This window comes from Centroberyx affinis, unplaced genomic scaffold (genome assembly GCF_046629955.1).
Source record: "Centroberyx affinis isolate AG114_WGS23_722 - 3 ecotype Tasmania unplaced genomic scaffold, CSIRO-AGI_Caff_v1 ptg000687l_1, whole genome shotgun sequence".
NCBI lineage: Eukaryota > Metazoa > Chordata > Actinopteri > Beryciformes > Berycidae > Centroberyx > Centroberyx affinis.
Genome location: NW_027279308.1, coordinates 280376 through 351760, shown reverse-complemented (window position 1 = coordinate 351760; position 71385 = coordinate 280376). Strand labels below are relative to the sequence as shown.

At 42.5% G+C, this 71385-nt stretch overlaps 4 protein-coding genes across 5 annotated transcripts; 2 read left to right on the top strand and 2 right to left on the bottom strand.

Moving 5' to 3' along the window:
• The first annotated feature begins 31576 nt into the window (after positions 1-31576).
• Positions 31577-35942, top strand: mrps18a (mitochondrial ribosomal protein S18A). The gene is made up of 6 exons (XM_071519339.1): positions 31577-31741; positions 32245-32276; positions 33715-33819; positions 33960-34083; positions 34925-34997; positions 35411-35942. Exons 1-6 carry the CDS (start codon positions 31591-31593, stop codon positions 35553-35555), a joined length of 630 nt encoding a protein of 209 aa, XP_071375440.1. The 5' UTR covers positions 31577-31590; the 3' UTR covers positions 35556-35942.
• Positions 35943-36219: 277 nt separating this feature from the next.
• rsph9 (radial spoke head component 9) lies at positions 36220-40161 on the bottom strand. Of its 2 annotated transcripts, none has more exons than XM_071519349.1 (5): positions 39935-40161; positions 39663-39831; positions 39117-39246; positions 38685-38831; positions 36220-36380 (listed from the first exon to the last, which is right to left on the bottom strand). In XM_071519349.1, exons 1-5 carry the CDS (start codon positions 40159-40161, stop codon positions 36220-36222), a joined length of 834 nt encoding a protein of 277 aa, XP_071375450.1. The 2 variants fall into 2 exon arrangements, with proteins under 2 accessions (XP_071375450.1, XP_071375451.1); XM_071519350.1 differs by having other exon boundaries at positions 39117-39201.
• Positions 40162-44362: 4201 nt separating this feature from the next.
• tmem63a (transmembrane protein 63A) lies at positions 44363-58463 on the bottom strand. The gene is made up of 23 exons (XM_071519321.1): positions 58357-58463; positions 56353-56594; positions 55654-55733; positions 55407-55485; positions 54813-54850; positions 54525-54667; positions 54090-54141; positions 53803-53911; positions 53365-53435; positions 53190-53270; positions 52917-53037; positions 52327-52460; positions 51942-52106; positions 50669-50822; positions 50480-50586; positions 50299-50385; positions 49775-49840; positions 49377-49539; positions 48858-48963; positions 48407-48574; positions 47751-47866; positions 47606-47656; positions 44363-47028 (listed from the first exon to the last, which is right to left on the bottom strand). The coding sequence occupies exons 2-23, from the start codon at positions 56515-56517 to the stop codon at positions 46888-46890; spliced, it is 2397 nt and encodes a 798-aa protein (XP_071375422.1). The 5' UTR covers positions 56518-56594; positions 58357-58463; the 3' UTR covers positions 44363-46887.
• Positions 58464-60351: 1888 nt separating this feature from the next.
• LOC139643983 (G-protein coupled receptor family C group 6 member A-like) lies at positions 60352-67462 on the top strand. The gene is made up of 7 exons (XM_071519320.1): positions 60352-60644; positions 60770-60945; positions 62828-62952; positions 63189-64064; positions 64211-64420; positions 64604-64730; positions 65084-67462. Exons 1-7 carry the CDS (start codon positions 60451-60453, stop codon positions 66232-66234), a joined length of 2859 nt encoding a protein of 952 aa, XP_071375421.1. The 5' UTR covers positions 60352-60450; the 3' UTR covers positions 66235-67462.
• The last annotated feature ends 3923 nt before the right edge of the window (positions 67463-71385 follow it).

The window sequence follows — 71385 nt, the reverse complement described above, 5'->3', positions numbered from 1 at the left end:
GGAAGGGGAAAGGGTGAGGCAGAGAGGGAGAGAAGAAGAGTGTTGGGGGACTGACAAATTTTAACAATACTGTAAATCTTTCCCTTAATCAAACCCTCACTTTTTTCACATGTATGAACACTAACAGCACATGTGTAGACACAGTCAAGACAGTCTGTGCTGCAGCAAGCAGCAACGCGCAGTAAGAAACCAGGTCTGAAGGGATTTGGGTCCTGATGTAAACACCTTTTCCCCACACAGCTGATTAAAGGGGAGGGAACGAGCAGACCGCAGACACAACTCGGAGCGGGGGAAGAAGAAGAGTGGGGCTCCGAACGTATCCAAATGGAGAGACTGAGCAATGTAGAACCAAACTGTGGTTGTACAAGGATATAATTATGAATGAGATCACTAGGTTAAGAAACTCACCAAACTGGGACACTTGCTTGGCCATTTACAGTCACTGTGAGCGGGAAATTCAAAATAATTAATCTGTTCATAAACAGACTGTGGGCCGGAAAGTGAGTTTTGAAAGGTAGAAATCTCAGCACCTGGCGAAGTAATCCTTGAGTCACTGGTATTGATCAACAACCGCAGATATATTATGGTTATTATGTGCTATGGGGCAGTGAAAATATTACTTATTGCCCCATTAAATTCATAGATCCATTTGGGTGATGGGAAAACTTACAGTAAAGCACCAACAGACAAGACTCAATGTATTTTGGTTGAATCCCAGGCTCTAATTTATTTTGACCTGGAATTAAAACCTGCACAGCGTTTCATAGTGAAACACAAGATCAGAGTTGATGTATAATATTAAAATATGCATTCAACATATGCCACACACACACACACACACATATGCACACACACACAGACTGTCTGGTGGTGATATGGCTGTATTGTTGCTGGCATCGGCTCAAACATGTCCCCAGTGGGATGAACGGGGCAGTATAAGATGAGAACATGAATCACATCAAATCTTAGTCGCAGACAGCACAGAGAACACAGAGCCAGCTTTGAGCGAGTGTGTGTGTGTGTGTGTGTATGTATGTGTGTGTGTGTGCACTTTAAGGAGCCTCATGTAGATATCCCACAGTGAAAGCGCTGACCTGCTAACTTGAAGAACATGATGTGGAGAATGCCCATATTTCTGCTTCTCTCATATTTTCAACTCTTTCTGCTTTCTGGTGGAGACTAAACTTGGGATTCATCCTTCCGTGGAAGTCAGTTATGATCCACTGGCTCATATTTTCAGTTCTCTTTCTTTCCCAGCTTCCCCCGTTACTCTTCCATTTGAGGTTTGGAGTTCACCCTACCGTGGAAGCTGCTGATGCTTCGTGTCGGAAGCTAATACTTCAGCGTCTTTGAAGATGACCCACATTCTACACATGGCTGAGGACACAGCGGGAGAAAGGACTACTTTCTGACCCTGGACAACACTGACCTGTGGACGACCTCTGCTGAATTAAGGAAGGGATTCCTTCAGTGAACACCATCTACCAAAACACTGAACATTAACATGCCAGTCAGTTCTCACCAATCAAAAAGGAGGCCCATGAAATAACTCAGTGTCAAAAAATAGCAAGACACATCTGTTTTAGCTTTGAAATGTCCTCTAATTAAGGCCCTAAGGCAAAGAACATAATCTGACCTTGATATGGTGATTCAGATGCAGATTACTGTCCGCTTTCGTCCAGAAAGAGAGTCGGTGTTAACAAAACATCCGCTGGCTCCGCTGGTTACAACAGCTTTGGTTAAAAAATGGTGCACTTATTGCCATGATTAGAACTTCCTGTTTGGAAAAGAGAACATAGTTTGTGCAGGTAAACACTGGGGCGGAAACAGCGGTCACCTACCCCGAGACCTCAAATCCTCCAGCCAGCCACCAGCGGTTTAGGAAGTACCAAACACAACCAAACCAACAGGCAGCCTGGTCAGCTTGATTGATGCCTGTTTTTCTCTCCTGAGGTAGCGCAGCACATGAGGATGTGAACTCTACCACCTACAGCACGCGCACACACACACACACACACACACACATACACACGCACACAAAATTTCTTACTGCCATGGTAAACGTCTGAGGTTAGCCACAGTAGCTCCTCTCCCGTTGACCTCCTTAAGCACAGCTATGCGTGTGTGTGAAATGCCAGGATCTGGCCACAGTCGCATGTGAAATAGCAAGTAAACCAATGAAGATTTTAACCACCACAGGGAGCCATTAGTCTTACCAAAATTATAAACAGTTAACCACAGAAAGGCCATAACTACTGTTGTGCTAACTAGCCACGAGAAACAACTGCTAGTGCAAACAACGGACGTAGCAACCGCTAATGCTGCCTAACAACCCATTACTCTGCTAATTAGCCATACAGTAGCCAACCAGCACATGAGGTAAACATTGTTAATAACAGACAGACATTGGTCATATTCAACGAGTAATCAATATCAGGTCAGGAATAAAGAAGCCATGAAGAAGGAATTTCTACAACATCCACTTGTCAGATGATGGTTGCAGCTTGAACCAAGTAAGCAAAAGGAGGGTCAGTGGTAAACGTGTTAGTCAATTTGAAGTCAGTAGAAAGGAGAAAGGGGAGATGTTTGGCAGTTAAAGTCACAAGGAAATGACATTTCAATGGTGTCTTGCTTCCGTAATTTGACAAATTTCTGGTTGAAACAGGATATAAGGGCCGGACATAATGCAGAGAGAGACTGTTCAAAAGTGAATGCAAAAATTATTTGCATGTTTAATTTTGAGCTGTCACAAATGCTGTATTCTTCAAAATGAATACATTCCAGCCACCGGGACCTAACCATGGTGTCTTAGGGAAGTTAGGAAACCATGGTGTCCCTTTGAAAGTTGTGAAGTTACAGGATTTATATGATGGGATGGGAGGAGGGGGGGATTTTTCATGGTGTACCAATAGGTACACCATGAAAAATCCACTAAAGATACAGCGTTTTCCAGGAAGTAAAAGTAACGAGGTTTTAGATACGAGAAAATAAAAACTGGATAAATTGTTTGGTAATACATTGGTGTACGTTATGATAACGGGAATTGGCTAATAAGGTGATAAAATCATTTTTAATTTCATTATAATTTGAAGATTAGATAACTTGGAACAATTTGTTGCAGTGGGGTCGTGTACAAATGACCATTAGGTAACTCATGTCCCTCAGAGAGTCTACAGTTAGTACTGTGGGGGTTTAGTTCATGTTACCACAGCAATTTTCACACAGAACACAAAGAGCACCAGAGCTTTGATGGAAATCTGTGTCCGAACGAGGCAGATGAATCAAATTAACATGCAGAGAGCAAGAGGAGGAGAACATAAAATTAAGAAAAGAAAATAGACAGAGGAGTGAGACCAAAAAAAACCTGATGCAGAAGAATCCTCTGGGACGGGGGAGTGTGTGCATGGTTGTGTGTGTGTGTGTGTGTGTGTGTGTGTGTGTGAGCGAGAGAGAGTGTGTGTGTGAGTGGTTTTGCTTGCCTGCTCCTCTAAACAGGTCTGCTGGGGCCAGGTAGGGATGTGAGGGATAGTTGTCGACACACAAAAGACTGCGCTTTTTGTCACCTGGAGGACGGCTGCATGCCAAAACTCGCATGTGATATAGATAGACAGATAGAGGACAGGCCTGACAACATAGAGAGTGTGTGGTGGTGTGTGTGTGTGTGTGTGTGTGTGTGTGATTTGTGCATGCATAGGGCACTACAGTGGGCCTCAAGAGACAGATTTCTCCTTTTGATTAGCTTTCTTTCTCAGGCCCTTCTCCTTCCTTTCCTCCCTCCTCCCCCTTTCCTTTCTCTCCTCCTGCAGTTTAAAGGAGAATACCAGTGATATTTAGAGTTACATTGCATTTGCTACTGTCTTTGTCTAGTTTACATTTCCCAATGCATGTTGTGTTTTTTAACATTTACTCATTTTTCATTGTTTTTAAAATACAAACTTGAGGGAATATTTCCTGGCAGAGAACTCACTCATCCAATCAAAGAGCCCGAAATATTCTCTGGTCCAATGAGAGGTCTCTGAAGACATGCACTGATATGAAAACACTGACAAAACAATGATGGATTATTTAGCTCAGGCAATTTTCATGCCTGTGGAAGTTGTTTTTGAAACTGTACAAGAATGAATGGCAGCAAATGGCATCTTATGAAGGTAGAAAAACGAGAAAAATAGAGTGAGAGTGAGAGAAAATATATGCTCAGGCCTAATGCTGAAGTATCTGTAGTCAAACAGAAAGGCTCAGAGAACACATTGATCTCTCTTTTTCTCTCTTTCTCTCTCTGTCTTTTCCTCTTTACTGGTTCTGTAGAAAGTCAATATTGACCTTCAGTCAGGCAGCGCAGTCTCAGATCTAATGTAATTTACAGCCTACAGTAAAACCCAGAGATGTGAGAGAGGAGAGGAGGGAAAATCCCCCGCCCCGCCCCGGGGGTTAGCATGGAGCATGGTGGAGTCTAGATGGGAAGGAAATTGAAGAGCATGGAAGGATAAGTTGGATGAGGGGTTACAGAGCAGTGTATTAGCCAAAAGTAGCGCTAAAGACCGAAGAGAGATGAGGGGAGGAGGTGGGGAAGGAGGAGTAGAAGATTTTAGGGAGATAAGAAAAGAGAGAACGATGAAGTAGTCCAGAGAGGCCTGGAAGAGGTGTTAAAGGCCAGGGCCAGTAAGCGAGAGGGATAGGGGGAGAGGAAAAAACAAAACAAAAGAACGGCAAAAGCTTGAGAAGCAGTGCTGGAGGGCAACGAAGGGGAAGAAAGAGGGGAGACAGGAGGGGTGAGAAGAGGAGTGTTTCGGGGTGGCAGTGAAGGCTACAGAAGCTCCGCAGGAGTTTGGGAACCAGTGAACCTTGCTCTACCCTCCCCATCCCTCCTCTTCTCATCCCCCTCTCCATCAATGTGAGGAAAGCCTCCTGGCGTGCCGGCGACGCGTTTCCCATGAGCTTTAACATGTGGCCCATTAACCGTCCTCTGTAACGTCCCGCGCACTGTTTTTCTGTTCCATGGAATCTTTATGGAAAACAAAATAATATTTTGTGGAGCACAGAATAACATTATACTGACGGGGAGGGGGACCAAGATAGAACGATAGTCGTGACTGTGGGGATGATGATGATGATGATGATGATGATGATGATGACAATGGTAAATCCTATGATGGTGATATTGTTTAAAAGGCTGCCAATGATAAATACTAAAAAGGTGTTGATCGGGAATGTGAGAATGGGGAAAGGCAGAATTTAAAAAAATGTAAATAGTCTCATAACTGATCTGAAAATGTCGTTTACTGTTGCCTCCCTCCTTTCAGTAAGGAGAAGGAATAAAGAACAAGCAAAAAAAGATGACTAGGCTTTTACTGTGCTTGTGCTCACAGTCACGTATATGAGTGAGATGAGGAAACTAGTAATTGTGTGTGTGTGTGTGTGTGTGTGTGGTGCTGAGATTCAATGGAAAAACCCCTATATCAGACACACCCAGACACCCAGACAGACAGGCCTGAGCTAATCCTATGGAATATCAAAGAAAGTTCAAACTCATGAGAACGACGGAGGGAGTGAGCAAGAAAAGAAAGACAGACAGACAGAGGGAGAGAGGCAGGGGAGTTCAAAGAGGAAACGGGGGAAGAAAGGAGATGGAGGAGAGAGAAAAAGAGATGGAGAAAAAGAAAGGGGAGAGAGAGAGAGGGGCCAGGACATCAGGAGACAGTCAAGAGAGTTCAAGTGTAAAATTAAGAGAATAAAACCCTTTGTAATCCGCTACTTTGCCCACCTTCTAACCGCCGGATAGCCGTTGCTGTCTGGACCTTTTAAATCAGTTATTACAGCTTGTGTCTTTTCAGATTTATGGGGAACTTTTCATCGTCTTAAAAGTCGTATTATTGTCAGAGTCCACTGTTTTCCAAATAGCAAACACTACCAAAAAAAAGGGAGTATCCGGCAGAAGTTCTGAATTTATCTTGCTGATGTGCCAGACACCTGGAATTGTTCTGTTCTTGGCGTGCAAACCTTAATCTCTGTTTGAATTTGTCATTCTACAAAAATATCTCTCTGTCTACTTCTGGTGGTTTCTCTAGTTTATACAGTACACACACACAGTGAACGCTGTACTGTAAAGACTCTGGTGCAGAGTGTGTTTTGTCTGAGCGGCCCCACAGCCCCGAGCTGGTCTACCTTATCAGCCTCCTCTTGTCCCGTTGCCCCTGACGACACATCCCACCTGGAGCGGGGCCAGCACCCCATTAGGAGATCAAAGCTGGTTAAAGTGGATGAAGCTCTTTCTCTCTTTCTGTCTCTCTCTCTGTCTCTGTCTCTGTTTGTCTCTCTCCTTCACATTTGTTTATCCCCGACTTGCAGAGTTCCTTTCTCTCTCTTTCTCTCCCTTTATCTGGTCTGTTTTCCGTCTTAATCCGGTTTCATTTTTTTAATTTTATCTCTTCTACTGCTCCCTTTCAATTCCTCTGACAACTTTCCTGAAGCTTACTAGTAGGAGAGGTTGAATGGAGACAAGTAGACAGTGTAGACAGTGATATGGATACTCCACCTGATTAACAGCCATAATTAGAAAGAAATTACCAGCACTCCAAATGCATGGACTAATAAGTCTTCATTTTGTCTTCAAACACGGCAGTAGCAACAGACAAACCCGTTTCAGCCTGTCTGTTGTTTGTCTGTTGTTATTGCAGTGTTTTAAGAATAAGTTTGGAGTGCTGGTCATTTCATATCTGTTGGACCCACTGTAAGATTCTTTGACATTTTAACCTATTTGAGTTATGCATGCTATGTCCTGATTTCCTGAGTATGAGATTATGAGTGTGAATGGAGGAAGGAGAAAATTTTGTGTAGAGGACATAAGGCATACAGATTCTTGGTTTAAGAATTATTATCAGTGACAGTTTACGGCCACAGCCACACGTGGTCAGCTAGATTGGTGATGGGGCCCCTCAACCCAGTGTTTTTAGAGATAAAAAAAAATCGAATCAGACATATTCTCCTCGTTTCCTCTTTAGCACAGAGGCTAATTAATCCTAGCTGTCAGCAGTTCCCTCTTGGAGCCAAACTCATATGTTTCTACTCCCCAAGAACACCCCTGTCCCCCTCCTCCCCGCCAGCGCCCCCCCTCCTCAACCCCTTCTCCGCTCTGTCACACTAGCCTCATATTTAGCAAGGCTTGGCTACTTGGACCGCAAAACATCGCGCTCAGTGTTTGCATAAGTTTTAAATATGTAACATAAATAATGGGGCAGTGACAAAGTCATCCACAAAAACATTTGAGGGGGACGATGGCCTGGTAATACAAACAGAGTGCTAGTGTTACTCCCATGTCTCCTCGCTTGGTTGGCTGTGTATTTAGGAACAGTAGCAAAAACGTGCGGTTGTCTTGGACGCCTTCTTCTTCTCTTGTCCTCACCTAACTTTTGGTGAAAAGTGAAAGTTATCAGAAAGGAGGCCAACTCACAAGTGTGATACTCTGATGTCTTCCAAAAATAATGCCATTAAGGGTAATGTTGAGGAACTATGTAGAGACTGGTAATTCTAGCTCTTGCTTCAGAGTTATAATTGACAGTAATAACAATAGGTTAATAGGGGAAGTCAGCCTTGTGTTTAAATTCATCATCATTTCCTTCCATTTTCATTTCCAAGGGTGAATAATCATCAACGAAGGGGAAATAGACTGTATTTCAGGGGCAAAGATTAACTATTTGGCTTGTCTTTTCTGAGAGATATATCCAGCGGTAAATGTGTCATTATATATGCATATGTTGCATGTAGTCCATGCATAATGCCTGCATGTCTCAGACACTTCAGTCAAACAATGCAACAATATTGATGACTGGCCACCTGTTGCAGCTATTAAACACTCACATAGCGACGTGAGGCAAATGTGACAAACCATAAATATTCTTTTTCTACTTGCCGTGCCATTCTCCTGTAATTTGTCTCTCCCTTTCTTTGGCCACCTGAAACCTCTTGAACTAAGCACTCATAAAGTAAAGGTCAGTACAGTGGTGGGCCAATCATGATGTCACATTTGATTGATGCCATCACCATGCATTAAGAGTTTGTGTCCTGTCAGGGCTGTACAGTAAATAGTGGGTGGAAAACAGCACTTCACTCACTTATTCCTCTCTCTCCCTCTCTCTGTCTTTCTTTCTCTCTCTGCTCTCCAAACATTGACTTTTCCAGTCTGCTCTGAGACTTTGGACAAATCCTATTGTGTTTTTCTCCCTTCAGTGTTTTTCACACCAAGTCTTCAAAGCCAACTGGATATTTCTTTTGCTTCTCCCTCAGAGGAGTTGTTTAAAAGCCTTTGATGCTGTTTGCAAGAGAAAACAATTGATACTGTAGGGCTGAGTAGACATGGGCTCAGGGTGTTTAGACCAGAGAGGGAAGACAGGAGTGAGGCAGATGAAAATTTGCAATTGTTAGACACTAGATGATGCAGTGAAAAGGAAAACAAAATGTCAGGGTCATAGATGTGTTGAAAGAAGACACACACACAAAAAAGGGGAATAACAGCAAAAATGCAGACATTGCACTTCCTTTCTGACATATCTCTGTAGTCGTTTGATTTGGAAAGAACTTGTTTGTGATGGGGATGCTGAGCTTGCAACATTAGAGGACTGACGTCATTAGGCAACCACTCTCCAATTCATGAGAAATTACCAGATTATATTGTCACTGTGTGTCTTACAGTTTTCAATTGCACAAGTGTCCATAGTGTGACCAGAATGATTTTATGATAGTTATGCTGTAGTAACAGTGCCGTCCTGTACTCGTATTAGGCCTGTTAAGGATAAGGAATAGTATCAGTACCATAAAACTACACCAGTGCTATGCCTATTATAGATATGGTACAGTGACAGTGCTGTGCTATACCAATTCTAGGCCTACTATGGTTATGGCAGAGATGCTCACAAGTCACTTAATGCAAGACCAAGTCAAGTCTCAAGTCTTTTGTCACGAGTCTGAGTCTCGTGAAGTATTACGTAATTTCAATCAGGAAGACTACTTATCATTCATTCATGCTTTCCCTTTACCCAATCAGAGTTGGTGAACACTTTCCCTCTTTTTCCAGAGAACCAATCAGAGTTAGCCGTCACTTCCCTCTCTTTTTCAAAGAGCCAATCGTCTAAGTGACGGGAGTATATACAAGTCACCTTCTATGCTATTGTCCTTCTCTCAGATCGCCGTATGCCGTATGCTGCTGTCATTCCAGTCACTGTGCTTACCCTCTTCCTTCCACCACCCCATCACCACCAATGTCCAGGCTCCAGAGGAACTCCCCAGGGAGACATCCTAATTCCTACGTCTATCCCGGATGTACTCCTAACTTCACGAATGGGAGGAGTTCCTGCATGGAGCTTACGCCAAAGTTTACATCTTGTTTCATGTCATGAATAAACTTTTTCATTCGAGCATTCATCCTAGTCTCTCCTGATTGAAATACAGTCTGCTTAAACCACAACATGGTTATTTCTAAGAAATTTACAGCCAGCTGATTACATTATGCCACATTTAGCTAATTGCATACCATGCATCAGTCACATAAAATTATAATGTAACCTAAATTAAGGTAGAAATAGGATCCACAAGTGTACATAATCATTATTACATTATTCTGCCCTGCAACAGGAGAAACATCACAATGAATGCCCAGCTTTTCAAAAATTAGAAGTAATGCTATTGCAAATGGCGCTGCAGCTGAGCTGTTAAATAATGTTGTAGCCATGCACAAACTAAACAGAAAAAAACAGTCCAAGTCAAGTCTGAAGTCAATTTGTATGCTACTTGCATGTGATTTGAGTGTGAGATGCAAACAATCTCCATCCCTGGGTTATTATGGTACAGTAGCAGCACCCTTAGATTTCCCATTAGAATACTGAACAGGTGTGGTCCAGTTTGTGTTGGAGAGGAATGTGCAGATGGATCTGTGTGTATTCCGCAATATCAACAAGCATGCATGTGGACGAGTGGTCTCCAGATAGGAGGATACCAGACTAATAGGCAAAGGGAGTAGAGGGGAGTTGTTAGGTAATCTGCCTGCCTGTTTAAGCCTGGCTGAGGATCTAAAGAGACTAACTTGTGAAACTCAGGTCAGCAGAGATCCATTAAAGACAGTTCAAAGACACCCCCCTGTTTCAATAGTCCACAGGAGGCAACACAGATAATGGTTTATAAACAAGACTAGGGGATTTATCCTGAACACCCAGTGAACCTAAACACAGTGCAAGTGCAAAACTGCATACACACATAAAGAAATTGAGTCTATTTGTCAAGCATGTGCCTCTTCACTCGTCCTGTTACATCTACATATGAACTTCCTGCTCTTCTGACCTGAGACCATCATCCCTCTTGTGAGTCAGCAACATTAACAAAGCAGAAATATTCAATGAGGAAAGGTATCAGGTTGGGGATATATTTGATCTGTTCCCATGGTAAACTTACAAGCAAAGTCACTGTAAAGGGAAATGCTCTACTGGCTAGAGTTACTGGCAGGTCCACAGGAAACACCAGCAAAAGCCATTTTGCAATTAAGTCTTGTCATCGCTCTTCTCAAGTACCCACAGCACCAGCTAAGCCACCTCTGCTTCTTGGGTCTGAGCCATCCACTGAAAGAAAGAAAGGAAGCTTCTCAAGAATCTTGGACCCTTCTTGCTACTTAAGGATTGAGTTATGTTTATAGACAAAGCTGGTATTATTGCCAAGGAAGTTACAGTGTCAGATTGAATTTGTGCCTGTAAGACTGGAATACACTCCAATGAGGGCTATGGACTTTTGATTTGGCCACAGAGGTCTAACCCCGTGATTTAAAGGATAATTCTGGGCTTTTCATGCAATAATCAAAGCTTAAATAGGTGGAGAATATCTGTGGCCCACGTGAAATTATGTAGCATGGTTATCTGTTCATGCAAACATCAGAACAATTCAGCCACCACAATTTTCCCAAAAAGTAATTTTGGGAAAATTGTCCATATTGAGCATAAGAAAAAGACCTGTTGATGTAAGTTGATTTAACCTGATGGTGGCGACCAAAGAGCCAAACCATGCATTCCAGTTTCACCTGAGCCTCACTCTCAGGTCCAAGAACAATCTCACTATTCCAGGAAACAGCATGTTCCATTCTAAACTGTATTTGCCATTGGCAAATTGCCGCCTGTGTGTGTGCTTTTTTCTTACTATTACTAATCGGGGGACATTTTGCTGACACATGCTCTTTTTCAGCATGTCCTGCTTCTCATTCATATAGTCGCACACATTCATGCCCGGGGAGCTGCTTCTACTGAGCAGCTCTACTGGAGCGACTGGGGGTCTGGTTCCTTGCTCAAGGGCACCTCGATAGCAGCTGTTGAGGGATGGAAGAGTGTTACTCGTTCACTCTCCCCACCCACCGTTCCCTAGCTGGTCTGGGGATTTAAACCAACCACCTTCACAAACCTGCTCCTCTAACCTTGAGGCTACTGTCACACATTTTTGTATCCTTTCTTTAGGAAATAACTCATTGTCCACTTACAGTATAGAACAGAAATGCATTAGGACCTTCTGTTCTCTATCGCAATAGTGTCACAATCTATTGGCTAAATGGCAGACATTTGATAACAAAAAGTACTCCAAAAAGTCGTTAAGAAGCCGGTTGTAAACTTAGCTCGGAGCAGAGCTCAGCTGAGCGGTATGAGCTGTACTCTGTGTTACAATGTCCCCTTCTAGGTGCACTACAGTAAACTGAGATGCCTCTGTGCACCCACTCACACTGCGAGACATTACAGCCCCTTACAATCAGCAAACCAACGACCTCAGCCTGCCACCAAATGAGGGGGAGTAGGAGAAAGAGAGAGAGGGAGGTGGAGAGGAATGTTAGATGGAGCGGGGCAGTTCAGTAGTCATGCTTACTTTACTCTGTAGGTTAATTACCATAGTGACAGATAGATTACTGAGAGTGACAGAGAGGGGGGGCAGGGGCGGGGGGGGGCTGTACTCCTTAACCTTCCAATAGTGTGTGTTTGCGTATTGGTGTTTGTGAGTGAGAGCGAGACTGTAAAAGGGAAAGGGAGTATATGAATTTGTGTGTCAGCATAATAAATGGTTAAAAAAGAATTTACAATAAGTCTATTCACAGACCTCTGTGTATGTACTTTGTTGCTTGCTTGACCGCACAATGTATTTATGTGTGTTTGTGTATGTGTGTGCGTGCATGTGTGGGTGGGTGTGCGTGTGAGTGTGTGTGTATGTGAGTGTTTTGGACACCTGGAGCCACAGTAGAGTGTTCAGGATGTCTGCATCCGTATACTTTTCAGTTCAAGGGTCACTGCAAAGGTCCTGCATGTCATTGCAGCTGGAAAACAAACACATCAAAATAAACCATGGAGGCACACACACACACACACACACACACACACACACACATACACACACAAAATCATTTTCTTGACAGCAGGCTCTGGCACTGGTCACATGATTGCATTAATCATCATAATTGTTTTCCTTGTGTGCTGGGGCAGATACAAAATGCAAACACGTGAAATGAGTATTCTCCTTAACCCACTAAGTACAAACAGGAGATGCACGCACAATCATGAGCACGCGCAGATACGCACTTAGGCCTTGAACCTAGCTAAGACATTCTTAACTTTTAAGTCACTCATATACGACCTGACAGTGTTTTCTGATATTTGCCACAGCAAACCCCGCACGCGGATGTGTGTGTTGACAGTAGTTTCAACACAGCTGTTCTTTATTTAGTTTTCACCTCCATTTGGTACATGAAAGACACTAACACATCAAGCGTGTCCTGCTACTGAAAGAGGACCAAAATGTTCTGTGTATATTAGCGTGTATGTGTCTGCTCTAAGAAATTAAACGTTAATAAATAATTAAATTATAGAGAAATGTCCGGAACCATCAGTTTGACCACAACTGTGCTAAATCTGTGTTTCACATGTGCGGTAGTATGCGATGTGCCAGCATGCGTGGGTGCCTTGACCCCGCGGGAGGGTTCAAACAGCCACCGCCCCGTCCAACCTCCCTAACCTCATCCTCCAACATTAGAGATCTCTGGGGCAGCGAGGCGAGGGACGAGCCAGAAGACGATGAAGAAGAAAGTGAAAGAAAAAGGAGGCTGTCTAAGTAGCTTAAGTGCTTTTTTGTCTTCATCCGTTGGGGATCAAAGCTGGCTCCTGCTATAAGAGCTGTCTCTTCCGTAAGAGGGATTAGTAACAAATGCAGTTCCAACTGGGCCTCGCCGTCTCCCATCGGAGAGGTTAGGGGGGGCGAGTATAGGTAGATGGCTTACAAGTGTGAGGAGACTAAATGCCTCCTCATTTGGAAATTATCTTGGAAGGTATTTTGGAAAGTTTTGCATATATGACATCACACACACACACACACACACACACTCGCACACGAACCGCCCTTCTGATTCTGTGAAGGTTAACGACTGTTGAAAGGCCAGTATGTCGGGGGAAGCCCTTGTCCAGCCAAGCTCAACTCCCGCCTGTCAGACAGATAACCCAGCAGGTACGAGATGAAACACTGGGGAGTTCAACGAGTGCGCTCTGACCACCCTGCATGTGAATGTGTGTGTGTGTGTCTGCCTCTCTGTCCGTGTGCTGGATCTGTGAGTGTATGGGTGCTTGTGGTTAATTTGCGATTGTCAAAACTTGGACTCCTTCCCCTGACCTGCCGTGAGATATGTCTACAATATCCAGACTAATCTGTAATCATCGCCTCCATTTGTTAAAATCAGTAGATAAATATTAGGAAACAATCTTTCATTATGACGCACACACCCACACACACGTACACATATGCATACACACATAGGAGCATGTCCATAGGCAGTGGCAAACGCTGTCTTCATGTCCATATTAGGTCATCCCATTTGATATCAAACTAAAATAGAGTTGTGCAGCTGTCTGCCCCGAGACCACCTGGCCGACACACTCACCACACAGGTGACTCTGCCATCAATTTCAGATGGAGGAAGGGTATATTCTGTACAGTATGTCTATGTCTATGTGTGTATGTGTGTACCCGTGGAGCATGAGGGACAGGAATGGCTGCAGGGTGCCAGAAGTAGTCAGGACAGTTCTCATTAATAGCCTGTTCAGCCACTGTGACATTTCCATGCCCTACGCCTCTCAACATAGTGTGTCTGCCAAAACCTGCCTGGTCAAACAATCCTAACCTAATACCCTGACAGGCAGACCAACATCTTAATAAACAGTCGTTCTGTGCTAGCTGATGGATAGCATGGGACTAACACTGCCAGGGGTAGAGCTTGATTCCCACTGGTGCCACTGGTACTAAAAGTCTACGCAGTCATGGTACTGTGATGTGTGTTGGACAGAAGCTGTTCAATAGATATGTGGTAAAATGTGGCAAACACACTGCAAGAAATTTAGTGTAGCTGGCTTTTGCACAGGCACAAGTAACTGATTAACAGCGCATAGATATTGTGTGATCACACAGGCACACACAGCAGAACTGGGTCATTTGATTTAATCAGCATGGAATCCCAGATGGGTGGTGTTTACTGTATCAGGACAGTTTCAAAAGTATCATAAGTCGTTGATCACAGAAAAGTATGCTAAATTGACTTGCAATATGTTGTCCAAATTTGTGATGTTTTTTGCATTGCCTTATGTGGTAAATCTGGCCCATCTTGTAGGATAAAAATAAATACTTTTTGACAAAGGCCTGACAGACATAACCTGACGCCCAGATGGATTGTTACACAGAACCATCTGGGAAGTCGTCCTTGGAAACTGTTTGGAAAAGGGCAGGCACTTTAAAAAAATACTTGGCAGGTGATTGGATGAACCATCTATCTATCACTGCCTATCACGGGCTAACTTCAGCCAATCAGATCAACGAACCATATAAACAAACTCTTGCCGAAGCCAGTCGGGAGAAGAGCGAAAACATCTTTATCTTTTCCATCCAGAAAAGCCTTCAGTGCCATTCTTTGCTCTTCTTTCAATGAAGAAATACTCTCCAGTTCAGAAATAACTGATGTTATAGCAGCATCTATGCTAGCCTCTTTAGGAGCCACCATTGTTGTGAACGAACAGTCGCTTCTCGCTGTCGCCACACCTAAACCACGCCACTGCCCTCATAGGACAGTGATTGGTCCGCACCACTGTGGTTCAGCCACAAACACATAACTTGAAGCCTGGCAAGATGGATTCTCGCGTGATCGTGATCTCGCGAATCCAGCTGCCTCGCAAGGTAATGACAGACACACACCAGAGGGAAAATGAGAAATACTTAAATCACACTTCCAATTATATGTTCAAGAAAAGTGTGAGGGGAGTTAACAAATAGAGTCTGCTGACTCCAAGGGGATGCTAGGGTGACGCTTGCCAATTAGGGCATGATATTATTTGCTTGTTGTGGATCAAAAGCACAAACAGTCATGAGCAGAAATCCAAACAAATTTCGACACATTCGTTGGAATACAGAGCTTTTAGCTGTCACAAGTTCTATTGCAAAAACCAAAATAAATGTCGTGTTTTACATTTTTGCTTTTTGGCCCAGAGCTTAAGATTTAATTTGCAATTTGTCTCTGTCAAACTTAACTGTGCAAAATGAAAATAAACAAATCTAATCAAACAAACTCCAGACTGAAGCCAGCAAATGAACCATATGTAAACTTCCCCAGCAGAACAGACACACACCTCAACACACAGTGACTGTGTTGTTTGGGGTTCACCGAGCTTCTACTTGTGCCAGGTCAAGGCACATTTCTCTCTGAATTGACATGCGGAGGGGGCTAACATGTTCAGAGCTGCCTCACTTTGTTTTCTCTTTATACACAAACAACATCCAACTGTCATCACTTCATCCTTCAACTACCAAAGGGCCCCCTTAAGAGTACGGGCTCTGCGTTGGCCTTCTACTCAGGCTTCATCATTTCTACTGGAAAGCAAGTCCCCGAGGATGTAACTTCTACTCTACACAAGCTTAGGGATTTTCTTCTCTCCAGGTTTCCTGTAAGCAGCCTTAAATCCAGGATAACAGTATATCCCCAAACGTACTCTCTTGGATGGAAATGAGCATAATCTGCTGGTATTGCTGCCACTACTGCATTCTCATGTTTATGGAATTCCAGCGTTACGTAAAGTTTTCCCTTCCAGGTGAAATAATTAAAAAGGTGCCTTCAAAAAGACACAATGCATACTTTCCCCCTAGTCATGTCTTGTGACATTAGGATCGCGTTACACTCTGACTGACATGGCAAAACGTTCTCCCTGATGCTATTTTACGACTGGTAGTCAATCTCTCACCCTATAAACCTGCTGGGCCTGTGTCGGTGTGGATTAGTGGGAGTTTTCTCACAGGTTATCACTCTCACTGCTGTTTTTTCCTCGCTCTATGGCTGTAATTTAAGATACTCTGCGATGATAATGGATTTAACAGGTTCCTTTTAACAAAGTGCTAACCAGATGTGCACCGGAGCCCGAGGATAGCCTGCTTACTGTCAAGTCTTCAAATCGACGAAGGTGGCCTTCCATTTTTAGCCAGGCAGGCCTCACCTGGAGGTCCTGGCCACACCTCTTACCTGTGCTTAACTCTTCCCATCATATACCTCACCTGATAATTTTGATCCCGCCCCTATACCTGTAACTCAGGCCTCACCTGATCCTCGCCTGATCCTTTTCTTTGCAGCTCATCTGTGGGATCTCGACCCCAAAAACATCACACCCAACACCACACACTGACGCACTGATTGTCTTGTTTTCGAATGCCTTAGATTCCCCATGCCCATTGCAAAAAAAAAAACTTTCCCTGCATCTAGCATCTGGTCTGAAGAGAGCAGTTACTTCAAACCTCCTCACCTGTTACCTACTTGGACAAGCAGCACTCTCTTTAATTCCTGCCTCAAGGCTTCTTTTTATTCCGCCTGAAGCTACCTGTCTTACAACTTACCTGAAAGCTCTAACTCGGCCTTCTTATCTGCAGTTTCCTCCAAATTCCTAACCTCATGGTCACAATTCATGGAGCACGGAGAGACTGACACGTACTCTCCTGTAAGAGGATTAATGGTGAGATTATTTAACAAATTGACCCGCTACCAGTAACAAATGTTCCTAAGAGCCTGCAATCTGATCTCTAATAGACTTGTGGCTACTCCGTGGAACTTGAAGTGACACTGTTTGAAAGGTAATATTTCGCAGGTCACTGAATCCTCCCATATATTTTACTCAGGAACAGAGATGAGAACAGAGTCCTCACTCTCACTTTGTGAAGCAAAGTACGTTTTTCAGCATCTCAACCTAAATGTCCACACAGTCAACTTTCCTCTTGCCATAACCCTTCCCAGATGTGTGGGTCAATAGCGAGAAGGGGTGTGGACAAAATCGTAGGGGTGAGCACAGCAACGAGATTGGGAATAGTGAGGGGAGAATGAGAGAGCAATGAGAGGAGGGGTGAGTAAGGAGGGGAAAGAGGCTGTCACTGCCTCCAGGGGTGAGGCAGGGGGCCGGAGGTGAGGGAGACGGGGGTCTCTGCTGTCTGGGTGGTGGGACCACAGGGAATGAGAGCAGCATTAGGGAGAGCATCTGACAGGAAATAAATACAGTGCAGGCAGAATCGCCAAGGGGCAAACAAGTAGACAATGTTGAAAACTACAATAAACAGTGTAGTATATGGGTTAAGAAAACTTTTCATGGTTGGCTGCAATGGAGAATTCATAACTTTTACTGCTCAGGGCCTGTAAAATAAAAACTTATTTCTTCTAGAGGGCATCATGCAAATACACTCACACATACACACACACACACACACTTGTTTGATTACTTGAATTTATCTTGTCTATGAACTACACTGTTGACTGCATCCAATTCAGTATTGTGTTCTTTGCAACAAGCACATACACTCCATTTCCAATAAAAGCTCGTCGTCAGAGATGTATCCTCTTTCAGCATAAAAGCAAAAGTGCCTGAGAGCCAGGCTATTTTCAGTCCATTTAGAAAAAAGGACTTCATCAGCCTTGCTCTGGCCTTGTTTGTTGATGTTGATGTTGGGACGTCACTGTGCGGGCTACATTCCATCTTGTTGTGTCTGGATTTCTTGGGATGTGTTGACTAACAGATGGAGAAAGAATCCAACTGGATACCTCAGTAGCTCCGCTGGTTAAGGGTCATCCATCCTCTCTGTCATTTGTCCGAGGATATTTGAGAGGAGAAGAATGAATGGCATGGAGAGCACAAAGAGAGAAGAAAGAGGTGGCTTTGAAGAATCCTCTTCATATATGTCACTGTCAAGAGTTTTCTGCCAAAGCAAACTCTGGACCCCCAAGCAACACAAACGAGCAGCTGAAACACTCCAAAACACAGCCTCTTACATGGTCAACGAACAACATGAAAGAGCATTTTTCTCATACTGTTGAAGACATATAACTTATGTGGCATCCTTTTCAGCCTTTGTCAGTCACAGTGTTGGTTTGGCATCTGGCGCTTCCCAGTGCAACATTAAGAGATTTTGAGGGAAAGGCAGGACACATGATGAAAATTTACAATGAGAAAATTAAGAAATGAAGTTCTAAAAGGCAACTGAAAAAAAAAAGAAAAAAAATAATAACAGAAAACGCTCTCCAGTTGTGTGTAATTATTTGGATGTCTGGACATAAAAATTGAAAAGTCTTTGTAGCATCAGGCTGAATCAATGTGCTGCCTTGATGTGGTTTAGGAGTCCCTGAATGACTCACGTTAATGAAAGCAAATGAGTGTGTTAATGGTTCCTGGCCCAGACATTTGGATATCACTCAGACGGTTATTAATGCTTCCTAACTGCTATTTGACATTCAGACAGCAGAAGCCTTCCAAGAGCAGTGTGTCTGTGAGCCAAACTGTAAATCCAAAAGAAGGGATGTTCGTGAAAATGCTCAGTAAGCACATTTTAAATCAAGACAAAGGAGAAAGTCAGTTTTAAGATGAATGCAGCTTAGTTGTGTGTTGGATTATTGAAAAAATTAATCATGACCCAGGAGATTCTGCCTCCCTTCTTTTGTTTTGAGGCAAGCCTGATTCCTAGAAGGTGCCAGTGAAAAGACTCTAGGAATGGTTTCTCCATGTGCCAAGTGCTTGGCAGAGACTATAGAAATCATGAAAAGGTGGTGCCACATCTAAGATTTGCCCAAGCTACAAAGCAGCCAGTAGGTTCCTCGCCGTGCAGACTCAGAGTAACCATCAACTTGGTTAAGAATAAAAATGCCCAAAACAAACTTTGACATTGTAAATTAAGATATAGAATACTTGTACAACCTCGAGGCATGACTGCACATTTAATACACAGAACATGTGTTTTGGGAGAAGAGCAGAGTTCTCCAATTTAAGCAGGTTAAGCAGTCATTGCATGCGACAGGCATGAAGTTAGCGGGATATCCATGAAAAAGAACTTTTCCGCTGTGTGCCACACAGACAAAATATCCCTTACGTTTCAATAAGCATGTACAACGTGATAGAAGCTGGTGGTCAACAAAATGCACAAGCAAAACAGCCAAAGGGGGTCTGCGACTATTCATCCAAGACTATTATCTTTAGCCATCTTAAAAGTAATATTATTCTTCATGGGTTTTTTTTAAACGTGACCACCGTGGCGCTATGAAAAAGAGGTAATTGAATTTCCAGCCGGGCCCCAGTCAAGAGAGGCGTACTCAGCTTGGAGCGGATCCACCAGGATCCCCTGCCAGGATGTAAAGATCACAGGCCAAAACAGCCTCTCTGTTGGGGCTGCTGCAAGGTTTTCACTTTGTGTCCAGTATTGCATTGTTTTAATGTCTTTATTGTACCTGCAGAGGAAGACAAAGACCATTTTCCATCCTTGTTTGGACAACAAAGCTGTGTTTTATCCTGCAGGCTGGTCTGAAAGGCTCAGGCCCTGGTCACGGGCCCCGAGGTCCAGGGCCTCTAACCTCTTACTAACTCCCAAACCCATTTAATATGGACATAACATAAACATTCGATGTGTGCATGTCTTAATAAGTCAATGGGGACTCCATATTGAGAATATTGCTATTTTCTTTATCCTTCAGAGCACTAGTGGGATTCAGCCATATCTTGTGAATGAGGTAAGAAAATTATACCCTTGTGTGGGACAAAAGATAACTGTGGTTACACTGCGTCTAACGGACCGTAGTATGAGCTATTGGCATATAAATATTGTAATATTACAAGTGTTTTGGTCATTGTAAAACTTGAAACAGATCAGCTAAGCAGTTGGGTCTTAACGTATTTGAAAGTGTGAAAGCGTATTTAAAGATAATACAAGCACAGCTAACAAACACTTCTTTCAAAAGATAGACCCCCGGGGTCTCCGGTTTGACTGGCAGTCAGTGTGATTGCAATCTGGCAAAAGTCCCAGGGAAATGTTCAGAGACTGGTTACGTATCTGGTTGGGTTAGGGGTTTTCTGCGTCTTGTTCAACAGAATTAGCGCCTGGATAGACACTCTGCAAGACAGCTTTCTGTACAATTCTCTGCAGAGCCACGTGCAGACACACGGCTTCAGACATAAAATACAGCCTGTCAGATATTGTAAAGGCACCAACTGCGACCAAAAACAGAGCAACCAAGGCAGATGTTTTGCATATGGGCTCATATTCACAACGCTTCTCAGAATAGGAGTACAGATCGCTGGTGAGGCCAGACACAAAGACAAGATGACACTGAGATTAAAGTTAACATCACCCCAGATCAGTTCTCTAATTCTAACAAACAAACTCAGAGTAAGAGAATTATTCTCATGTGAAATGAAAGTGTATTGATGTCAAAGAGGAAATAATGTTTACTACAGATATACTAAAGTGCTATAGCTGAACCACAGTATGCACTAATACTGGTTCAGCTGCTTTTCCAAGTCAAATGAGAACAACTGAGATGGTAAATAAGTCATCATGCAAAGTCAGGTGCAGTTGGTGAATCAAAATGCCCAAATGTTTGGGGTTAGGGTTAGAGTTAGTCAAAAACAGTCAAGCCCACCAAAGTTACTGCAGAGCCTTCACTTATTTGTAATAGAGTGGCAAATATTTTGACAGTACAGTAATTTTAATTATGTAGGCCTATCCTATTACCGATGGCATGCAAACTCTATACCTCCTCCAGTGAACACTGGGTTGCCTTGGGGTAGGCAGATATTACTTCATCTCTTCCAGCAGACAGGTAATGCTGTCGGTGCCCACAGAGACAGTTGTCTGGTATCTGGATTTGAATGGTGTTCACGGCCCAAAGCACAGGAGTTTAACATGATTTTCTGGATGATGACAAAGGTATGTCTTCTTTGTAAGTGTGGGCTGATAGTGCTAAAGATACAGTATATCTGTTTCGCATTACTGCGCCTCCCAAGGTTTACCCTACCATTCGACATCATTCGACATACAGCCCCAATAATCAGAGCCATATTTCTGCTGCAGGGAGGTAGGGTGGGTTTTTTCGGTCTGGGATATGAGGACCAGTGAATGATTAGGCTGTCGTATTGCAGTGAATGATTATTCTGTGCTGTGTCAAAGGTGTCTTCTGGACCCAGCAAATGCAACAGTGCACAGCAGGAGTGTGTTCATCTTCATAACTGCTCCCCTAACTGTCTCTCAGTCTTATAAGAAGATTTACATCTCATTTTTATGGACATTTCAGAGCTTGGCTTAAGTTAAATCAGACTTATTCGGATCATCTGCTCTACTTATGCTACCATTTTGTCAGGATAAAATGGAGATATAGACCAACTGTACATTAAGTTGTACAGCAGGTCACTTGGGGTTGCAATGCTATGTTTAGTTAAAAGTATGCAGCTGCTCACAGAGATCTTCAGAGAAATGAAAAGTTGTATGTACATACAAAAGTACATACAAAAGTCTGGCGTGACTGTCACCATAGCTGTAGCTTTTATGTAGCTGCCATTTGATTTTTGAACAAAAGTCAAGACACAATGAGTTGATATTCCCTTCTTTTTCAACTCTCAAAGATCAAATATCTGCAGATTTCCTGAGGATCAGTAGATTAGCTCCAGTAGTGACTGAGTCATGCAGAAACCTTACACAAACACAAAATAGATCTGTTTAACATCTAACATGTGTAGTGATCGATGTAAAAAGAGTTTCTCAAGTCAGTCAAAGTCCAAGTATCATGGAAAACGTGCACTCCTACGTGAATTAGACAAATTATATTTGCAAGCACTGCGGGGCGATCAGAAGGAGTTGTATAATGAACATCATGTACCAAGCTGGCCATTGTTCACTGCTGAAAGATATCTATAAAAAAGCACTATACACTGTTTAATAAACTCTTGGATTAAATATACGAGTCTGTCAAAATAAGACTCTCCCTGGAAGCCGAGAGGAGTATGAGATGCTCCTGGGTTTTTTTGACAACTGCAAACATCTATCTCCTTTGTAAAATGGATACACTTCCCATTGTGCATGCTTATCTAGGGAGTGAAGCACTGACAGGATCCAGATGCAGCTCCAGAGCGATTTTTGGTAAATGGTTTCCTGAACTCACAACATGAAGGCAGAGTATGAGTCTTAGATGATGCTAGCGGGTCATTATTTCAACCCAGGAAAACCAGAAACATTGTGTACAGTGCAAAATTTAAATGTTTGATTTTTTTTGTCATTCTTTTTATATTTACTCTCTATTTATATCTAGTTAAATCACTGATAATGTAATGTAAATGTAGTTAACATTGCACATTGCTCATTGCAGATATCTGTACATAACTCATTTCATCTTTTGTTTGTATTTGTATTGTATTGTATACATTTTTTTACATTTTTTTTTACATTTATCTTATTCTTATTAGATTTTATGTTGACACCTGCACCAAGAGAAATTCCTTGTACATTATACTTGACGAATAAAAGTTTCTGATTCTGATTCTTCTCTTAGTTTTTTCAAGTAGAGTATCCAGTTGCTGTGATTTGCTTCAAGTGCAAGCTTTGCTGAGGTTGACAGCACTGATGCTTTCATAGGGAGCTGACACTGCTAAACAGGACTCTATGTGGATGAGTATGTGAAGTGCATTATTGATAGTGAGGGGATGACCTCGGAGTCCAGAGCAATCCCTCATTGGAAAAAGCCCAGGTAGAAGGTCTCCCATCTCTCCAACAGCTGTGAGGTCAAAGACATAAAAGAGCGGCATCTAATATAGCGGCACAAGAGGGACCGGAGACTTTGATGTGCTTTTAGGTTACTTTTTTTTCTCCGCTGTACGAGCGCATATGGGAGACTCTGACAACGGGGTGTATATGAGACATGAAGAGACTTTATATCAGCTGAGAGGCCTTTGTGCTTTTCCTCCTGGTACTTCACTGTGTTTCTGTCTTCCTCGCCCTTCACTCTCCTCTTTAATCCTTTGCTTTCTTTCCACCATCACAGTCCATGAAGGTCCCTCGTGAGCTCCCAGGGCTTGGGATCATTTTGCTTACCACAACAAAGAGAAAACATCCCCCATTTGTAAATGGGCTCCTGCCAGCTGGACAGGTTTTTTCAACAAGGATTTCAGCAGGGGAAAGGAAGTCTGCTCTCCTGAATCTCGGCAGCCAACAGCGTGGGTTGAGGGCTGAAATGAGCGATCAAATATAATTTGCTTTTGGCAACGCTTTACAGACATGACACCTCCCCCTGATGCAAGTCCTTTCTGTCTATTCTGAGATATTGAATGCTGAGTAAGATTTTGAAGATTTCTTTATCATCACTGTAGTTCTTGTGAGCTGTAGGGGATTTATTAATCATAATATTGACTTGTTTCTTTTCCAACTTTTCCCTTGGACCGTATTTCTCGCTTGTCTTTCATTTATGGGAATTAACAGAATATTTCTTATTCAGCCAGATGTTTAGTGCTGAGCCTTTTCCAAGTCTAATGCAAAGACCAGTATTTCCAGCTGCAACAAAAAAATAAAAAAGTGGGGAGCAAATGTTATCGTGATCTCTTTGCTTCCCATAGAAAATGATCAATCGTACTGTAAATTGTGCTCAAGTCTATGGCGGAACCATCTTGGACACCTTCACTATGTCTCAGAGGAATAAGCGTTATATTGTGTCTGCAATAGAACCAGAGGAGGCAATATCCTGAGGTGCTGAGCCCGATTTGCTCTGCTCAGGACTGGTGCCAGCAGAACAGCCCACAGATTGATCCAGCCAGTGCTCAACACTAATAACAAGTACAGGGGGTAAAACGGACAGATATATTATTACACTGACCGGAAACATCTGGTGGACAGTTGGACAGCGTTTGATCCAAACGCCTCCATCCAAATAGCTCCTCTAAGACACCTAAGATGATGGGGATGTTGTGGTAAGATGCAGATGCTGAGCGATTTAGAATGACAAGTGAAATCCCCTCATGGTCATCACTTCTGAAGAACAAGTAACCAAATGATGACAAGGTAGTCCTGATGTATGAGGCTGTCTTGTTTTTCAGCAGAATATGGTGTGAGCTTATGCTTATCCAAATAGCAAAATTATGACAGAGGCAATGATAGAAGAATTGCAAAAGCTATGTTTTTATTACGATTAGATACACTTATACACTTACAGCCATCAGAGAGTATAGGCTTTTTTTCCAAAGCAGGCATTATATTTGGCCATTAAAGCGAGACCCAATCAGTCAGCGAACTCATGGTAATCTGATTTGCAGTTGATCATTTCCTGAAAAATGAGACATGGCATCTGTTAAGTTTTAACGCTTGACCGTAAAGCATAAAGCTTATAATGGAGACACATTTAATTCCGCTTTGAAGTTTCGCTATTAGTTGGCTTTAATGTTAAACCTGCGGCTATGCTACCTGTGCTCCGGCACAGTGTGTGCTGCTTAACCAACTGTAAGAAGGGGGTCTGCAGCTGGATCAAACGGTGGCTGAGGGAAAATAGAGAGTGACACATATGCATATTGAACACATCAGTCCTCTGCTCCCAACCCAATCCCAAATGATCCAATATCAAGTCTACACAGCCTCCTCAGTCCACACTTCAAGCTTTTGATACACAGATTTAGCACAGTACTGCCTTGAGACCTGATGCTCTTCCTTTGGTTAAAAAAAACTCCTGAATATTGATTATTTGATGTGAATAGGAAGAAATGAACATGTGAGTACATTTCACTTGATGAGAAAGCAATTCTCGGAAAAAGCAGCTCTTAGCTCATTGCTGTTCCTAGTCCTCTTTTTTCCAGTGATGGAATTTTACTGAAGAGTTTTTCTTTGATTTGACTGCCCGGTCCTTTAACATAGGACTGAATGGGAGATGGAGGGACTTCAGGTTTGCCTCTTTTCAACTTCCAATCTTTTGTTGCATCATGTCTTTTTGTGAATGTCTGCTAATTAAGCCTGATGCTCAAGACTGGAGAAACTCTTGACTGACTGCCGTTCACTGTACTGCCTCTTCTCACCATGGCAAGGCAGACTGGGCGCACACACACACACACACACACACACACACGCACACACACAAATAAGGGTTTTTACTTTCTCATTTAGAGGAGAAGATGCATTGGACACGGTGTTAAAAATACAAGAGAAGAGAGGGTAGTAAAAATAAGAAAAAAAGAAGGTCTCAAGTTGTTTCCATGAATGACCCCCGACTGAGAGAGGAACAGCACTGGGAACAAAGATCATGTAGCCCATCAGGGAGCCCACATAGCATGTCTCAGCGGAGGAATGGAGGGTTCTCAAGTCTGAAAACACAAGGCCCTCAAAGGGGAAAAACAAATTTATTGCCTCTGTTTTTGTTCCATCAACAGGCTAGAAAAGGCTACAGTTCATTCTGATAAAAGAAATAATTTTCCATTAACATGCTTATGAAACTTTGATGAGTTTAAATGTTTGTATATATGACTATAAATGCGGCTATACCTTATCTAGCCAATGAAATGTAATAACCAAATCTAGGTCATGAAAAATGCATCTATAAATCCAAGTGTCCTTGATAACATCCAGTTGAATATATTTTTATTCTTTAATCCTCACTGTCTCCCATGTTAGGTGCTGATTTGGTGCTGCAGGGTAACAATCTAAAGGAGGCGGGAGGTGGGATGCAGTCAAACAGCTTCAGTCGAGCGCAGCAGCACCTGACAATCACCACTGCCCCCTGCTGGGCTCACACCTGTCTACAATCCTCCCTGCTTTCTATGCATTCTATACTATTCAATCCATTCACCCTATTTCAGTCACTATAGGAATCACAGAAAAGGAGACAGACTACTAGGGGGGGAGAAATGTTGCAATAACCGTGTGTGACAGCATTTGAACCCAGGTTCTTTCAGAGGCAGGTGTGGTTCACATAAAGGAGGGGTCTTCCACCATCCTCAAGGCATGGTGACTGAACTAGCCCTGATATGTGCTGTTTTCTCTTTCTGTCTTTGTATGGGAGAGAACACCATATCCAACTCCATGCCGAAATCTGGCAGTTAAATGTTGCCTATAACTTATCAGCAAATATATATGCTTTGTAGAACACGCCTTGAGACCTCTTCCGAATCGTTACAGTCCAGCCCAGTGGTAAATTTTGGCACACATATGGCCACCAAGCAGCATTGTTTCAATAAAATGTCTACTTTTAAAAATTATGCACACTGCTCACTACCGCCCCCCATTGTGTATTTTGGTTTAAGAAGATTGTAGGTCTTACAGGCAAACCAGTTAGAAAAGAAAAAGAAAACAAAAATGTTATAAAAGAATAATTTTACTGAAATAAATGGTGACGTTCTGGGATGTATGCAAGGCAACATTACAGTAAACTGCCAGATTTCACAATCGAGTTTGACGTGATTTTCTCTCCCATACAAAGAGAGAAAGGCACGTATTGAGGCTAGGTCCAGATTAAGTATGTTGAAATGGGAAGTGGTGAAATGAGTTAGCGACTGACCAGACCAGAGTGACGTAAAAGTGGAACTGTCAACAGGCCATCAGCTCATGTTCAGTGGAGATTGATGGACAAAAGTAACGCGGTGTGAAGCCACACCTGGTCGGAAGTAGCCAGGGTCAAGGTCAGGCAAGACTCCTCGCTCCGTACAGGTGTCCTTCTGACAGCTACAAAAAATTTACTGCAAAGCACCACGGCAACACATCTCACAAATGAAAATAGTTTAGAGACAGCAGAAAGCTGCGCAGATTAAACCAAGATAACTCTGGGTCAACCTGTCATGTCAGTGCAGGCCTTTCTTAAATGTAGAGGTGTTTTCCAGGAGAACAGGCTAAGCTGACTTGATGAAGTCTACTGTCTGATGCACTTGATATTAATCTGACATTCATCACTGTCTTTATCACCAACAGAATTGTCACTGAGGCTTGAATTTCACAAAGCAACACAAAGTCACACATACTTAATTACTTAATTCAGTAAGATGCATATATATATATATATTTGTATGCCATATATCTAACAGGGTGAAAAGGAAGTAATCCCAGCAAACCCCGCAGAGTTGAGAAAAAAGTGGCAGCTCCTGTATGTTTAATGGGAACGGTCACCTCATAGGTCACATGACCACCTGTAGACAGTCTTTTAGTAAAGAGATCTGTGGCGTGAGACTCAGTTCACTGGAAACCATCTGGTCTGCGTGAGAATGCCGCTCCGAGCGTCATGGCAACGTGCACAAGGAGGAAGTGAAGAGTAGGGGGGTGGGCAGCCGTGGTGGGAAACTAATCTGGGCAGTGCTTCACAAATCAACACAGCATGAGAAAGCCTGCCATCACACTAAAACATCACTCAGAGCTTAATTGAATCATTGGTTATGTTTCTTTGTTCCTGCGGGTTGAAACACGGTTCGTACCTTTGTTTAAAAGAGATGCAGTGACAAGGCTTTTCCAGGTCAGTGCAAGAGCGGTGCGCTGACCAATGGAGCTTCGTTTCTATTACTGGGCATTGCTCCTACTGAAAACAAATCAAGAGGTATAAAAATGAAAACCATGCATAAATAGACACAGGTATTATTGCACACGCAAACACTGATGTTCTTCCAAAATGGACACCCTGTCATCTCAACTAGTGGCAGTTTTCTCCTCTGCCTTGATTTCCTTGTTGCTCGCCCCCAGGGACGACCCCTTAAAAGGTCAGACAAACACAACTCAACCAAACGAGACTGGACCTCAGGAGGTTCCAAACTAAAACAAAAACTACATCCCGGGGGAGGGGGGAGTGCAAGGGAGAGTACGCAGTGTTTTCAAACACTTAAAGAGGACCACTCAGGAGCCAAGCGCTTTTTGTATCACTGGCGATGCAACCTGCATAAAACTTACAGAAATGGACTCAAAGGGCTGTCAGTCGCAGATAAAGTGTGTGTGAGAGAAAGACAGATGCAAGGGAGTGTGTGTGTTTTTGTGTGTGTGTGAGAGAGAGAGAGAGAGAGAGTGACAGAGCACTATGTGAGGATAGAAGCCAGCACTCTTAGAGGGCCAAGCAGAGGAAAAACGAGGATAAGAGCCTCTCCAAAGAGCATTGATTTGATTTGAAGAAGCCAGTGCCATTTAGCACGTACACCCTGGGTCTTTCCATTCACGAACAGGAGGGGTGGTTGGCGGGACAGAGAGAGAGAGAGAGAAAGAGAGAGAGAGAGAGAGAGAAGGATTGGGGGGGTTTGCTGATACTTGGATGGACGAAGATTCATGGCGCTGGCACCACAAGGCACCACCCAACATCAAATCAGAAGAAGAGTGATGAATGCGCATTGTAGATCGACTGAATGTCATCACTCACATCTCACTTCACTGCCTGGTCTATGAAACCTGTGCCTGTGTCCAATTGTCTGCTTTGGCTAGCTTATTTCTTCTCACCTCATTTTACAAACAGTGGGGGCCTTTTACAAAACCCCCTCTCTCGAAATAGGCTAATTGTGTTCAGTTGACTTCCTTGGATGCAACAGCCCTTACAAGTTAATCACCCAGGAAAGCCTCTTAGTGACAGCTACGCCTTAATTGCATACCAGAGTGTGCCCATCAATTTGAAGAGTGGCAAATCCAGACATTCCATCTGCATGGGAATTCAATATTCTGTCTAAGAGTTTTGTCTTTTCACGGATAGAAATCCTGATCTAAAGAGAAGTCACAGCATAGAGAAGCTGTATAAGAAGCTATCAGTGAGACTGTGAGATGGAAAACTTATCATGAGGAGCATAACACCAACATTGGCTAATTCAATGATTTTGCGTGCTTGACCAAAGGTTCCTGCACAAATTCAACAATCCAGTGAGATTCCACAGTTTTGCTTTTCTAAAATCCCTGCCAGTCTTTCTTGTTTATAGGTTCTTCAGTAGGGGTTAACATCAGGGGCTCTTCAGCGTTCACCAAAACATTAAAGGCAAAACAAACTATCCTGCCCAGAGTGACTATAAAAGGGGATGCGGTGGGGCGGGGTGGACTTGCTTGTGTGTGGTGTGACCATGCCCACTCATCCTTGGTTCAGTCTCAGCTCATCTGGCCATCCCATGCTGTGTTTAGCAGTTTATCCAGGGAAGCAGGGTGAAGAAGCTAACCTTTTCCACACAGCCATAACTTCCCACCATGACATCAAACCAACATCGCCTCAGTGTCCCTCAGCACTCGCTGTGAAAATGTCAGACCAGCTCTTTTCATCTGAGGGAAATCCTATCTGATTTACTCCCCACCCCCTCTTCCTCAGCTGAGGCGCCTGTTTGTATAGCGCCATGTTTCATTTGAATATCAAAGCCTGTGAGAAGGTGGCCAGACACTTTAAATGCCATTTTTTGGGCTTCTCTCAAGGAATGTGACTGCTTAAGTGTCCTTGACGAAGGGACCTGGTCATTGAGACAATGCTGTCTTTGTGATGGCAGGGCGACGGTAATCTCTATCTTTCATTCCGTGGATGAGACGATTACAGAAGGAGTCCATTTGCATCTCAGTGCACTGCTCTCTTATGCTCCGCAGTCTGGATGGCATTTGAGAAATTGTTCACATTTTTTGACCATGGACCCAAGGAGCTATGATGGTGAACATGCCCCAGAGGTCTCCTACTTCCATGCACAATACCTAACTATGCAGAGCCAACTGTTGAGCAGGGAGACACACTGAAGTCTTATCAGCAATGACCTAGAAATAACCTGGAAAACCATAACTGTCATGGTCCCATAAACTGTGGGCTGAATAAATTATTAAGATGTCTACTGTCTACAATCTGCAATATCTTCTCTATCAAAATGCAAAAACAGTCCTCACTTCCAAGCACCTGACAACTGGGTCTGCTTTCTCTCATCAGTTTAAGTTTTGTTGTTATTTTGACCTCTCTTAGGGTAGGAACCCATAAATCAGAGAAAACTGAAAATCAATAGAGAGAATGCTGCCTGTTCACCGGGGCTTAGGGCTACCTAAATGGTTTCGCTTACACAACATTTTGTTGAAAGAATAAACCTACCCTGAGGACAAAAAAGAAACCTGTTTGTACCAAGGTAATTATGAGGTGCCAAAACCAAAGGAAAACTAGGGGCCAATAATCTCCACCATCAATTCAAGCTGTTGTACTTGTAGTAAATGGCTTGTTCGCTGTTTCAATAAAGCCTTGAGGGAGACACAGGCTTTACTGTAACTTTATCTCAAACATCTCACCGGCTATACAATAAGTCAAAAAGAAAAGACTTCTGTAAGCAGATCCATTTTTGCACATATGCATATACCTCTAAGGGTTTCTTTTATGCCAAACCCATAAGATAAATCCTGAAAAACAGCAAACAATAACAATGGATTCAAGAGGAAACAGGGTTTCCTTTGTGCTTTCTGTCATCTGCTTATGTAGGCTTGGAGGCGGAGGCATGCAATGTTCTCATGATAACACTATCAAACATCAAACTGAACCTCTTTATCTGGTCGTCTGGGCATGAAGAATCTACCTGTATCCTCTGCTTTCTGCAACAAAAGTCGGGCATGTTCCTACACTGTTCCTTGTCCTTTCATCTGACAGTGAACTCGGCGCGTGTAGAGGGATGACATCCATGACCCTATCTTTGTTGTGGTTTCTGAACGTCTGAACGACAGCAACATGAGAATCAAACTATCCCTGTGACCCAAAGATACATGTTACATGATCATCATATACATTACAGGATCATGATGATTTATTCTTTTCCCCTGCGCTGGCACGTCAGTCCACATCTGGAAACAACAGCGCTTCCTTAACATGAGGAATCATAAATCTGGAGGTCTGTGAAGTGAGGCAGGAAGCCTTGGGTTATGCTGAAATCATAACTTCATTTCAATTGATGGAAGACTTTCTCCCACTTTAAAAGCTCCTGTTATTTCATGAGAGGATATTCTGTTCCCCTTACAAGGCATCTGAGTGTAGACTGCATGTTGCTTAGGGAAAGTGAAACTTCTCAGGTGAGAAAAGAAGAAAGAAAGACAGACAGAAAGAAAGGAAGAAAATACCTATGACAATTTCAATAGGAACTGAAGATAGAAACTGTTGAAGGAATAGCACAGATCATAAAGGAAATTTTGTCAATCAAGACACCAGACTATAACTTAAAAGCCCTTGTAGTCCTACTTGACAGATCTAGGTTCATTTGTGCACTTGTGTATTTCTGGTAGTAATTGGTCTTCACCACGAGCGTCGCTGTCTGACCTCGATCTCGCGAGATTGTCGAGCAGGAAGGTCAACAGTCCAAGATGGCTGCCCGCAGTGTCTTGAGGTCCCTTTGGACCTCTTTAGCTGGCGTTAAAACAGCCGCTGCTGGCAGCAACTTATGTACTCTGCAGAGGAGAAATGTTCCCCAACTGTCGGCTTTTGTAAACATTCAGAGCAGAGGGATCCGCCAAGGTGAGATCTCTTTGGAAACGTCACGTCGTTAGCATGTCAAGTGAAATCTTAGCCAAGTTAGCTAGCATGTTACCCATTACAGCATCACCAATAACCGCATGTCAAGATTACATTGTTGATATGGGTAAATATTGTATTTGTGAACATGGACATAAGTTACTTACAGTCTCACATTATCTGTGGTTTTCTGTTGTAACTTTCATGATTCCGTTTCGGAAACGTGCATTTTTTTTTTGTACTGTAGTTAGGATGACCACAACTTGACTAAAGAAGAATGGGAATACTTAGGAAATGAAGAGGTGCTCAACATGCCCCAGAAATAAGTTGATATGAGTTTAGTCTTTTAAACGGAACTTTAATGATTGTATTAGTTCACACCATAATCCCTCAAAATGCCTCTCAAACATTAGTGCAGAGCAGAACAAAAGTACTATTGGTAGTAACTATAATGTTAATGTCATGGAAATATTATGATTAATGACTACACATTGTCTATTCTACAGTGGTGGAGAAGCAAGAGGGTAAAACAACAATTGTAAGTAAAATTGTATTTGATGTGAAACTGTTATGGTTGTATACGTGCATGCAGGAAGCTGTTTAAATGTTTTGTTTAATTTAGGTAAATAGCTTTTCTCATAATTTTTGTGACAAGTACACAGTGTTTCCACAAGCACAGTGGCAAGCCAGAACAAATAGCGTCTAAATAGTCTAAATAAATGTGTCTAACTAAAACTAAAAATGTACAAATGTTTATATTTGGGGTATGTTTTACTATTAATTGTCGTGACTTGCAAAGCATCACATCAGGACTGTTTTGTAAGACAACATTAAATACATAACTCAGTAGAGAAATTGCTATGACTTTATGATACACACTGAACAGTGATACATTATTGACAAAAGAAGTGACGTGTCTACAGTTGGTATTGAGAAGATGATTACAGGTAGGAGTTGTAAATGTAACCTGTGCTAATGCTGCCACTGAACTGGAACACAATATGTAACAATTAAACATTGCTCTGCATCGTCTGTGCAGACAACACATCTTAACTCTGATTTTATATCTGTACATCATGGTCTGTCAAGTCGAATCAAACTGATGAGTTAGACCAGTGTACTCATGTTCATCTTATATCCGAATGGCAATTTTACATATCGTTGACATCTAAAAAGGGTGAAGTTACTGTCTAGCACACGCCCTTACAAACACATGAGAGCAGTGTGGAGCATAGAATCGTAAGTTCAGCTTGTTTTCATAAGGAGAGGCTCTGTCAGATTGGATGAGATGCAACAAGAGCAAAGCTCCTTTCACCTGCATTGGCATGGCTCTAAAATGAGGGGAAGCAAAGTGTGGAGATAGGTGTGTCTGATGTGCAACTTCAAGGCTCCTAGCATCACTACAGCGATCAGATTCAGGAGAACTGACCACATTAATAACATAAGAAATTTCTATTAAAGTAGACGACTGTAAGAGTCAGTAATGATCTTTCTGTCTGGCAGCTGGCACTTGAGGAAAACACAGAGTACCGCTGGAGATCCCTTTGACAGCCGCAGTCCATCTCTGTTAAAATGTCCTTGTGCAAGACACAATGTACCTGTACCTGTCCCAGCGGCAACACATCTGTCTTTTCCTGTGCTCTTAACTCCTCTGACACTATGTGTGTGAGAACTACATGTATGCATGTTTTAGGAAAATTAACAAATTACACGTTAAGGGGATCTGGCACTCTACATTCCTTGGGGTGTGGAGGAGCTGATAGTGGGGAGAATGACTCATGATACAAAGCCCCTTTCTCTCACTGCACTTAAATGTGAATATTAGTAGAGATGCACTGTGCCCCATTTTGTTTGAGATCTCTTAGGACAGCAAAACCCCACTTTGAGAATAACTTGTGGGGACTACATAGATAAGCCTAAGAAGTAAGATACCATAGCTAATTAGACTAATAGTAGGAATGTTACTCTTTTGCCAGATTGAGGGACAAACAGTGGATGTTCCAGCAGGACCACAACCTCCCAACCCCACAGCCAAGTGCCCCATCTACCGATGGGAGCTGCAGCACAAATACAACTACACGGTAAGTGCATTCACTGGCGTAATGACCAAGTTATCAGTGAGAGATTATGTAAAGTGTATGAGCCCTTTTGTATGGGACCTTTTCCTCCTCCTCCTTTAGTATTTTGATTTTCTTCTCTCATTTTTGTTTTACCCTTTCAGGATGTCTTGTTGCTCAGTCAGTTTATCAGGTCAGATGGAGGGATGTTACCCAGGAGAGTCACTGGTCTCTGTCCAGAGGAACATCGCAAGATCGCCATCTGTGTGCAGATGGCTCACAGAGCAGGTCTGTGTTACTGCCTGTCCCCAGTTTGTGTATCTATACTTCAGTCTCCCTACATTCCAATTTCTGACAAATGAACCTCGCTTTCCTCTTCTATTTTGAAACTGGGTCCCTACGGTTGCAAGTTGGAAATACTGCAAGTTCTCAGCATGTCTCAGAGACAGTACTGTGTTTAATTAGAGAAAAGTAAACAAAGGCGTGGTGAATCTAACATTGTCAAGATGGCAAGAAATGGGGCCGTGTGGACATGGTAATAGGTTACATACTCATTGGCCGCCTGTACATTCCCACAAATTAAAGTGACCAAAATATTGAAGTTTAATTTTGTTGGCCTGTCACGATGCCAGTTGCATAATTTTTTATATATTTTGCTTGCCGATTCCCATCCAGACAATTCCCGCTTGTACAGTCCCAACCAAACCACACATTTTTATATTTTCACTGACCAAGATATTGAAGTTGAATTTGTTAGCCTGTCATGATGTCAGTTACATTGACTTTTTAAATAAATATTTGGCTTTAGTTGTGACTGGTAGCAATGCTAGTGAGTTAGTTGTACCCAGCTGGTACCTGAATGGACCATGTGTATCTAAATAGAAATACATCCTTCTTTGTATTTGTATTTGTATTTGTATACTTTATTATCCCCATGAGGAAATTTGTCCTCTGCATTTGACCCATCCTATACACACACTAGGAGCAGTGGGCAGCCGCAGTACAGTGCCTTGGTCAGGGGCACTGACCTCTTGGCATAAGATTTACTGATTGATAGTTGGTGTTTTTGATGACACAAAAGCTGAGACACGTTTGAATGAAGAAAGTAAGTGTTTTTGTTTTGTTCAAGGTCTGCTCCCTGACCACAAACCCAAACTCCCAGAGGACCATGTCCCAAAGAGGCCCAAGCCACAACTCAACAGGTAAAGTATGCATGTGTGCATGAAAAACTATGGGTGCCCTTGTGCACAGCCGTGCTACTCATCCAGGGTGCAGCTAGAGCAGGAACAGTACAACATTCAAGATCAAAGTAATCCAGCGCACACCGTTTGTTCAAATCGACATTTTTAGTTTAATTCATATAAAATATCGGGGCGAACACCGCGTTTCGCATTGCGTATGCATGTGTGCGTGTTTATATGACTGGAAATGTGTACTTGTATGTGTGTGTGTGTGTGTGTGTGTGTGTGCGAAAGCGGTCAATCCTGTGTATGTGTGCATGTCCCACCATTATCTCTGATCTCCTTGTGACCAACTCTCAGAATGGATGTCAAGTTCAACTCACATTAGCATTATTCTTATCTTTCAATCTTTCATCTACTGTTTCAATTTACAGATACCTGACTCGCTGGTCCATTGACACGGTGAAACCCATCTACAAAACGGGTCTGAAGTGGTGTAAGAAGCGCATGCCTGTTGGCCACCCAATACTCAAGGACAATGTGCGTTATGGCATCAAACCCCTTTACTTTAAACACTGAAGGACAGAATGGCTGCCACATCAGTACAGCAAATGAAGAAGAGGGTGGGGACCAATATGCAGGGAGGCAATTTCCACTGATGTTCCACAACCACAAAGCGCAAGTGATCTAGCAATTTACACTGGGGAAAGGCTGAAAAAAGTTTTGTGCATCTGTATTTATTCTGTCTTTTTCTGTGTTTATTAAGCTGCCTCGTGCTTTGAGGGAATCATGCTGAGCACCACCCAGAACCATCTATTCTCTCTCATTTGGTTTTTTAAAAAGCCCTTGAAATTAACTCTGCTGACAACTTTGCGTGAACAGCAACTGTGTCACTGTTACAGTTTCAAAGTAGGTGGTATGTTGACTGTGTATACTCAAGGCAACACAGATGTGCAAATAAAACGTGTCCGTTTACTCTGCCTCTCAGCGTGTGTTTACTGTATGAGTGTATGGGAATACCTTTTGTGCATGTGAACTAAATGGAATGAAAAGCCTATAGAAGTAAATCACAAACTGTATGACTGTTCCTCTTTAGTTTATTTGCGGTAAGACAACACAAACAAAAAAATCCCACATCTATTGCATGAAATCTATTTTGGTTTTGAGGTTTGGTGTGGATGATAGCGCTATGCACATGAGAAATTGTTCGCTTGGATTAGGGATAAGATTTGCTTGTCTCTTTTTATAGCATGAAGGGAAGGTCCAAATTCTTGGACCCATCACCCATGTAGATGTATCCGTGCTGCGGTGTCATTGGTACATGGAAGAAGGTCAGGCCAAGCCACAAAAGGCTGCGGATCACACACACGTTGCTGCAACATTCAAACTGAAGGCTCCATGATCCTACACACAAACAGAGATGAGATGAAGTTTATATCATATAAAAATGATGTCTTGCACAACTATTGCTCTTCCCAAATTAGGGGGATTTGCAGAGATCACACAGTTGCAGAGCCCCTTCAGTTCTCCATGCTGACAGACTCCAGATTATTATTATAAAATGTACAGTACTTAATAATGTGAAATGGCGAGGCTTATACATTAAAATTCAATGTTGGCAAGTAGTTCAGTCACCCATGGGCCAGTTTTCCCTGTGTCTCTGTATCAGGGTGGCCTTGCTGCACACAGCTGTCTGCTGCTGGCCTTCAGCCACGGCCAGAGAGCATTGTTAATGCTGAATGGGATCTTAGCAGAACGCTGCCACGTCATGTTCACTGACTGTCTGTGGTGTTGAGCTGGACTGAAATGGAGGCTCCAGTACTCTTTGGAAGTAATTCCCAGATGACTTGACTATTCCCATGCCAAAGGCATCCAAAGGATATTCCAATAAATCAGCCCATTGTGCTTTTGATATCTGTAGTCTAACCTGTTTCTCAATACTTTTGGGTGTGGCCGTGAACCCAAGACCCAGAGAATTGAGAACAAGACCTGGATCTGCTACTATGAAAACATTAAAGCCATTTGATGGATTTCTTTAAACACAAGGGTGGTGATTCCAACAAGTCAGGTCAATTTTTTTTAAATAAATTGTGGATGCAGCATGTAGGCATTAGTGTGCAGGTTGTAATTGTAAATCACTAATACTGCTGTAGATCAGGGAGTGTGAATTTTTAATTCCACTGTGGCATTAGGAGGAACCTGAAGCCATAAATCAGGAGCTGGAAACAGAGACTGTTTCCATAAACTCCCATGCAAACCTTCAGGATTGTTGTGGGGAAGAGGGGGAACTCAACTTGGGGTCCCAAAGGAAAGCACCTGTCTTTGGGTGGAGATACAGTAGGCCACATTGTCCACCGAGACCCCTCTTGAAGATGTTAATTCTTTCTACTTTTCAGCAAAAGTCAGCGGTCTGCTGCTGAAATGAGTGTGGCATTGGGACAGCTGTATAATGTTTGCTGGACTGACAATGCTGCAGACATTCGTATAAACTCAAAGAACACACACAAACGTGTCTAAGCCCTCTTAAATCAGACAGCTGTTGCGTGTTTTGGTCATGGGCACTAAACACACTCAAACATTTTCTCTCTTTTTCACACACACATGCACTTGTGCAAACATTAATAACAAACAGGACCTCACTTCATCTACATTCATACATCTACAACTATGGCCTACATCCAGCTGAGCAACCAACCTCACACTAAGCAAACAATAACATGTCTCAGTATTACCATTAACTGAATGTAATTTCAGTTTGATTTCCTACAGATATGAGCGATCCGATTAATTATTTGGCATCTATTTGGTTTCTGGTGGTCCTTTCACTACTTTCTGGGTGCTATCTTTGTGCTACTCACTAACCCGGTGAACTCGCAGTGGGTGGGTCTGAAATCCAGGACTGAGGGCCCAGCCATGTCTAATCCAACAGTGTTAGATTGGCTGGGTTGCCTGTTATCAGACCATTGCAAAAACTCAATGGTGAGCAAAGTCGAGGGCAAATTCTTCCAGCATATTCTGAGAATACATATTCCATCTGGTGCAGATGAGCAGTCAGCAGCACAAGGAGGCCAACGTGACTTGATCGTGATGACTAGGAAGGTTTAGTGATTCAGCCTTGCTTACGTCCTCACCTCTGGTGATCTGCTATAGCAGCAACTTATTTATATGACCTAACCAAAACAGACCTTTTTACTGTACACAGAACACTGAAAAATGTAGGGGGGAGGGGGCAACAGGCTCATCAACCAGAGGAGGATGTCTCGGTTGTTTCGTCCTGAGAGAATTCTCCGGTGACTCACTGGCAAACTGAATCATCGTACTGATTTGTGCCAGTAACACAGCTCATTTAGGTATAATGTAGCATGGCAGCTGGAACATGGCAAACACAAGTAACCTCATGTTATACCACCGGCATTGTAAAGGCCTCATTAACAATTGTTGCTTGAGCATTTGCTCGAAATGTGTTAATGGTTTTCAGGCCATGCGGGTAACTTTTTCTGTACTGGTTAAGATATAGTTGTCCTTACGACATTTCTCAGAGGTCACTGATCTTTAAAACATTAGTTGAGAGGGGTGCTGTTGTACTTCAATACTTCAGCAAATCCTGTAGTACACCAGACCTGAAATCTGGGTTCTTTCTGGTTGGTGTGTAGTCATACATATGGTGCCAGGTTATAGTGTAGTGTAGGCTGAACCCTGTGGTTTCACCTTTAGGTATGTCGTCACTCAGTGGGTCCAGGAAGTCAACCGATGGGTTCAAATAAGCCATGTCCAGGATGGATTTCTTCTTCAGATTTTTTGGCTCGGTAAAGTGAAGAAAATTGCTGAGCTTCTCTGCCTCCAAGTGAGAAAGACCTGAGGAATAATGCATGAAGACACAGCATTCAAATTGAATTACAGCAATGGTGACACAATGATACAGTGGTACAATTTAGTGTATGAAAACAGAAACATGCAGCATACACAGGACATTCACACACATGTGCACCACTCTTCTAATATTAATATGAATAGCGGTTGAAAAACCATACATCTGCACTTAGTCACTACCTCTTAGTCACTACCTCTTGTTGGGTCTCTTGAGGGACTACAGTGAAACACATACACACACAACCATGTGGCACAGCAATATAAATTTACCGTCAAAGCTGCGGTTGGTCTGGACAAGACCGTGAGGACTCTTGATGAAAGCGCCACGTGGGACCACAGACACTTCCTCGTCGATCTGATGAATTATCACTGCCAGCCTCCTTTCCTCGTTCACCTTGATCTGCAACCAAAAGCAACATAACATACATTTTGGGACCTAATCTGCAATTCTCCTGAGCGCTGAGTGCCAAGGTGGGACAGTGTTTGCTGTGCAATTGTATCTAACAGCGCTGCTTAGGGGTATTTTTTACATTTTGGTTCCAGGTACGGTTCTAGTGCAGGTTGCTGTGCTAAAAATTGTATTCTTTTGATTCTCTTCCATAATATAGCCTGGCCAAAAAAGAATTTAACACTGTCTCTTGCAGTGGTGATTTTTTTCTTGCTGTGATGCCGTACCCCTGCTGAATGAATAACCATGGAAACACTGGCAGAGTCTCCTTTGACTGACTGGTGCGTGCTTCCATGACCCAATGAGACCATGAGACACCCATTATCAAATCTGTCCCTTTACATGTACACAGCATTGACCACACTTACCACGAGCTCCTCCTCTACAACCTCATCTCCCTCTCCTCGCCTGCGTGTCTCAACATGCTCATACTCATATGAGGGGTCTCCCATGAAGCGACCCTTTGCAGCTTTGGACACTTCCTCAGTAATTGAATCTGTGGCAGGGGGGAGCAGGAACCAGTCCATGCAGTTGAAGCTGGAGAGAACAGACACACACAACATAGCTTAATAGCAAATGGTAGCACTAGCAGAGACACAGACAGACAGAGAAAGGAATTCAATCAGGAGAGTTATTTTACCTATAAAGATTATTTTTGTCTTTCATCTCATCCTCTCCCTTCCCCTGGGCGATAAAATAATCCCCCTTTATTCCCAATATTTTGCCCCAGAACAAGACACGATTGAACTTGTAGTTCTTCTTCAGGATGACCAAGGAAGTCTGCAGAGCGGCCCTTTGCTCAGCATTCAAAGTATAACCGCTTCCAGCAACAAGGTCCAAAGAGTAGTACAACGAATTTGAGTCCATTTTGTGTATGAAATAAACGCCGTTATAATGTAAGCATTGGTGAAGATAACGTTATCTAGAAAAAAACTGCTAACATGCTAGCTTAAGCTACAAGTCCGGTTGCCAGTTTTGTTGCTAATGAAAACAAATCTCTTAGTTACTCACGTTGTCATAGCAACGCTCCGGAAAGATTTTTTTAAAAATCTTTTTCATTTTTACGTATCATGCCGCCACAAAATGTCCCTATCAAAATATAATTATTATTTTTTTCTTTTCCAAAAAACTTTTGGTCGTGGCTGCATGTCGACGGTCGTGTCTTCTCTGCCCCCTCTCTCCGTGTGTGTGTGTGTGTGTGTGCGTGTGTGTGTGTGTGTGTGCGCGCGCGAGAGAGAGAGAGAGACTGAGAGAGAGTAGATCTCTGTCAGTTTATATAATCATTAGAAAAATTTGTAAACCTAGTTTGCAGTTCTTGTTTTTTGCTGGTAGTTTACAGAATATTTTCCGGACTTTCCCCTCTTTAAGTGCCAGAGACTCTCCTCTCCTATCCCGTCTCTGAGCTCCTGTGAGCTTCTCCTGTGCAGCTCTGATTGATGGCTCTGTGTGCTTCCTTCAAGCACTCCTGCTCCCTCACTCATGAAGCCCATGACAGAGAGAGAGAGAGAGAGAGAGAGAGAGAGAGAGAGAGAGAAAGGGGAACAGAGGAAGGGAAGGACCAAAGAGTCTGGCAGTTGAAGAGAGAATCGGCTAAGCCCTATGCACAGCTGGCAGGATGCATGCTTAGATCTCACTAACATGACAGCATGACACTTGGGAATAGCAGTGAACAGGCCTAGGAACTCACAACTTCCTACCGTGTGCACTCAATCTTTTTGTGTGTGTGTGTGTGTGTGAGAGAGAGAGAGAACATGAGAGAGAATCTTTGTGTTCATCTGGAAAGCTAAGACATTAATATATGTAGGCTACCACTGCCTGAAATGTGTAATTATAGATGAGACGTTCTAGAGGTAAATTTGTTGCTGGAGACCAGTAGACAGGCTGTGGCTGCAGGAGATGCAGCATAACTGAAGCTTTATGTTTTCATGTGAACTGAAATTCTCCTATGGCCATAACTCAAGATAACTTACCGGCTCACGACAGCAGCTCACAGCTCACGGTAGCCTCTCATCCCCGGGGCCATGACAATGAATGAATAGGATTTGAGGCCGGAAAAATGAGAGGAGCGGGGAGAACAGTCAGTGTGTGTTTGTGTTTTCGGGTTGAGATTGAGGTGATATGGCTGGATTTGAGACATAATCGAGGACGGGGGAGTGGAAGAAGAGGAGGATAGTAGAGTCAGTTGTTGCGGGGGAGAAAGTTGGAAAACAGCGATGGACATTTCACAGGGGAATCAGTGTGGCTATGAGAAACAGAAGAAAAAGACAACTGATGTAAATACTACATCAGTACCGAATACTAATACTTAATCGCTGAATTCAGTTACATCTGGCTGAAACTGGGGCTTCCACTGTGAAAGAATACAAAACTGAGAGGGATGCTGCCTTCTCGGAAATTAAATGTGAACAGCTATAGGAAACATTCACACCACCAATGGAAATTTCCTCCTTTCTTTATTTGCAGGCTATCTGATAGAGTAGGAAATTACAGAAAATTGGATTCTGGATGCATCAGTTCTGTTTTGCATGTTACCTCCATTTGACCTCAAGAAATCAAATTACACATTTGTAACAAGATAATTGGGCAATCAACTAGTGTGGGCCTGATCTTATGCTGGGTGATGCAACTTTGGTCCTTTGATCTGGATTTTCCACTGTCTTCCTTTGTGCCACTGGCCTTACAACCCCGTGAAATCCATGTATCTGCAGGTTTCTGAGTTAGGAACTTCACTTCCATGCAAGAAATCCATGCAGTAGATCTGTCCCGAGAGCAGCAGTCAGAGAATACTAGTAAGTTTTAATAATTCCCGATCTCTATTCATTCCTATTCTGGTCTGCCTATTCCCATGCCACACTGCATTTCCAAGGCTCTGTGCGTCAGCTGTAATTGTCCAAACAAAAGGGCCTCGGTCTGGAGTCACATGCTTCATCAGTGGCGGTGATTTCAGCTGCCTGGACCTCCGCCCTTCTGGCTAATGTAGTCCACCAACACAAAAGGGAGGGAGAGTGGGGTGACTTTTCCACAGAGCGGTTGGACGTGTACACACAGGGACAGCCCCCCAACCACCCACCCACCCACTCACCCAGACAAACACACTTTCAGCATTTCGCCCAGGATGACACCTCATTAGAGTTGGCACTGGATGTGGATGTTTTGGGGATGGAGGCGGGAGCTGTAACAGAGAGTGACCCCCCCTCCTCCTCCACCTCCTCCTGTCCCCCAGTTGGCCGGGAGGGAGGTAAGACTTGGAGTGCTTGCCGTCAGCGGTCTGTTTCTGTCCCGGTCCCACTGCTCTGGGAAACTCACCTCCCAGGCGACCAGCGTTGCCACGGCACTAATCCCGCGGGACAAAAGGTGGGAGTGCCACAGAGCACGATGCTGCCGCGAGCTCTCATTGGCTGGCACAAGCCCACGCGATGCTGTGATTGGCCGGTGCCATGTTTATATACAAATTGGAGAGGTCAGAGGTCACATCCATCGATCTTGGTGGTGACATGAAGGAAAACTGACCCCCCACCACCGCCGCTGCCGCCGCCACCGCCACCAACCCCGGAACTCTAAATGGGTTTAATTCCTATTTGACACACACACACACACACACACACAGACACACGCACGCACACACGCACGCACACACACACACACACACACACACACAGACAGCCCTTCTTTCTAAGCATGGGTAAGTTCAGTGGCCTGGGAGTGCAGAATTAAGTGAATACTGAGGGAGAGGGAGTGAGATTACTAAATAAAGAAGTGTCTGTGGTGTAAAAAAGCACAGACAAAAACAATACCAAGAATGTGTCGAGGGCCCCGGGTTCAGTGGTTTGCACACCTACACACACACACAGTAGCAGAGCATTTGGATTAATGTTGGATAAATGTTTTGATCCAGGGTAGGGCGTGTTGCTTTAACTAGTAATACTAAACAGGCTAAACCTCTTCCATTTGACCTGACCTGGGACCTCAACGCACTGCGCTCCACTGTACCGATACAGCTGATAGATATAATCAATATGTTTTCCTCAAACTTCAAAATGTATGCTGTTTATACTTTTTTTTTTACCTTAATATTCCCCTCATTTACTTCTTTGTATTTCCTGAACCCATTTAATATTCAGTTTCTCCCTTTCACCTTTTCTATTGAGTGATGTGTATAAACTAAAAATGTTTCTGCTTGTCATTACATTTCCACCAACTGTGTGCTACAAGATTAGCGATGAAGGCAGAAAGTAGAAACGGCAAATTAATGGCATTTCTGTTGAGAATGAAAGAGAGAGAATACAGCAGAACAGAATCTGCAAAGTGGAAAAAGAGAGCTAGAAATTTAACAAAGGATGGAGAAGTAAAGGGACAAGGGCCAAAAGTAGAGCAGATCACCTTAGTGAAAATCTAAACATAAACAATTATGTACTGTACGTGTGCACGTCTGAGTGAGCTCTTTGAACTTGAGGCCATGAACCACTCCTAGTTTGCGTGCAATTAGATCAAACTTCAGATCAGACTTTCACACACCCATTAGCTGAAGCCCAGAACCATGTGGGTCGGAACTGAGCCAGCGGGTTTGTGGGTCAGGGTTCGGTGTGTGGTTTTGGAATGCTGCATACTGTAGTTCTGGCTGCTGCTGCTGGCTCTGCCTGGACAGAGCCGCTTCCCAGGCTCCTGCAACCCTTACTTCCACATTACTTCTGCTCCACTGAGCCGGCAAAAGGCAGTCTCTCAAACAGCGAGTAAGCATTAAACACACACCACATACACACAACCCACAGACAGTATATCAGGTGTCTTGTATCACACTCTCATCTCTTTTCCCAGCTCATCTTCAGAGCCACATGAGCATGTCTGCAAGTTATTAGTGCCCCCGCATCCCGACCATGCACAGCTTTCTCATGTGACCCTGTTGATGCATGTCTGTCTCCAAGTCTCTTTGCATGGGATTCATGCAGTGTGTGTTTGTGTGATTATTAGATTTCCATTACAAACCCGACTAGATTATTGGCTATATTCTCAATTACTGCACGCTGGGACATAAGTTAACACTGTGTGAGAACAGACTTTATACAGCATCTTTTATTTTTCGATCACACACTCACAATGAAGTAACACTTGTGTATGAGTGAACAAGTGAGAGATTGTTTTGTAATACTTAATCTCTGTCCAACATTAGGGGCAAAGCAAAGCTGATAACCCCTGTGCACTCAGGTGTTATGAAATATAGGCTACAGCATATCTCCACAAACACAATGATAAAATTGATACTTTTCAATGTCTCTTAGTAGACAACCTTTAAGCTCTGCATATGTTCGCTGTCTAAATATGCAGTTATTAGCAGCAGCAAGTACAACAGGTGATGATGGTCCCAAAATGGGTGCAGCTGGGTTTCAACATTTCTTTGCCCTGTTTTGACAATCATTGATTCAATCTGTTACACAGACAAAGCACATGGTTGACTGGACTGGACCTTCTTAATGTTGTGTCTATTCTATGAATGAGACCTTGATTACCGAGTTGCACTCATAAGATCTCCCTTAGGCTTAAGAGTTTTTTGCTTTTAAATAGTATTGTGCTAGTTTAAGAGGCTTTTAGCGGTGTTAAGGCCTGTATGTGTACACATGTATACATCAAGACTAATTAGCGAAGCATAACAAGAGAAAAGTGTGTCAGTTGCTAAAGCCAGGAAGTACCCATTTGTTGCTAAGCCATTAAGAAGCACTTCTGCAGCTACTGTTCCTGATTTTCGCTCTTCATCTCAGGAACTACTGTGAACCTCCATTAGGGTACACTGATCCTAATCCAATAACAAGACCCCCTCTTTTCCTCTCAGCTAACAACCTAGATATGTTGTTAGCTTAGCACTTCATTACCCATATTTAACAACTGTGCTAATCACTATAGCCCCCTAAAAACACTTTAATAAGAGAGGTCTTTCTTCGCTGGGGTAGGTACCGTGGTGAGAAAGGGGAAAAGGGCAGGGGACAAGAGGATGGAGGGGAAAAGGGAACAGGAAGGGAGACAATAGTGAAAGATCAGGTGAGGAGGTGGAGTTACTGGAATTGTATGTTTGAAATGTCAAAATGAGTTAGAAGAAATCTTCAGTGCAACACTATGCATTTCTCCTTTTCACTGCTTTGTGAATATTTCAGAGGTGAAGCTACCACATAACAGCTCAACAGTGCCCCCCATTGATAAGGCACACTCACAGCTGGTGAACTTCAATTGTATTATTTTACAATTGCATGTCAGCATGTTTAACACTGAAATCATGCTGCCATGCATTAATACTGAGTTCATCAGGTAATCTGTGGATTTTTGAAATGCATATTATATATTAAAATAATTATTTAGCTCCTTGTTAAATAAAAAACAATTTAAAATGCTGCAAAGAAACATTTAAAAGTACATTAAGTGCAAACAGACTCTTGGCACTGACCTGTTATCATTCCTAAAGTATTCATTCATTATTTGTACAGCATCATTCTTGACACCGATTAAACTAAAGCAGTGCCTTGCCTAAAGCAATAATCAAAATAATGGCTCTAACCATTATTATCTAGAGATTAAAAAAAAAAAGGTTCTGACTACAAAACTCCTACAAACACTGAGATAACCGTTTGTGCTGTTGTCTAAAGTAAAAACCGAGTAAAAACAGGAAGCTCTTGTTAGTAAACACAAGATTGTCCTCTCTGTACAAAAAAAGCAAACTGCTACATCAACATTAGCCAAGAGGTTACTCAGTCGGCAGGAATTGTCCTCTGGCATCAAAAAAAGGCACAGTGGAGAATTCAACTGGCATCAAAAAAGGCACAGCGGATAATTCAAAACTGGGCAAAATCCGCCTGGACGAGTATTACAAACATACAGGAAGCTTTGTTTTGCACCACTTTGGCATCAGTGGCTCTGGCTTGGTTGTTTTGGTCTGATCATCTTTGCATAATTGGCTTCAGCACTTGCATGACATCTTAGAGTAATTTGGATACAGTCATTGGAAGGAGAAAGGTTTTTGGTGTAACCCTTATGCCTTGTGTGAAAGGCCACTTTTTGGCTTAGCATTCTTTGGTGGACTGGGCAGTGGAGTCTTTTACAGGCAAATACAGTATGGTAACTGTACTTGTGCTTTACAGAATGGCCAACAGATAAGACTTTGACAGACTTGTCATTCAATGGCATTCCCCATGGATGTGTTTCTCTGGTCCATTAACCCAAATTCTTAATAGGCCTAATATTAATTCATCTTCTTATTTACCTCCTTTCCTGTAGAGAGCAATGCATGTTTACATGCATGTGTCCTGGATAATACTTTCACCTCACATCTTTCCAAAAATAGAAGATAAGGAAATCTAATGTTTCCATGTTTTCCTTGTGTTGGACGGCACAACTCCAGGCTTTGGCTTTGACTCTCTTCCACTCTCTTCTCTAGTACCATCTGGAGCTTTCCACTAGGGGACGGGCTGTGTCTGATTCAGCTGTGGGGTGGGGTTGACTTCAAACTTTGATATAAAGGACCTGACTTCAAACAATGAAATCATTGTAAAGGTGCGAGATTCCTAATCAGCACTCAAGAGCATCTTGACTCCGGGCTCTAATAAGACTGATTCAGGGTTCCAAGAGGTTGTCGTCTACTGGGCTGGCGCAGTGAGTTGGGCTGTTCTCTGTAGAGCCATAAGACTGCTGAGGTTTAGGATCCTCTGAGGGGGTGCTGGGGGACTCAGGACTAAGCACTCTAGGAAGGTAGACCTGTGGACATACAGAGGTGAGAGAGAAGTACTGACAATACTGACAATACTGACTTTCTCAATGTAAGTTTTGTTTGTTCCTTTGACCTCCATGATGCGTTTGAAGTAATATGCAACAGTTGAAATATGAATCCAAAATAAAAGAATGCTGAGGCTGAACAGACTAAGATCCCGGAAGTTTAGTAGCCAACCCGAGGATGCATCGGATGGCGAGAACAAATGGAAAGCCCCGAGATTCACTGCGAGAATGATGCATCTCGTACAAACATTTGATAATCACCTAATATGTGGTACCAACAGGATCCAATAAGTGTCTTCATAATTTTGTCTTCATAATCGTCTTCCGCTCTGGTATTTCTTAACTTCCCTGAATTAGTTTCAATGCAGTTGCCATTTCCATGGCAGCTGAAGTGAAAGTAATGACTAACCTAACTAACCGAGTGAATGAGGAATAGGGCAATAGAATTTCCACCAAAGTCAAGAATATGTCTGAAATTAGACTCATATAGTATATTATGGTCAAATGGAAGGTCAATAATAATTAGCTGTGAAATTTGTTATAGAACATGCACACTTACCATGTTGTTCTCTGCCATTTCACCTATTGTCTCCTCATCCTCCTCTTTCACCTGCAAAAGCACACAAAAAGTATAAGGGCTGAAAGTGTGCAGGCACACACACATGTGCACACACACACTAAAGCGCACACAGGCACACACTCACCATGTAGTTGTGTGGACTGAGGTATTCAAAGTGTCCGAAGCAGGTGTAGCTGACGCAGATGAAGACAGTGATACACAGGATCACCAAGGTGAACATAGACTTGTCGTTCATGAAGCCTGAGATCACCATACGCACACACATGCAACCACACACACACACACACACACACACACACACACACACACACACTTAACATGGTGGCATAGGAGATTTTACTGACTTCATTAGTTAGACATACAAACAATTTTCTATTGTGACAGCTGACTCCCCTGCTGGTTGCATTCATTACCAAATACAAAAAAACCCAAAAAGTTTAAGAATACTTAAATTAAGAATACTTAACTTGCAACATTTGTTTTCAGTAGTTTAGGCAATAATCTGTCATTTTGTAAATTAGCATCAATAAATTGAAATTGAATCAATGTCATCTATACAGCACACATGCAAAATGCACAAATACACTTCCTCTGTTATAAAACAAATAAATCTTCGAACAATTACGTTTAGTGGTTCCCTGTAGTTTTGCAGATCTGTAGTTTTTCAAATCAGTAGCTATGGTTAAACTGAGCACCACTGGTTCCTTTGTGTGTCTCAAACTGAACAGGTCAGTTTGCTGACACAAACCGCCCCAGGTCTAGCACATGCATGTCTCTCACCTGTCCTGAGGACAGAGAAGAAGTAGAGCCAGATGAGGCAGATGATGGGTGCAGCCAGGGCTTGACTGACAGCTCCCAGGTGCACCTGGCGGTCCAGGCGAGCAGGCAGATAGGCAAAGTACATGTTGTGTTTGTCCACCAGGTGCTTTAGCAGGAGGTACAGGAGACCTGGTGGAGTTAGACAAACAGTCAGAATGTAGCAGGTGGAGGAGGGGAAGAGATATTGAGGAAAAGGCATAGAAATAGATACCAGACACTAAGGCCTCTGTGACAAAGTCTGTACAGAATGAGAAGATGATTGGGATGAACAAGTTAAGTAGTGCTACATGTGGCTGTGGGATGTGGAGAGTGTCAATAAGTGAGCAAGAGAATGGGAGAGAGATCTACAGGGAATATAGATGAGTGTTTGGGTGTGTGTGTGTCTGTGTGTGCAGCACTCCCAACTACTCACCAAAAGGCACAATGAGTGGGCAAGTGATACTGTAAGCCATAATGACAGTAAACATACACAGGGTCCAGCCATACATGGCTCCATATTCAAACTCATAGGCCTGGTTCTGTAAACAGAAGACAACAAGAGGCTGTTGACTGTTATCAAATACTTTTAAAATTACCATCAGAGTTGCAGATGTTGAGGCTGTGAGGGAAAAGTTATACTGGGAATTCTACAAAATATTTTCTTTTCCTCTAAATTTCCCTTGACCTTGCAGTCCAAAATTGCAAGAAAAGGCGGAAAGGTCACATTTTATAGGCAAAGCAATTCCAGCTTTGATTTTACCATCTCAAGCAGCCATTGGGTCTTTTACAACCATGGATGATTTTTTCGAACTTTGTATTTCAGTTAGCATAGTCAATATAGACAGAAAAGAGAGAAGAGACCGCATAGCATAAGTCAGTGTAGTCACAGTATGGCGACCATTTCCCTGGCCAGAGCATTAGTCCACAGTAAATGGACAATGCCATGACTAACCTGTTTGACATATTTCCTCTCAGCAGCCGAGCGAGCAAGCGCCATACGGATGGTGTAAAGCAGTAACCCTGGCAACCGCAACAACTCCATCCCGGAACCCACCAGTGCTGCTGCGATCACATAGTTGACAAAAAACGCCCCTTGGTCAGGTAAGAACACACACCTGGAGTATGGGAGAGAAGAAAAAGAAACACATTTGACAAACCATTGAGAGAGGAATAGGAAGGAAAAGGTGTAAAGATAATACAATAGAATCTGGGGTAAATTATAATGAAACAATGAGCAATTCTGCACATAATACAATTAAAAATGTGTCTAGACAGAAAGATACTGCCCTTGACAAATCTATGATACAGTGCATTCTTAATTAGAAGCTAGGAAAAGTGGGCATTACTTACTCAAACCTCAGTTTCCCTTCTAAGAGAAACTTTTCATCAAACAGCCAGCGGAAAAACACTGCAAGACTGATGGGGAAGAACAAAAAAAGATCACAACAGAATTAAGCAGAGTTCTGCCTGAATCCCATTACATGCCTAAGTATGATCCTTGCCCTGGGAGGATTCCCCTTCTTCTTCTTTACCTGACTGGTAAAGGTCCAGGTTCAAATTTGGCCTTTTACTGTCTACACACACCACCAGTAATTGAACCAACTTGTTTCTGGAAAATAATCACATTTTGTGCCTTCTTGTTTACTTACAACTACGTAACAGTTCTGTTCAGTTCTGTGTAACACTCAAGTCTGGAAAATCTGCTATTTTTTGCCATAACCTACAACTGGATAACATTAGTTACTCTGTAATGACAAAAACATGAACATTTTATCAATCATTATCAAAAACAAAAACTACTACAACTGTTACTGCAACTAAACAATTAACTGGGGAAATTAATGCTATTTTACACTGACGGTGGTACTGATTACCTGGTGAGTCCCAACGAGGGGAGGATCAGCACCATGAACAGCAGGAAGATGTACAGCTTGTTCAGCAGACTCAGCTGCTCACTGGACCTGAGATACAGATGGCACTGGATGAAGACATGTTGTTCCACTAACAGAAACCAATTATTAGACTACTACTGTGTCTGTGTGTGTGTGTGTGTACCTAGTCCAGTGTGCCTCTCCCAGTGTAGAATAGTAGACTATGGTAGGCAGCAGGGCAGAGAAGCTCCACAGCAGGAGAGTGGGGAAGAACTGACTGATGATCGCACTCTGAAAGGAAAAAGAAAACACTGTACATTCATAGTTTTAGACGACACAATTGTGTCAAGTGAGTCTGCATGTGAAGGCTTACATTGAGGTAGTAGATGGGCTTGGTGACGTTGAACTTGTCTATGGTGCTGATAATGATGGAGGGAGTGGTGAGGAAGGTGAGCAGGAAGAAGAGGAACAAGTTGAGCAGCACCCAGCGCAGAAACCAGCGAACACCCTGCACCGAGAGATTGTCCCTGGGAAAGAGAAAAGACAGAAGCAACTGGATAGTTACACAAGGAAAGGCAGTGCTAAGGAGAGAAAACATTCCAGTGGGGTACACACTAGTCCCTCACACTTCGATTTCCATTCAAAGCTCATATTCTTTACATCATCAGTGAACCAAATCTAAATATCTATTTTGTAGTTTTGCTACATTTTACATTTAGCAGACATTACATTTATTCTTATCCACAGTGATTCACAGTGACACTCTGGCTGTCGCGGGACCAAATCTGCGATCTAACAATTACAGGATGCTCTCTCTAACCACTAGACTGCCCTTTTCCAAGGGTGGTAGTCTGTCATGATGTTAGCTATGTGGGCTTTTACATATTTTGCCATCAACAGATGGTAAAATGATACAAATTCAAACAAAACTAAAATATTGTTCATGCTTTTTTTTTTTTTTTTAATCAGTGCAAACAGTTAACCCCCCCCAAAAAAACACAAAAAAACAAATAAATAAATAAATTTAAAAAATAACTAAATCTAAAAGTAAAAAGTTAAACATAAGTCTTTCAAAATGAATGGATGAATGAATGAATGAGCTTTAAACATGGAAGTATGCCTTTACACAATTGCTTTACACTGGGCTCTGTCGTGCTCCACGATGAAAACAAGGTAGCAAATGTGATTCACAAAAAATTATGCGTGACCCGAGCTTGATCACAAGTGGCCAGAGAAGTCATGTGGTCTTATGAAGTCATGTGGACTTATGTGATCACGGCATCAAAACACATACAGTACGTAGCAATAAAGATGGCTGATAACAGTCGATCTGTACACGCAAGCATAGGACCAAGCAATGCTCAAGTCAATAGGAAAGCCTTCCCTATGTTTTACTACTTTGCGCAGTCTTTTATGGACAGAAGTAAATGGCCCACCTACACAAAGTGGGGCTTGCCGGAAAGCTCTTCTCCTCTAGTTTCAAAGGAAAAAAACAGCATCTCTCTAGCTCGAAACATGATAAGCAGGAGTTGCTATCGCAGCGATACCTCCAGCGGTATCGCCCGCTGTACCCTTGTCCCCAGAGGGTAAACAGTGCACATGGTTTGTAAGAAGCGCAAATAAAGGGTTGGTGTTTCAAGCCTTACCAGTACACATTCTTGGGGTGGGGTGCACAACTGACCCTCCAGTTCCTCACTTTCAGAGGTCCGCTGTTGGTTGAAGGCTGGGGCTCCTTCCCACAACAACACCTTGATCTTCCATCACTGCTGTTTCTGCCCCCACAGTCCACTGCATTGAAGTCTTTCAGAATGCTGAAGGGAGCAAATGACAACTGTCAATAATACACATCAGCAAAATCAAACTGTTTATCCTAAAAAATGTCAGATGCTTTAAACATGGGTGCTATGGACAGATTGGCTGAGATATAAAGTATTATAGGTCTGGGGTTAGTTCATTAAAAATTCAAGGAGGAAGCACACATAGATATAGATACAAATACAGGCAGAAATATACACCTTAAAGTGTACTCACTACTTGGCCATAGCCTCGGACTCCAGAGTGACAAAGGCCATCCCCAGGGGGCGCTGTGGTACCAGTTCTATCTGCTCCCTCACTTGCTTCAACAGGTCTGCTTCTTGTCTGTGGTAGTACTCTATGGCATCTACCTGAAGGAACAAACATAAATGCGCACACACATCCGCATACATGCACAGAAAATATGTTCAACTAATTCATAAACAGCTCAAAATGAAACCCATTAAAATATTGGGGCATATTGTGCTGCAGAGTTACAGTTAAGTGTTTATTTGTCGTTGTGCCACTGGACATAATGGTTGCATATACAGTGACAGAAAACAGTAGTAAGCTGCTATAGCAACGGTAGACAAAGATATTATCATCTATGTGTAAAATACTTTCCTCACTCACTACCACTGTAAACCAATAACACTGAAACAACCTTTTTGTTCTACCTCACAATTTAGAGCTCTGCAGACATACGCAACCTATATGCAGTCTAAGCTTACTTCTTAATTTTCTCAAGAGCTGAAGAGATCTTAACATGAGACTAAAAGTAACAAAATACCACGTGTTAGACTGTCAAATCGTCTGATCCACCTCACCTTCTCACAGTTGGGACAGCAGCAGCAGAGGTGACTGCACAAACGGGGGTTAATCATTTCACGTTTCCCCGTTCTCTCCATGACTCGCTCATAGTAGCGCAGGTTTTTGCCAGCACGCACCCTGTGGTGGAAAAAAAAAACAACAACAACACACAAGTTGCTTTAGCTTAATGACTGAGAATTATATAGGTTAAAATACATCCAAACCCTCAACATTACTTGAACAAAGACCTGAAGAGACTTATGATGTTACAGTCATTCCTGGTTTCTTACCTCTCCTTGTCAAGGTGCATGAGCTTGGCCACGTCATAGGCTAGGGTCACAGCACACACTCGACAGGAAGGGTACGCCTCTCTGTAGAAAACCAGTACTGACATTGAGGAATGGAGCAGATGGCAATTGAGACCTCAATTCAAGAACCCAGCGTACAACAATCCAGTCTACTCACATGAAATGAGTCTTTACGTCCTCCTCTGTGGCGTTTTTAGGGACTGAACACACAAACAAGGAGTTTCTAGTCTACAAAGAGAAAGCCAGGATGACAGATCAGAGTTAGGCACCAGTGTATAGATGAGTGACACTCAGCGTCTACTAGTTTAATTTGGGTGCGATTCAAGTCAGACTTTGATCACATTGTAATCTGTTCAGGCTTTCATTATGTGTGAAGCTCTACATAGTCTGGACACAATCCAACACATGTGTGAGCAATGTAAAGAGATGGGAGGAGCAGGAATGTGGACACTATTGTGGACACGTAATGTGGATACTATTTAAATAAATACAGCCATTAGAGCCAGGTAACAGACATTCAGGTAGAAGTGTGGATGCCCAGAGAGGTGGTCCCGTAAAATCAAATCTCAGAAATGTTAAGAAGTCAGAGACTCACCGTCTCGCTGCCCATGTCTTTCATCTGTGATGTGTGGCGTCGCAGCAGAACGACCGTCAGGATCAGGTACAGAACTGCGAACACTGTGTGCAGCCATAGGAGTTTGTTACTAGAGGCAAAAAGGGTTAACAACAGTTAGCCTTTTTGCCATGTCTAAACCAGAAAACCAAACATATTTCACTGCAATACAAGCTTAACTTTCCCATATTACATGTCTACATATCAGAATATTTTATATTTTTTGGTCTGTATATTGATATAGTTTATCTATATATTCTCATAGTTACTCCTTTTGAAGATTGCCAACAGTTGTCCTTCCAAAGCTGTATGGATCATTGCCTGAAAGAAATAAACAGTTTTTTTAAGCCAAATTAAAGATTATGTTTAAAGCTCTATTTTTATGAAATGGTAAAAATGTTCTGAGGCACAGGAAGAAGGGCAGAGGAAAATGAGAATACAGATGACAAAGGTGGTGAGCCATGCCCTACCCATGCCACTGAAAATTTACAATAACCCATCTCTGAACATCACCTTGAAAAAAGCCACACTAGAGAGTCAGTGATTATGAAACTGATAATTCCGGCAAGGGAACCATGAAGTACATTTTTGGATACTGGTCACCATTGTACACTTGTGTGGGGCCAAATAACACCTCTTAACTTAACAATAAGCCACTGCTTGTGGCTTATTGCTTAAAAGATAAGAAATAATGCCAAACTCACCCAGCAGGTCTCCAGTCATGTTGACAGGCAAGATGATCGCGACGGAGGTGACAGTAATGATCGCCAGCAGGATGATCAGGTGGCGCTGGAAGGACAGGTAGTGGACCGCGTCGATGCCACATTTGGCCTTTATCTTTTCATCACTGAGACACACACACACACAGGTTAGAGGTAACCAACCCACACACACCTTGTGTGCACATGCATCAAAAACACATTTGGTTAAGTCAAAAACTGAGAAACACGGAAACAGACACAAACAAATTACAATAATTGAGAATCACTCACTCCATTCTGAGGATGTAAGGCAGCCAAGAGCAGCAACCCTACACAGAAACAGAGACATGTTGATTACTATGGCATACAGCAACAAAGACAGTAAATGACAGTAAATATGTTGATCCTATTGATAAGTGATAGTCCTCGTCTGGTATCCCAAAAGCATTTTAGGACTAAAACCATTAATACAACAGTATGTCAAGTCAATGAAACAAAGATGATCTTGGAGCCCAGCACAGTGCAATTCAAAATAATTCTGCATTCATATGGCATCTTAAAATAGCAGTGTTGATAAGAGACCAGTTTGCCACAATGATGTGATGACTGACTGTATATATGACGCGACAACTCTTGATCAGTACTGATACTCTTATAAGCTTATATTATGAATACAGATTTTGGTGATGAAACTGATAAGTAGGGGTTTCTGGCACAACTTCACCTACTTCCAAGGTGCATGGAGAAGGGAAAAAAGTCTAAAGAGGTCAAAACTCCAGCAACACTTGTAGTATATAGAACAATTTTGTTGTTAGACCAACACGTTTCTGCTTGTGGCCTTCATCAGGGTGATGAAACTGATGACAAAAATTGACTTTTTCATACCAGTTCATACTCAGGGTCCTCAGTGCTGGACACACAGGAGGACATGCGTCCATAGCGACGGTGTGATGACTCATTGAACCTGATACACATAGAGCAAGGTGAGCATCAAAGACAAAGTCAAACTAACAGATTAAAATCAACCATAACATTCCTCAATTATTATTTAATTATTAAGTTTACTCAACCTGGTACATCCCTATTCAAGGGTCCAACAATAAAATGTAACTGTGTAAGATCATGGACTGACCCTTCATTGGCCGAGACCAGCGCCAGACGCCCATAGTCCCAAACCTTCCTCCTGATGATAGAGAAGAGGATCAGCAACACCTGTAGGTGGCGTGAAACACAGAACCAATAAGTTTTCACCTCATGAGTCACAGTGACCAATCAACAGGCTTATTAGATATTTTGAAATTAATTAAACGGTGCTAGGTAAGAGAGATGCAATGTCTCAGTTAGAATAGTGTATTGCATATATTGTATGACTGGAAGAACTTTTTGTGCTCTGCTCATAGTAGAGGAGATATTAATCAGTTCAGAACAATATGATGAAAATGTAAAGAAGGTCTTTTGGTGGAGAATGTATCTCGCCTACTCTGCATGAGAGAGAGAGAGAGAGAGAGAGAGAGAGAGAGAGAGAGCGAGAGAGAGAGAGAGAGAGAGAGAGAGAGAGTCATTGTGTGGTGGAGTGCCAACCCAGCACTGACAAACACACAAACACACAGATACAAAGTGTGACTTCTATCTTGATGCTTTGGCAATATTATTCTTAACTTTCATGCCAATAAAGCACACTGAATTGAACTGAGAAAGAGACAGACAGTCAGACAAGTGGTCACAAGTTTTTCATTGTGACTGTCACTTGATCAGAATCACAACATGCACACACACACGCATACTGTATAATTACACACACACACACACACACACACACACATAAACACACCAGGAAGACAATGAAGTCGAGCAGCAGTACGATGTGCACCCCTCCGAAGTTGACCCCCTTGAGAACGGTGCTCTGCGTGGAGCTGAAGCAGCTGCTGTTGTCCACATGGCCAGAGGTACCGTTGGTGACCAGCAGGGGCTCCTGGTCCCACCACAGGGACGACATCACCGGAGCAGAGCGAGGGGTCAGACTGCAGAGACTGATTCCAACTGTGGGAGTTGCTGGAATCAACTCCTTGACTCCTATAGATTTCACAAAACATAGAACGCTGCATTTGAGACCGCTGTGTATGTGGCACCCTAAAGGCTAAGCTGTGACAACTCTTTTGTTTGGGAATACTCTAGAGCTAATTCATGCAAATTAAGTCATCTGAGTAATGTTGCAAGAGTAATAACATGACATTTTTTTCACCAATTTACTTTAAATGCATGAATTCATCTTTTCATACACAATACCACTCTAATCCATACTCAGCTCAGCATCCCTGGTTGCATGTAGCCTACACCTACCTTGGCTCTACGCTGTGGAGGCATCCATAGTATGTACAGGTAGTTTCTCAGACAAACCAGTGAATGAGCACTACACTACAAACCCAATGCACATTCCCATTTGAAGGGAGAAGTCCCGCCTTCATGTTAACACAACTGGACAACTGGTCAAATGGTATACCTCTTGACCATTTAGCTATTTTACTTATTTTATGTAAAGAGACAAAAAAACTCATTAGTCGAAAAAAAAAATGTAGTTTCAATTCTCAAAAGTCCCTGCTCGATCCTCCACCACAACTAGAGTAAGGTGGTATTCTGAATCACTGTAGCCCCTGGTTTCTTAACTATGGGGTTTAACCCTAAATAGGTCATGGGCCAGTTACAGGTGGATCCCATGAAGAGACATTTACCAATAAGCAGGTCATGATATTATAACTATCTAGCTTGGATGTTAAGAGGAGGGAAGGGTGGGTGAGAGCAGGCGTGTCATTGGAGATCCCGTTACTAATGTTTCACTCAATTAGTCCCACCTTGAATTGCGCTCAATTCTAAATTCTGACATCCCAGAACCAGAGGCGGCACGTTTTCATTCCAACCAAAGAGTACATCAGGGGATTTCACTGATTACCACAGCTTCCACCAGAGGAGGAACTGTGCAAATCGGCTTGTGTAGTCTTTGGTGGGAATGAAAATTTGCTTACGCTCGGCCCTCCATGGCACATGACTGCTCATTCCTGGTGTATATATTCTGAAACTGTAGCATCACTGTGGTTTCTATTGCCAATTTTCATAAGAATGAACCCAGGATTAGCGGAATTTTCTCGTGGTCCGCTGTCGAACCATGGCTCGGAGGAAGGCAAAGACAAAATGTTTCAGTACAAGACTCCATGTCAAATCCCAGCAGTCACAAGTCATTACCAGAGCCGTCGCGCCCCACCTTACTTGAAATAGATCAGCTTTGAGTCACGCGGACGCAGTTATGATGTTGCCGAACCACAGACTTCTGTGTTACCCGTGACATTAAAATACACGAGTAACAAAATTGTGTGCAAATGACAACCTAAAGATAGATAATGTTAACTATGTTCTGCACTTGCGTGACACTGCATACAGTTTGCAATGCGACAACGTTACACAGTGAAGCTTTCCTCTGTTTATTTCTTAACAGCTGTTAGCTATTTTGACACTTGGCTACTGTAAGGACTGCCTGCAGAGACAAGCCGTCGTTGTTGTTGTAATGTTAATACTGTGTGGACGCACCCAGCCTAGTTAGCTAACACGTAATCAGTTGTTATAATGAATAAAACAGGCTAGACGAACCACTCCAAAGCCGAAGTCAAAAAGTAAACAAACTAAGCTAACCTACTATCTCACCTCAGCCAACACAAGTAATGAAAACTAAACTAAATGAAACTAAAAAAAACTAACTAGCACTTGTTGTCATGCTCAGGCCATTTTTTCCAAAGGCTAGAAATCGACATGTGTTTGCAAGTGTGTGGGATGCGGACGAACCTACCTGCTGTTTATCTGTCAAAACGGAAACCTTCTGTTGCTACTTGTGTAATACCCGAAAAATAAACAGGAACTCCACCTAACGAAGTTTGAAATTGGTCTTCATGTTACACATCCGTGTATGCGCAGACAGTCGGCTCGTGCGGAGTGGTCGCGTTCCAATCATTGAGCCAGTACCAGTACCTCACCGAGTGTCCTCTTATTTTCTCCTTCGAGACTTGTGGCAACTAACGCATACCCGGGGGTTTATTTTATTGACGTATTTACACGCAAGAATGTCCATCTTTAGGGAGACATCTGTAAAATGAAGTACTTCACTGGGAATGAGGACGGTGAAAACAAAAAAAAAGAAAAAATCATGTCATATATATAAAAGTCATATTCATCTTTCTGGGACTATGTGTCTTAGTGTACTAGTATTTATAGTGACCTTATCATAATTTGTGGGGTTTTTTTGTTTTTGTTTTTTAAATCCCGTATGGTAGGGTTATTGTCTGTGGTATTTTTTTTTAGTAATTGCATATTTTAAAATTTTGCTGTGATATTTACTTTTCTAAAAATGTGTTGTAGCATTTCTGGAGGGCTAGTTCCTTTTCATACGAGAAAGAAAGTCTTGAAAAAACAAATGCCTGGAAATACATTAATCTGTATCTGTTCAATAAATTATATTCTTACCAAACAATGAACTATGATGTTGCTGCAAAGAGATGTTACTAGACAGGGATGGAATAGTTACGCTACTTTCAATTTCTGCTGTTGGGAGCAACCCTGTGATTAACTTTGTATATTTGCTGTAGCTGCATAAAGGCTGTCAGTCCAAAGCCCACATGTGGAAAAAGTGAGTGAATAAAACTGGTTAATGGTTATTATGTTGTTTTTTTTAAACCACATTTGTTTTTTTGGATAGCACAGTCTGTGTTACTGTCAGAATTATCAAAGTTAGAATAGGATAATCAGCAAACTTTGGAGGTAAATATCATGTGCTTAGCTTATGTTACACTACGCTACGCTAGCTAGCTGTTAAATGGCTGCAGGGTTGGGGATAGTTGTAACAGAACAGTTTATAAATTAACCCAGTTAACACACACAGACGTGCACAAATACACGGTTCTGTTCAAAACTGAGGTCAAATTACATGCACATGACATTTGTTTGTTGTTAGCATTAAACTTACACACTCACACACACACACACATACACACACACACAGACACTGTCCTGTTAAATGTTACAAATGGGATAAAAATGGAATAAACTGTTACATCTAACCCAGGGTGTGGGGTATGATGTAACATTTCTCTCCCTGCCTTTGAGAGAAAATAACTCCCTTTCTATTTGCCTTGGAGACTGTGAAACCACTTGTAACAGACAGGCGTAAGAGCTTTACACCAAATTTTGAAAGATCTAACTCAAATAAGCAAGGAGATGCAAAAAGTTTTACAACCGTCCCCGGTCTTCCCTGGGCCCACAGGCTCACTGAGTGTTTATGGACTGGGTAACTAGTCTGGGCTACAGCACGTTTCCCTACATTCATTACTTCCTGCTTCACCTTTCCAACAGAGCTATTTTTGCACTTGACAGGCACCTGGCATTTCCTTTTGCCATTAACTACAGCTACTGGATATATTATGACTGATGCCACACATCAGTCATATATAAATGCTCATTAAATTCTCTTTCCAAGCAAACTGGACAAGGCCTACATCACCAGCCTCTGGCACAACTGACTAATTAAGAATAATTGAAAGATTTGTTTGATGTGTTTGATACGTTTAATTTGTGATTCAGCTGACTCACTCACTGTCTTAGCCTAATTACCAGGAAGGACATTTCCCCCATTCCAGACAGCTGACTTGAGGTGACATCTGATGAAATGACGTGAGGAATGCATTGAGTCTTTTATCAAGATTAAATTCATAGAGAACTCTATTGTACGCGAGCACACGACAGAGCTAGAAAAGAGAGAAAGACACAACATACAACACACAGTTTTGGGAAGGAGATAAAACGAATAGGACTTACTTTAAAGCAGATCTGTTGCTAGAGCATCAACAGAGTCAAACAGAATAACTAAAAGAAGAAGGAACAATTGAAAGAGATGAAACATTTTTTCAGTTTCTACATCTTTGCCTCAGTGTTTCTGTACCAGGTCTATGGTAGCCATGATAATATTACGAATGGGATGTCTGCCACAGCGCCTGGTGACATTATTATTGGGGGACTGTTCCCAATACATGAAAGTGTTAACATTATCATTGCAGAAGATGGCAGAGAGACACGGACTTGTAACAGGTAAGTTTTCACCCTGACATGTGTTAAGTGGTGTTAGCATGGGTACAGTACACTGGGCACTGGTCATCGTGTGTGTGTGTGTGTGTATGTTTATTTATAGAGTCCATTTGGTTTGCGTCCCTCAGGTTCAACACTGCTCGGCTGGTCCAGTCTCTCATGATGGTGCAGATGGTGGAGGAGGTAAACAGGAGGCATGAGTTGGGGAACCTCAGCTTGGGCTATCACATCCTGGACTCCTGCTCCGACGTGACCACCGCTCTGGAGCAGAGCCTGGCCTTCATGAGGAGAGGCAGCGGGGAAGGTCAGTAATTAATTCAGTAATCGATCCGGGAAGACGTCCAATCAATAGCAGAATCTGAAATCTGAAAATACATTTTTGGGATCTCTGAGATTAGTTAGAGACAACACAAAACATCAGGATCAGATACATGACATATGGATTAGTCATTTAACGACCACAAAAACCGCTAAAAAAGAATATGGGAGGATTATAAGCAGGACAAATTTCAAAAACATGTTTATGGTAGTAAAGTTGATGCAAAACATTTTCACAGTTTTTAAATTTGCTACAATAACATGACTTGAGGTTATTGTTACTACCAGCATCACTCTAAAATCAAATTTACATAGTCATATTTGAATATTGGGCTAGGTGTTCAGTGAAGTATCTTTTGTTGGGCTCATTTCCTGCATTTAATGCAAGGGTTTGACTGACGGTTAAAGGGAAAACATCAGAGTTACTGAATTTTCTGCTCATCTCTTTCATTTCTCAGCTGCCGTTGTTATATCATTCTGTCTCAAGTTACCTTACCCTCTGCTGCTTGTTGGATCCCATTTAGTTTGAAACCATCAAAACCCCTTCAAATTTTCCAGTAACTATTGAACTAACTAGACATCCTAGTCATTCCAAAGCCATAATCCATCATTGTACACTCTGCGTTGTCACTTTTGGGTAGAGAAATAGCTTCTTCTTTTCTTCTCTTCTTTAATAATTGGCAGCATGTTAGCGGACATGTAGTATTTGAATCAAAGTACATAGAAGTAATATTATATTTATATTGAAAATTATAGCTTAAACTGTTATTTCACGCATTCATAAATAAAAACAAGGGCTGTAAGGAATGTCCCTGCACCTTTGCTTTACCATTCTCAAACTGCCCTCCTCAAACACAGAGCACCAGGCAGATTTACACATTAATAGTTTGGTTGGTATTTGTCTGAGAAAAATACAGATTTTAGCACACTGAATTAGAACTGATTTGCCATTCAGTGATAGAAAATGTATGAGGAAAGCATGTGGATGTGCCAAATGGATCTGCACCATTTACATTTTTCTCATCTAATTTCTCTGGACCAATATGGATATTATTTATAGGAACAAATCTTTTAAGGTCTCAGTTGGACTGTGAGAGTACCGCTGTCACACCATATGGCAGTGGCATATGGTATATTTCTTTCAGCATCCATTCACAAAACCTGGTGCATGCCATGTGTTTCTGGGCAGTTTTCTGAAACCTTTTATTTATTTAGGGAAGGTTCACTGAGCACACTAGCTTTCTTTCACCACTCACTTCCACAGTCACACACATTTCCAATTACAGCGCAGTCTTTTACTGTATCAATTGAGCAGCTCTTCAGCAGTTGGGAGTAAAGTAGCTGTTTCAAGGGTTATCTTGACAGTAGCTGTGACCCTTATTTGTTCACTTTTCCTGCCCAAATGTTTTTAATGAATCTGGAAAATTTGGTCAAGCAACCATCTAGTCACAAGAGCCCAAACCAAACTTGCTATCTTGAATAAGGAGATATTTTACAAGGTAACATAAATTTGCCAGTGACAATTCCTTTTTTTTGTTTGCAATATTGACATTTATAGCCATATCCAGATCACTTGAAATACAGTTAGTGCTTTCACTGGAAACCGGAGGAGGAGTTTAACAAGTGTAACACATACATTTTTCAAATCTCAGTATTAAAGGGACCTTGCCCCAAATCACAACAGTGAAGCTAGGCAATGGGACATGGTCTATGGATAATGTAAAATAGAGGTGTAATGAAGAGAATACCCCCAAAAATGAAATACATTTGTATTTTTCTTAAAATATTTCAAGAAAAAGTAATGTAAGTGATGTAAATGATGACACAAAACCAAAATAATGACTAACAAAGTGTCTCCTGATCCTTAGGTGAGGATAGCAGTATGGATGGTGCAGAGCTCCCCTCCCCACCTGTCTTGGCTGTCATCGGTGGTTACCACTCAGAGATATCCATAGCGGTTGCTAGGCAACTCAACCTGGAGCACATCCCTCAGGTATGACTGAGCTTAAAGACCTCTTGATTCAAGTAAAGCTGCTAAATACTGTTGGATGATAGAGTTCTGCATTTTTATAGCTCCGAGCTAAGATCTGAATGGCAGAAAATGAGTATCAAGAAAAGACAAACTTTGTCCAACCCAGCACTATTCTAAGATATAAAAGAGTAGAGTAAAGATCAATTTGTCATGTGGTTATAGCTCTTGTATAACACATGTTTCTTCATTCTTTACAGATAAGTTACGGTTCAACCTCTGGTCTCCTGAGTGATAAGAACCGCTTTCCAAACTTTATGCGGACAGTACCAGAGGACGATCACCAGGCGCGTGCCATCGTCCAGATTCTGAAACAGCAGAATTGGACCTGGGTTGGTGTGGTGACAACTGATGGCGACTACGGCCGCTATGCGCTTGACCGCCTCCAGCTTCATGCCACAGAGAACAACATCTGCCTGGCCTTCACCTCCATCCTACCAGATGTTCTGGGTGACTATAACCTCAAGGGCCGCATTAAGGCGACAGTCAAAAGCATTATTGACAACCCCAACGTCAAGGTCATCGTATCCTTCGCCAAGCCCGACCATATGATGTATCTTTTTAACAGTCTTCTCCAAGATCGGCGAGGCAGGGGGAAAGTTTGGGTGGCCAGTGACAACTGGTCAGAGTCAAGGCGCGTGTTAAGGAACTGGACTCTGAGTGATGCAGGAACCATCATTGGGGTCACTCTTAAGTCTGCAAACACATCCAAGTTTCTGCAGTACCTCAGTAATCTTGACGTAAACCCTGACGACCACAAGAACAACACTTTCTTGCGTAGGTTTCTACAGGAACATGGGGAAAAACAGCAAGGATTGAGGTACAAACAAAGTGTAGGCCTTGAGGTTGCACAGAAGGCCAGTTCAACACAGGGAGAATTGGGTGTGAGACTTGATCGAGTGAAGAGAGACAAGCCGGTAAAGCCCAGTGACTCAGCCAATGAGATGCTGGAGAAGAAGATATACCCGTATGCTGTGTTGAGTGTGGGGTTGGCAGTTAGAGCTGTTGCTCAGGCTGTGGCAGATCTCTGTGTCAACAGGGACTGTAAGACAAGCCAGAGACTGCAGCCCTGGGAGGTGAATACACACACACACACACACACAAATGTGTGAGCACATACACACTCACTCATGACATTATATGCTTGAAAGTCACGCGAAAATGTGATTCTCTTTTCACATGATCACAAATTCACTCCATGTTCATCATTTTGCACTTTCAGTTGAGGGGAGCCCTATGGAGAGCCATGTTCCACATGGATGGGCAATACTACACATTCGACAAAAGAGGTGACCTCAACACTGGATATGATGTCATCCTTTGGCAGCAGATTTCACCAACGTTTGTGGACGTGCATGACATCGTAGCTTATTACAGCATACAAAACAAGAAATTGACTTTTACCTCAGGACAGGATTTCGTCAATCTCACAGTAATAATTTTCATTCCTTAATTGTTTCTTTCTCTCTAGACTTCTGTCATTGCTTCTCCTTCTCCGGTCTTTATTTCTATTCTGTTTCCTCATTCTCTACTGAGTCACTCTATCACACTCTATCTGCATTTCTCACATCTTATTGTAATCAACTCTACTCATGAAGAAACTTTGTATTCCCAGGAAGAGGTGGTTTCCAGGTGCTCAAACAGCTGTGCTCCAGGCTCCAGGAGGCAGTCAGCTGCGGGACAGCCTGTCTGCTGCTATGAATGTGTGTCCTGCCCTGAGAACTACTTTTCCAGTGACACTGGTGTGTATTAGTTGCATCTTAACTTTGACTCCCCTCTACAGCTAGGCTTACATGCTATACCCCGCAAACAATGAAGACACCAGTAACATTCATTCATGACCTACATCACGCAATTAAAAGTATATGACACTGCCTAAGAACATATTATGTCGCTCCCTTGTAAGCCTTATGTTCAGACTGAATGGCCATTTTGTTACCACCCCATTATTCAGTCTGACGAGTGGGCGGGATGCGATTCAGGAGTCTGGAACCAGGCTATGGTAAACTAGGAGGTATGAGCAATGTCCAGCTCAAAAGACAATAGAATATAACCAGTCTTGTGTTGTTTCTAAGCGTTCCTCCTCTGTTTCTAGATTCTGCAAAGTGTCGTCAGTGTGACACCGAAACCCATTACTCCGGGATGGGAAGCGCCAGCTGCACCCGCAAGAAAACTGTCCTCCTCGGTTGGAAAGATCCCTATTGTATTGTACTGCTGGCCTTTACTGCCCTGGCGGCAGTGCTCACCCTCGTTGCTGGGATCATCTTCATAGTTTACTGGAACACCCCTGTTGTGCGGGCGTCTGTGGGCCCCATCTCCCTCCTTCTCCTCCTTTCTCTCTTGGGCACCTTTGTGAGTGTGTTCTTTTTTGGCGGTGAGCCCACTAGGTGGCAGTGCCAAGCGCGGCAGATACTGTTTGGCCTCAGCTTCACCCTGTGCATCTCCTGCATCCTGGTCAAGTCCTGTAAGATCGTCTTTGCGTTTGAGTTTGACCCCAGTGTACAGAGGATCCTAAAGAAGCTCTACAAGCCCTACATCATCATCGCAGTGTGCATGTCGCTTCAAGTAGTCATCTGTGGCCTGTGGCTAGCGCTCCAGTCTCCAATGCCCCACTGGGAGCAACTGACAAACAAAACGCGCCTGTTCAGGTGCGATGAGAGGTCATTTGGTGCATTTGGAGCCATGCTAAGCTACATTGGCCTGTTGGCTCTCATTGGCTTTGTTTTTGCCTTCAAAGGCAGGAAGCTGCCTCACAGTTACAACGAAGCAAAGTTCATCACCTTCAGCATGTTGATCTACTTCATCTGCTGGATCATCTTTGGTCCAGTGTATGCCAATGTCACTGGCCAGTACCGTCCAGTGGTGGAGATGACGGTTATCCTCATCTCAGCCTTCGGCATTCTGTTTTGTCACTTCCTCCCAAAATGTTACATCATTCTGTTCAAGCAGGAAGCAAACACAGAGAGCGCCTTCCAGCAGGATATTAGGAGCTATTCCATGGGTGAGATGCTAGCTGAGGACGGAGAGCACCAGCTCTCGCCTCAGTTGGGCTCTGGAGGGCACCAGAACTTAGCTTTAGAGATGGAAAAACCAGCATCAAATTCACTGCCGGACCAGAGCTCGGCCACGGGGCCGTCGCTCTCTGATTTTCCAGACTCTAAGCCAAGGCCCACTGAGCAGCTGAATGAATACATTTTGAAGAATGGTCGTAAGCAGTTAAAGAAATATTCAAGCTTCCCGGCATGAATACCAAAGTGATTCAACAGGATTGAACATTTCATTACAATGTTCACAACTGCAGTACACAATGTAACAATTCAAATATTACCAATATATTATGTTAGAAGATTTGTGCATCTGAAAAGGATTTTGTGTAAAGGACAACAACAGTGAATAAATGAATGTAGGCATTGTTAAATGGTAAATGGACTGCATTTATATAGCGCTTTTCTAGTCTAGCGACTACTCAAAGCGCTTTACAACATGCCTACATTCACCCATTCACACACACAGTTATACACCGATGGCGGCAAGCTACCACGCAGGGTGCTGGCGCAACCATCGGGAGCAATTTTGGGGTTCAGTATCTTGCCCAAGGACACTTCGACATGTGGACTGGAGGAGCCGGGGAACCAGAGGCCTACACCAGAAGCCGTGCAGAAGACAATTCTCTCCCTTTTCTTCCACATGCAACAGATGTGGCCAACAGAGAGAAACACACCTGGATCACCGACCCAGACATCAGGACACAACAGAGCAATCCTTTTCCCTGGAAAACCAGAGTTTTGAAACCGCAAGCTTCGAACTGCTCACAACACGACAAACAAAGGACTCCAAGTAAGACTGTAACAACTAGGCATATAGCATAGCAACAGCATTAGGAAAATAACATATATATATATATTCAATGAAGTGAATGTAAACTGTTTACTAATGTTGAATTGTTGATATATATTGTATTTACAAACTGTTATTCTGTTAACACCAAATAGCCACCCCACATGTTAGATAGGATAAATGGACAAACTTAGGGTTTGCATGTATTTTAACTCCACTAACATGATCTAACTTCATGATCTCATAACACCAAAGGATATATCGTTATTCTATTTACTCATATTCTATTGTTAGATAAAATCCCTGAATTCTCATTCAACTTAGTTTGCCAACTCCACCAAGCCTACACAGCTTTTCCTCCATCTAGGCCTATGGTTTATGACCCTTTCTTCCCCTCTCTAACAAAGGGCCAGGACCTGGTCATGCGGCCAGCATGCTCATACATACCCTATAGTTAAGGACCCATGCACACACACACACACACACACACACACACACCCACACACACTTGTAAATAATTTGTATTAGTTTGTGTTACTTTTAATCAATAAATTGTGTGTTGATACAAAAAGGGTCTTGTGTCTGTATTACAGAATGCATGAATGAACCAACCTCTGCTGTTAAAGACCTCACTTTATCCTTCAACCCTTAGTTAAATGACCAATATTATTAATTTAGTGTTAGCTGAAAGTATATTATTGTATTTTAATTGAGATGAACTATTAATATTTAAATATCAATAATAATTATTCAGTTGTTAGTTGATATTTCAAATTGATGGTTAACTTTATGAGACTGATATGAGACTGATTTTTAGACATTGTAGGAATATTTATCTTATCATTTGTGCCACCTCATGAAAAGTTATAACTCTTCATGATCAGTGTCACTGTGTGAAACGACTCATATTCCTTACATAAATATTAGGACATTCCCCTACACTGATTAGTGGACGACCCGCTCTACCTCCTGAGCCACAGCCGCCCCACATCTCTTTACATCTCTGAGAGTGTAAATGAAAAGTGCATAAAATAATTATTCACATTTAAGCTTTGGTATCAATCATGTTATACTGATGTAATAATTCCCAGGGACAATAAACCTACACACAGCAACAAAACCCACAGAACAGTTGCATTATTCAAGAGAAATAAAGGTTTTTGGCCCTTCTAAGCATCTTGCCCCAACTGTGTTCATGTTGTTACTGTACTTGACTGGCAGAGTAATGTGGAGAATTATCACAAAGTCTGTGACATTACAAGAATATCTTGATCACATACTGTATATTCAGTCCAGATATCAGTGGCGAGATTGAACTGCAGTGATCAGTAATAATGAGCAGTGTGCTGCCATTTTAGATTATTACGGATATGGATATGATTATCTGTTTCTCTGTTTTGTGTATGTCTATTTATAAAAATATGTGATGGCTGAGATTGAAATGCATCTTTCCAGGGGTTGAAATCACTTCACACAAAACATTACTGAGGCAAAGGCAATTACCTATCTTGAAAGGATTTCAATTTCAGTTTACCATATCATTTTTTCCCCAGCAGATAAACTATCATTGTATTCTATTTTGTTTGATTTTCTTCTGATAGACTATGAAATGGTCAATATATTCCAATATGTAGAAAGCAGGCTCTCTGACATTGTGTTTATCTCATAGTTGCCTCCTGGAGTTGGCAAAAATATTTTTTACATCAAGCTATATTTAGTGTTCCATGGAACAGCGTTTGGCATTTGTTTCGTAGGCTATGAAAAGATTTCTTGAACTAAAAAAAATAAAAACTTCCTCTTCCTTGTCATGTATTTTTGAATGAAGGGAGTAGCTGTTTTCTGCTCCAATGAAACTGAAAACTCACTTTTGACCAATCCCACACATGCTATATGGGTAAGTTTTATTATCATTTGTTTGTTTCCCCGTAGAGAGAGACAGAGAGAGAGAGGAAGACTGTGTGTGGCATATATGAGCGAGAGAGAGAGAGAGAGAGAGAGAGAGAGAGAGAGAGAGAGAGAATGTGAGAGAGAGAGAGGGAGGGAGCAATAGTGACAGAAGAAACAATGCCACAGAGACAGTGACAGACTGATGAGAAACAACAAATGACAGTGGTACTACAATGGAACTGATAATTTCTCATTTTCTGATACAGAGCCTTCGGAAAAACCCCTTCAAGCCGGTCTCAGGGTTGGGCTAGCTCCTCAATTTGTTTACCAAATACACTAAATACACACTACAGTGTACACAAGACACACCCAAATCCTCCTTGCAACAGCTTTGCAGACATTACCCTCATCCTCCTTTCCTTGTTACGATCACACCCTCTACCAAGGAAGTCAGTAACATGAAAGACGTTAACTAGAAAACAGAGCACATCATTGTCTTCTCCACTATCAACCCACAGAAGAAGCCAGATAACATGCTGTGGGAGACTTTTCCCATCTCATCTGATAAGTGACTGGTCTATGCTGGCCTTTACTAAGTTTTCGACAAGAATTAGCGTGACATCAGGCACAGCGGAGAAAATGTGGATTGTTCCACATTTAAGACATCACAGGAGATGTGTTGTTGTGGTTTGTAGGACAGAGCATTGCTAACCAATGTCATGGGCCCCTATCAGATCTGCCAGTGGTCAAATTAACGAGTCCAATGCAATTAGTCATTCAATTTGCTCTGAGATTCTGTGGCTGCTTTGTGTGTGTATGCTCTCTCTCTCTCGCTCGCTCTCTCACTCGCTCTCTCTTTTTCTCTGGTTTTCCATTATGGGATTTTCTGTTTATCTGTTGTGGTTTCGACTGTTCATTTCTGCTTCCCATGCCTTGCTGTGTGCATTTGTGTGTGTTTTCTTGTGTGCATCCGCCGCGGTGTGTGTGTTGTCAGTGTGTATATGGCAACATCAATCTGTGTGTGTGTGTGTGTGTGTGGTGACTGTTCATGTCTCACTGTGGGACGCGTTGATTAGCGCTCGCTGCGGCTCAGCTCCCAGCTGTCCTTGCGACTGGCCGCTGATTGAAACCAATCAGGCTTGCAATGGCCCCATCGCAGTGACCCCTCACCCCTCCCACCCCCGGCCTAATCACCTGCTGATTGGCCCATGCAGGGCCCCCTCCCGTTGGCACGGAAGGTTAATTTGACCGGCGGATGAAGGCACCAGGAGGGAATAGGAACGTGCGCCGGGTGATATTGCATGGATATAGCTCACCTGTCAATCACAGCCACTTAAAGGAGAGCAGATAGGGAAACACTGGCAACCAGGAAGGAAGGACGGAAGGGAAGGAGGAGAGAATGAATGGTGTTGCTGGTGTAACAAACTGTGGTCGGGTTTGCCTTTTTTTTTGCAAACTGTTGCTTTTTGTCCTTTTTTCTCTCCTGCTTTACTCGTCCATCCCTCCTTATCTTTGACATAGGATCACTAAAATCCATAGCTTTTATACTTTAACTTTTATAGATATTTGGGAATGATCCCTTGTGAAAAAACTATAGTAATCCTATGATACATTTTAGGGTATAATACAAATATCACAGCAAAACTAGAATTTATTTAAGAATATTTTAAAAAGTTATAATGATACCGAAGGAGCTAATAATTCCATAAAGTACAATAAGGTAACCAGAAGCTCACTATTACACTATAAGTCCCTATAGGAATATTACAGTAGGCCAAAATTAGGCTATAGTGATTTTTCATCAGACATATAACATAGTACATTAGACTTGTTATTATATAATGCATTTTCTCTTACAAATAGACGGACAAAAGCACACAATATGAATTCCAGTAACAATAACCACCAGCCTGACCCCACCCCCATTACCATTGTGCAGTCATCATCTACCATCCATTATACTTTATAATTCCTCTCTAAGTGTAAAATTCAACTACCTATCTCTCATTACAATGCCTCATCAAATCCTGTTTATCCTAATTCCCCCCTATAGCTGCAATATATCGAAACCCATTACTGTAGTGTGGAGGTTTGACCAGAGGGTGGCAGTGTTGTATTCAATGTATGAAGTTGTGCCCCATCCATGAAACGCTCTATAGGTCAACGCTGTGCTGTCAACTTCACTATTTTGATGCTTTAGATCTGTGTGTCATCAGGTTTACTTCTGACTTGTTTTACAGTGTGTTTAAATGTGTTTTTTTGTTCAGCAGTGCAGCACAGTGTTACATTTGTAAGTGTTGTGAAATGCGGTGTACTTTGTAATACTTTAGATTACATTTTACTGCTGACAATCTTAATATTTGCAGTCAACAGAGTAATATAGCAGTGAACCGTAATACTTTAGATTACAGTTTACTGCTGATAATCTTAATATTTGTAATCAACAGAGTAATATTACAGTGAACCAAATATATTTCCTCCCACCGTAAATATTTTGACATTGACAGCACACCTCTCCCTCCACACCAGCCTACCTCTCCTTAGTCATTCACTGTGTCAGTTCATAGATTTCACCTTACCCCTCTGCGTCGGTGTGTGTGTGAGTGTGTGTGTGTGTGTGTGTGTGTGTGTGTGTTTGTGTATGTGTGCAGTTTGTGGCAGGTTCTTCTCCCT

Coding starts and splice junctions, on each gene's coding strand:
- mrps18a (XM_071519339.1), top strand. CDS start 31,591: ATGGCTGCCCGCAGTGTCTTGAGGTCCCTTTGGACCTCTTTAGCTGGC. Junction 33,820..33,959: donor AGCACAAATACAACTACACG/GTAAGTGCATTC, acceptor TTACCCTTTCAG/GATGTCTTGTTGCTCAGTCA. Junction 34,998..35,410: donor CCCAAGCCACAACTCAACAG/GTAAAGTATGCA, acceptor TTCAATTTACAG/ATACCTGACTCGCTGGTCCA.
- rsph9 (XM_071519349.1), bottom strand. CDS start 40,161: ATGGACTCAAATTCGTTGTACTACTCTTTGGACCTTGTTGCTGGAAGC. Junction 39,832..39,934: donor GACAAAAATAATCTTTATAG/GTAAAATAACTC, acceptor TGTTCTCTCCAG/CTTCAACTGCATGGACTGGT. Junction 39,247..39,662: donor TTGTAGAGGAGGAGCTCGTG/GTAAGTGTGGTC, acceptor TTTTGGTTGCAG/ATCAAGGTGAACGAGGAAAG.
- tmem63a (XM_071519321.1), bottom strand. CDS start 56,517: ATGTCGTCCCTGTGGTGGGACCAGGAGCCCCTGCTGGTCACCAACGGT. Junction 54,668..54,812: donor CCTTACATCCTCAGAATGGA/GTGAGTGATTCT, acceptor TGTGTGTCTCAG/TGATGAAAAGATAAAGGCCA. Junction 53,271..53,364: donor GACGTAAAGACTCATTTCAT/GTGAGTAGACTG, acceptor GGTTTTCTACAG/AGAGGCGTACCCTTCCTGTC.
- LOC139643983 (XM_071519320.1), top strand. CDS start 60,451: ATGAAACATTTTTTCAGTTTCTACATCTTTGCCTCAGTGTTTCTGTAC. Junction 64,421..64,603: donor AGGATTTCGTCAATCTCACA/GTAATAATTTTC, acceptor TTGTATTCCCAG/GAAGAGGTGGTTTCCAGGTG. Junction 64,731..65,083: donor CTACTTTTCCAGTGACACTG/GTGTGTATTAGT, acceptor CTCTGTTTCTAG/ATTCTGCAAAGTGTCGTCAG.